Raw genomic sequence first — 65253 nt, 5'->3', positions numbered from 1 at the left:
TCCCTGAGTTGTTTATGTTTTTAAAAGTTTTTTATCCTAATGATCTTATCTATTTTTTTTTTTTTTGTAATTTGATGTGAACTATAACTCTTAAAAGTTGTTTGGGTATTATATGTTTTATTAACAAAACATGTTCTCTTTTTAAATACATTTATATTATTACAGAAGAAATATATTTTTACACTTTAAAGGAAATTGCAACATAATAACCTTTCAATTATTTACAAGTAAAAAATGTATGACTACTAAAAGTCAAGTTCAAACGTTTTTTCAAATAATCATGTAAAAGGTATGAATTTAAAAGAAAAGAGATATATATAATCAATCTAACATTTGATAAATTGAATACATGTGAATATTATTTTAGTTGTGCCAATATAACTACTAACATGTATACTGGTTGGTACATTTAATATTTAGATTTATATAAAAAGTTGGTAGTCTAATTTAGTTAAAAACCCAAAACTTATAATATTAACATCTATCCTTAAGTTTTATAACTTACGGTTATTTTAAAATTGTTAGTTATAAAACTTCAATCTCCACTCACCCACTCTTTCACAAAATTTCTCACAAATAACTTCCCATAATCCCACATTCCTATTTTTTAGATACTAACTTCCATTTAGAATAGTATAAATAATTTAATTAGTATTCTTTTTGTTATTCAGAATGGATAAAAAAATTGATAAATTGAATACATGTGAATATTATTTTAGTTGTGCCAATATAATTACTAACATGTATACTGGTTGGTACATTTAATATTTAGATTTATATAAAAAGTTGGTAGTCTAATTTAGTTAAAAACCCAAAACTTATAATATTAACATCTATCCTTAAGTTTTATAACTTACGGCTATTTTAAAATTGTTAGTTATGAAACTTCAATCTCCACTCACCCACTCTTTCACAAATTTCTCACAAATAACTTCCCATAATCCCACATTCCTATTTTTTAGATACTAACTTCCATTTAGAATAGTATAAATAATTTAATTAGTATTCTTTTTGTTATTCAGAATGGATAAAAAAATTAAAATTGTGCTTCAAAACGGGGCAAAACCCAACAGTGTTTTAAGTTGTCCCCTTTGCAAGAAGGTGTGTCATAGTGTGCAACAGTACTATGCGCATATTGCTTCCAAAGGGCATATTAAAAGGTAAAATCTTTCGGGTTTTGTTGTTTTTGCTAAATAAGTATATTTGGTACGTTTTTTAATATCATTTTACATTTGTCAGAATGCTGGAGTTGTTACCACTCATGGATTCAAATGTGAGATTTGTGATGTTACTTGCACGAGTGCTGAAAATCTGAATACTCATGTTAAAGGTAAGAAACATTTGAGAATTGTGCGTGCTGCGGAGGACATGGCAAAAAAAGATGAGGGGGTGGAGTTGGAGAAAGAGGAGGCAGTGGAAAAAACTGATGGAGTTTTAGGGGAAGAAGAAAATGATGATAGTGAAGAGAACTGTGTGGTTTATAGTGAAGGAGGTCTTGTCAATGGTAAAACATGTTTAGTATGTGCAGCTTATTGTCGGCCTAAGGTTGTTTCATGTTGCAAGTCATGTTACAATAACTTCTTGACTTCATTTAGAGTTTAGGTTTACTTTAAGTAATTTGTGTTTCAAGTATGTTTATCATTTATTTTAAGTTATTTATGCTTTTGAATTATTTTTGTTTCGTTGTTATCTTTGAAGTTAATGTTGTTTTTTAACAATTGGTTATATGCTATAAGTTAAAATTATTTTGACAAATAATACCACCAAAAGAAGCAAAACAAACACTCAACAAGCTATCACGAGACAGAGGGTCAGATCAGTGGTTCATCACTCAAGGTGCCACCGCAAACCATGCCAAGGAAGCCACCTACATCTTACAATGCAAATAACTAGACAATAAGAACAAACCAATCAACAAACACGAATAATGCATTACATAGATTCAAACAAATGTCACAGTTAATGCAACAAGAAATTTAAGGTTGATAAGATTTTTTAAGAGTTTTTAAAAAGATATCTTTATTAGTGTAAAATATAACTTTTATCAATAGTTTAAGCTTTTGTTAGAAAGTTTAAAAAAGATAAGTTTCGGTTATAAGATAATTCAGATAAAAAAAATAGCTGGGATATAAATCTTATAGGTTTAGTAACCGATTATGCAGTTATTATAAAGAGGTTACTAAGTCAGCCCACTTTCCCACTATCCCATGATTTATTAACTGTCTAAATATAGATTAACTTCCCTGAGAAAAATTCGGATATTAGCTCTATATAATGTAGTTCTATGATTTTTTTGCTTATCTTAAAAAGCATCATATTCAGTACCTTTGCAGAACCAGTTGGAGAAATAAAGTATGTTTTCTTAATCTCTTTAGATTAGCTTTTATTACAAATAGGTTTGTTTGTGTTTTTATTTTTATAGTTTAAACAATGCAATCAAAAGCATTTAGGTTTGTGATATGTGTGTTAATGAATGTAGACCATGTTTTCATCAAATGTGTAGAATTTAACAGTCTCAGATGATAACTAACTTCTGTAAAATGTTATTTACAAAACACATACTATAACAGTTGTGAACAACAAGAATTGTGTAAATATATCCTTAAATTCAAACAATTTTGTATTAAAACAAACAAATAGGCATTGTAAGGAGTTTGAATCAGTGGTTAGAGTCACTTACAGTGCCATAATATATGATTAATACCATAAGTTGCAAGATGCAGAATAGGTCTGTAAAATGATTCAGTCTCTTAAGGATAAGTCTAGCTTCTGTCCCTCACTTGAACGCTCCTGTTAGCTCATTAAGACAGACAAAATCTTTAATAATTGATTCAATAATGTAGTGATAAACATAAAAAACAAAACTTACAAAGAGTCTGTCAAGTTTTGGATCCAGCACAACTCCATTTGTCTATGTTCTAGAGCTTATCTAGACCACGTCTTTGTCTCAGTGGTAACATGCTCACTTCAAGGAACAACCCTAGACCTATCAAACTACCAAAACTCAGATCTGTCATATTTGAACAATTGAAAACCTAAAATCCGAAAAGTTTTACCCGATTATGAAGAACCCTAATATCATCGTTCCACAGCCGTTAACCCTAAGAATTGCGGAAATAGAGGTCGAGCATGTGTCAATAGCTGAAACCCTAAAATCCAAAAGGTATTAATCGAATCCGAATAATCCTAAAACCATATATTGATAACCATTAAGCGAAAAAATGGCGAAACACAGATCTGCAGTCGTTATCCTGCACAAGCGTTTATCATTGAAGGTGTTAATCGAATATGAAGAACCCTAATCGAACAAAATAGTAAGATGTAAAAGACGCTAGGGTTTAGAGGGGTAAAAACCTTGAAAGTTTGAAACGATTGAAGTGATGATACGTATGTCGGAGCTGAAGAGATCGTACACAAGCGTAACCATCTTGAATCGTCATGGAATCTGATAATGAAGATGAAATCGAGATGCAGAGAGAGGCGATTTTGGACAAGAAAGAGGCTGGATTATTTGTGGCTAGGGTTGAGTTAAGTTGCATTATGTAGTATCCATTTCTTAAATCGGATTATCCGTCTAGTATTGGTAATTCTATATCGAACCCGGCCCATTTCCAATTTATGTGTATATCAAACCTGGCCTTTTAAGTGAATATGGCCCAAAACCTCAAATCATTATATAATAATCTGGCCCATTTGTATATATAGTTTAGAAATTGCATTTTTTTTTACTTTTAATTTTTATTGATAATTATTACTTTTTTTGTTCTTTGATTTTTTTTTCTTTTAATTTGTTATTAGAGATTTTTTTTAAATCTTTTATGGTATTTGTATTTGTTATTTATAGAAGATGGATGAAGATTACACTATAGCTGATTTTTCTTCACTAACTCACTATGGAGTATGGTATAATCTTAGTGTTGTACGTGTTGAATTTACTTGGTATGATGTCAGCAAAAACAAATTACTACTTATTTTACTTGATAAAGATGTAAGTTCATTTATTTATTTATTTCGTTTTTTAAGTTTACATATATTATATTTAAGTAACATACTTTATATTATAGAGAAGAAGAGTTGCAGCAATTGTCCCCGCTAATTTGGTTCACTTATTTGATGGCATGGAACTCGTGGGTCATGTTTTTTCGGTTTCTCATTTTCAAATTGAGAATTTCAAGTTTAATGATTATCCATCATACAAAAGCTACGTATTAATTTATGGTCGTATCAAAATAGTTATAAATGAAAGCACAAAATTTACTCCGTGTATACATGAGGTTTCAAAGGGTTTTCCATTGTATCCATTGGTGCCGTGCTTTAATGTTTTGAAAGAGTACAAGGGTTTTCACAAACATATTGTTGGTATACATAAATTCTTTCTATTTTTTTTGGATTTGTTATATATATATATATATATATATTATGCGTGTGTCTAACATGTTGTTGCCTTTATTGTAGATGTTATAGGAAAAATCATCAAGGGGAAAAGAATAAAGCATATGTTTACTTTTAAGATTAATTTGCAAGATGCTACGTAAGCCACGTTTTTATTATTAATGACCTTAATGTTTTAAGTAACACATATATGTAGAAATATTTTTTAATATAATGTGTTTGATTATTTTACAGTGGTCACGTTATAAAGTTGCGTCTAGACACATCGAGGCATATAAATATTGTACGAACATATCGTGCAATATCCAGTAAATCTATCATATACGTCTCTCAACTCAAGTTGGTCTATACGTCGTCAAGTATGTTATAGGCTTAATACGTATTTCTTATATATTTTAATTTTTTAAATGACCTATGAATATTATTTGTAACACATGTCTGCTTTTTCAGTTAATATGTTGAAGGATACGGAGTTTACTAAAATGGTTATTGAACCAGATGTGCATGAGGCACACTTGCTTAGATCTATGCAACATTAAAATTATTGTTCATGTTGTTTAATGTTTTGGATTATTTAGTATTTTGTACTTAATATGTTTTGTTTTTTTATTTGTTTACCTTTTTTTTTTGAAAATTTTAAAATGTTTTCCAGTTTAAGATAATAACCTTATGTATTACTCTTGTCATGTAGCTTTAATTTTATGAATGAATGACATTTTATAGGTAATTTTATTCATAATCATGTGCTAACAATAATTATACTAATATTACTTCCAGTGAGAAATGAGTACGAACAACCTACAATCATGCAAAAGAAAAAAGTTTTTACATGGCCATGGTCGACAAAGTTCTTCTATTGATGATCTTGGTCTTGACATTCTTGTGTATGAGATATTAATAAGGCTTCCTGCAAAGGGTGTGGGTCGGTCAAAGTGTGTATGCAAGGAATGGTTATCTGTTCTATCGACACGTCATTTTGCTATGATGCATTGTCGTCACATATCTACATCCTATAACCAGAAATTTATAGCAATTGATTCGCGTTTATGTTCCGTATTCCCCCTTTCGTGTGAAGATTCAGGTCCATTATTAAACTCCAGAATCTTACTTCCATTTGAAGCGCCTTGGAATAAAGTAAATATTCTAACAAGTTTTGAAGGATTGTTATGTGTTTGTTTTCGTAATACTGGCAAATTGGTTATTTGGAATCCATTAACTCGTGCATTTAAAGAGGTGTCCAGCTCAAATAGTCGTGGTTTATATAAACCTAAGTCAGATGCAATTGGGTTGTATGTGGATAAGACGGATGACTACAAGCTTTTACACATAAAGCGTAGGCGTGGTAGAATGTGGGTTCATGTATATTCAAGTATGTTTGACTCGTGGCACAAAATCACTTTTGCAAATAAACTTCGTTGCTGGCGTGGAAAGCCTATTTGGTCTAATGGAACTTTTTGCAAAGGTGTTTTATATTTTTTGGTTAATTGTTTTATTGAGAATAAGGGTGTTATGTTGTTTGGCTTTGATGTGGAATCAGAGAGATTTAGGTTGAAAACCTTTCCAAGATTTCCACATGCTTACTATGATGGAAATTTAGTTATTGTTCATAAAGAGCTTCATGTGTTTATTACTCATGGGCTTCCTAATTGGACGGTTGATTTGTGGAGGATGGAAGGTGAAAGTTGGGTGAAATTATGGGTTTTTCCTTGCATACAGCCTCCTATTATTTTATCATGCTCTATTACACATATTTCAAGTACTGGCAGGTTTCTTGTCGTATCAAATGATGGAGTTGCTAATGAAATTGACACGACAAAGAAAGGGGTTGATTGTTTCTTACCTTTAGTTTGGTTTCACGGGTTACAAGGAGCAATATATACCGAGACTCTTTCTTCACCGGATTTTTATTTCGATTAAGTATGCGTTTTTGCTTTGTTCGTTTTAATGTTTCGTTGTTTGTTTAGTGACATTATAAATATGTTTTAATCTTAGTGTTGTACGTGTTGAATTTACTTGGTATGATGTCAGCAAAAACAAATTACTACTTATTTTACTTGATAAAGATGTAAGTTCATTTATTTATTTATTTCGTTTTTTAAGTTTACATCTATTATCTATTATATATAATCTATTATATATAATAAACATAATTTTGGCGGGAAAATGAGCTGAGTTTTTTATCATCCGCGTATACCAATTTTGATATGATCCGACCCGTTTTATGACCCGGGTATATAAGTCAAATAAAAAAACCTAATTTCCTCTGGCCCCATTCTTTTCCTTCACCGCTTCACAACCAAACCCTAGCCTCCGTCTTCCTTGAAGCTTCTACATCTAATCTTCCTTGAATCGACTGATGACTGATAAAGGATTCCAAAATCAAACCGATTTACTTACAAGTATGTGGATTCTTTACTCGATATTGATTTTATTCGTTTTATTTGTTTCATCGTCTCAGTTTTTTACTAAAATTTTGATTGTTTCGTATGAGGAAGATGGTGGTGGCCTGAAGAGGAACGATGACAACGACATTGGTTGATTTAGGTTTTCCCGAGTGGTTGTGTTATGATGGTTGTGGTTTAACGCAACAACGAAAGGGCGGCTGCTAGGGTTTCACCAACACATAAATCGGTATCTTTCTATTTCATTTTTAATCCTCTTATTCAGATTTGATTTGTTGCATATCCTATTTTCATATAATTTTGTTCATGATTTACTGTGAGTTCGTCAGTTCTAATCGTTTTAGGGTTTTTACTGTTTGTTTTGTTTTTTTTTTTGAAGGTCATTGTAATAAGGTTTTGGATGTTGTGTAATGGATGAAGATGTACTTGATTATAAATGACATATTTGCCAATGTCTCGCCACTTAGCTATATATGTTTTCAGGATTTGGAGAGTATATGTTCGGAATTTTCACCTTTTAAATTTTTTAATGATTGATCGACTGAATTGTATATAAGTTTGTTGATTGAAAGTTTTATTTCCCATGTTTGATATGTAGATGGGTCCTACTAGAATGAAGATTCAAGAGGTGATCTTCATCTAAGCGTCCTAGGCCTAGAGAACCAAGGTAATATACAATATTACAATTCATTGTAAGGTTATTTATATTGATGTTAGTTAAGAGTATCGTTGATTTGTTTTTTTGCTAGAGGAAGTCCTGCATTAGGTGGTTCTGGGTTTGGTCCTCGGATACCGTCTCCGGGGATTAGGTACGTTTTTTATATGTTTACATAAAAAGTTTAAGATTCTACCATTCCTTTCTTCTCATGCTCAAATAACCTAAAACATTCATTCGTTTTCATTCAGAGTATCTAGAGGTCTTAACTTGGTTATTTAGTTTCCTTGCTAATGGTTCAAACAAGTAAAATCTGAAAATTATTCACAAAAATAAAATGGGTTAAAAAGATTCAAGGGTCAAAAGCCGCCTAGCGTGTTCAAACGTATACTTTATCGATGACACCAAGTCTTTTTTGGTTTAATGGAGTTGGCCACTATAATCCCAGTTAATTTAACTATTTTCTCATGAACAATACCATATCAACTTTGCAAATTATACGCCTGTTTCTGGGTTTAGGTAAAGCTATGGCAATTGCTGTGCAGCCTGCTAAAGATCCTTTCTATTTGCTGAAACTAATTGTTGTCTCTTGCGTAGGTATATTGCATCTGATGTAAGACTGTTCACCACTTCGATTTGATCTTAAAGGTATCAACCATCAAATTCAAAACATTAAATATTATTAACCTTGTGTTTCTTGATTTTCACCATATTTGCCCTTTGGATCTAGCGATGGATGTAGAAGACACCTGTGTTATTACTCATGTTCAACATAACCTCTTTCGTGTTCATGTGAGCAAGAAGAGAGGAAGACACAAAGGAGGTTTGAAACATAGTTCAGATGATACAGGTTCAGGTGTCAAATCTGTATCATGTGAACTGTGTTTGACACATCCTTTGTGTCTTTCTCTCTTCTTGCTCACATGAACACGAAAGAGGTTATCTTGAACATGTTTTCGCTCAAGTTTGAAACAGTATTGTTTAGTGTTACTCTTCCTTCAAGGTAAGGCCAAAATAGCAGTTATCTATATATAAAAATTTTGCCTTCAAATTCTTTCTAACAAAACAATAGAAACGTTGTTGATTATTTGATTTTTTTTTTCATTTTTTGTAGCTATGTTAAGGTTTAAAGCTATTTAAAGCTATCAAACTTTTTGATATGTCAAAGCTTCATGTTTCCAACAACTAATGGTTGTTCTATCCTAAAGACTTCTGGTATGTACTTTAAGCATAAACTTTATATTGTCATTCATGGTGTGGCAAACATTGTTAAATCGAAAAGTTTAAAAAGAAGTAAAAATAATACGATCATCCATATAAAGTATTTAAAAAGTAACAATTACATATAAAAAACAAAACTAATCAGACACTTAAACTCTAATAGCAAGAATCAAGAAACTTTAACTTCAACTCCATGGAGCACTGAACTTCACGATGTATGTCATTGATCTTTCTCATGAACTCTAGGTCTCTATCTCCACACTCTATATTACTCGCAATACATAGGTCACGAACTGAAGTAGTTGGCATCGCCCTCAGGTTTCTCGAAACCTGGTCTCTTGTCAGGAGACCAAGTTGTAGTCCGTTAAAACACCTCTTCAACTCTTGAAGAGTAGACCTATCAGCCAAAACTTGCTCTTCGATTTGTTTAATAAAGCGTTTCTTGAAATCGTCAGAATATGACTCCATTTTAATGTATTTATAATAATTAAAGCAAACAATAACAATTGATCTTTGGCTTTCAGTGAATGAATGTGTGTATGATAAAACAACATTTGAATTGTCAATCGTATTATATAGAATCTGAAACAGGCCAAAGGTCATTTTTTAAATGCAATCATTAAATATCTAGAAAACCAAAGAACAAAATTTAATGATTTAGTGGTAAAACGTGTATAAATTTATATTTTAAAAACATGTACATTTAATGATTTAATGGGAAAGCAAGTAAAATTAAATATCTAGAAAACCAAAGAACAAAATTTAAACCTTCAAAAAAGGTTATCATAATTAGGAAATGTCTGTTCATTTACCACATCAAACATTTTACACACTATAAAGGTTCATGATTACTTTATTTGAAAACATCAACACTTCATTTTTAAAAAACCCTTCACCCTAAAACAAACTGTGCAAAAAACACTAACACTCTTTCTAAATGGCAAGCAAAAGCTTCTACCACTGGTCTGAAACTGCCGATCTTAAAATTGAATTTTTAGGATGGTCACGTGAAGAACAGAGAAAAGATATAGAACTCAACAAAAAAGTTGCTATGGTGAGTGATAAATATTATAACCAAACCTGGAGTAGCATTGCACTGCTGGATGAAGTGCTATGTTCTCCTCCATCGGAGTTTAAAGAAAAAGCAGAAGAATTTATCACACATCTGCTGAATCAAGATCAAAAGACCTGTGATATGCTTGCTGATCTGCAAATTAAAACAAAGAATGAAATTGCATGGAAGAAGGCGAGAGAACGAGATATCTTATTAAGTGTTAATTGTAATGTTTAATTTTTAATTTTTACTATTTTTCAAAATCAGAATTTTGTAATACTATTTAATATCGAATGAAGAAAATTCAAAGTTTCAAAATCAGAATTTTGCAATTTCACTTTTACCAGTTTCAATAATAACAAGTTACAGTCAAAAAGTGGAACTTGAATGTGAACTTCATGAAAGGTATAGATCATGCTGATGACTCACTTCACAGGTACATAATTTCATATAATTTCAAATTAAAATAATACTAAAATTGTTTTTTTTTTGTTTTTTTTTTTGCAGTTACAAAGTCTTTATAAATCCATGCAATTTTAGTGATGAGTTATGTACAGCAACAGGTAAAGCATTTAGTTATTTTCATTCTAAAATGAAATTCATCCCAATTGGTCGCGTAGAGTTTGTATAATATAAACTGATAAGTAATAGAGATAATGAATCTCTATCATATGGTACATGCTGAGATTATTGAATTTTTATTAACAAACAAATGAACTAACGTGCATTTGGCTGAGATCACTATGTATTATAATGACCTTAAATGGTTCTATTGAATAGGTGTACAGTGTGATGGCTTCTCATCACAAGGTCCGCAACCATCACATCCGGCTAATCATAAGTACTACCATTCCTGCTAAGGTTTGCAAGAGGAGTTCACTATAGATTTGTGGATTTTATTGTTTTTTATTTGTAAATTTTGTTTGTAATTCAATTTTTGTTATTTAATTCAATATGTAACTTTGTTTATAAGAAATTTATTAACACAATAATGAAACTGGAACTATTTGGGCTGTAAAGAATCGGGTACTAACCAGTAAATTGAGGATATCTTGCATTTTCTAATATAATAGTCATGGTGTTGATGTTTTTTATAGTTAATACGCTTTGGCTTTTGGAATCAAAACACACGGTATGCGTTTTTGCTTTGTTCGTTTTAATGTTTCGTTGTTTGTTTAGTGACATTATAAATATGTTTTATCGTTTTGTTTATTATGTGCTATAGGTATTTATGTTATTATGCCGTTGCGGGTGCCCGGCCTATGGACGGGCTCTCAACTAGTTTATCCTTGTTTCCGTTATCCTTATTTTACTACATTTTGTTTCTATTTAAATTGTAACTTTGCATGGGAAAAAAAACAGAAGAAAATTATTTCATAAGTCTCACTTCTCTCTCTGTTTACTACTTTACTTCATGGAGATTGATCCCCTCAAGGGATCATAACACTTATGATTAACTAAAAACCATAGCTCAGGTACCACTTTAATTAAAAGTAGTATCAAATGGCTAGAAGACTCGTTACTTTATTCATAGAAAACCATTGTTTATATATATAGTAGGGACAACCTACACAATGACTTGATGATCAGCTGAAAAAAAAAAAAACAGAGTTAAATGCTATTTTAGTCTATATGGTTTGTGTAATTAACAGAATTATATACAAAATGACCGAATTGCCCTTCTCGTTAACAGAAATAATAGATGAAGTTAACCTAGTGGACTAAAACGACAACAGTGCAATCTTTTTGGACCACAGGCGAAAAATAAACCTTTGGACTAAACTGACAAAATAACCCAAACCACATAGACTAAAATGATATTTAACTAAAAAAAGGGTTATTGGATTTAATCACCCCAACTATTGGCTATTGGCTGCTGCCACGCTCAATTTAACACTTAGTGTGTTCTGTCACCACGTCGTTAAATCATCACTAACTTTTGATGTTTTTTTTTATACTTTTGGGGGTGTCATAGGAATCTTAGGAATGTTTTAGGGATCTTTGGACACCCCCAAAAGAATAGTAACAAGCTCAAAAGTTAGTGATCAGTTAACGACGTGATGACAGAACAAAGTAAGTGTGTCAAAGTGATAGTTAACAATAGTTAAGGGTGATTAAATCCAATAACTAAAAAAAAACTAAGCAACCCACTCGGTAACCAACCTATAGACTTGCCTACACACTTATTCAATTCAGTCAAATAACATTAAAACACAACGACTATTTTTTTAATTACTCTTAACAATACACATGTTACGTGGAAGTATTGATTATCGTACTAGACTCCAAGGATTGAAATGAAACACGTAACAGGAAAATCAATTACTCGTGTATAAAAAGTCCCACGTATATGTTCACTTACAAACCACCTAGAAGATAAAAAATGGCGATCATCTTCATCATCGGTATCACTCTCTTCTTAACTCTTCGCATCAAGAGTGAACTGCTCACTCTACTAAAACACTCCATCTCCTACTTGTTTCGATACGCCGGAGTTGATTCTGATCTCCATGACAAGCAGTTATGGTTGGTTGATCTTCCAATCATTCGGTTCGAAGATCTGCAAAGCCTACGCCAGAGACATGTGGACCGGATGTGCTTCATCTGTTCAAAAGATTACAATGGTGATGATGTTGTCTGTCTGCTCAGCCGGTGTGGTGACGTCTTCCACGCCGAATGTGTTGGAAAACTGCTTCATGGAAAGGAGAATTCATGCCCGTATTGCCGGACTCCGGTGTTCTCCGGGCTTTCGCAGGTGCCGTTTAGTGTTTTGTGATGGATGTGTAAGTTGTTAAAGAGGTTTAAGGTTTTGGTTTTGGTGGATGTAGTTGGAAGAGTTATTGATCTAAAGCTCTACTTTAAAGGAGTTGTATTTCTATGTTAGATGATGAAGCTAAAAAACTAATATGATCAAAAGTGTTGATCATTGGAAATTAACAAGCGAATATAGTCTATGTAAGGATCCCAGATTTATTGGGTTTTCTGCTGAATTGGTGTATAGGTATTATTGCCTAGTGGAGATGTATATGATTGGGTGGTTCCGCTGGTGGCACGATGATACTCCAGTAGTCCGTCAGTGATCCAAATTTACGAGAATGAAAACCAGAAGTTACAATTACCTTAAACCTTTATTTATACTAACAAAACTTGATGAAACTAATCTATATATCTAATCGTACTATATTACTCAGACCCTTATAAATAAGTGATTAGCCAATTATAATTTACACTACTATTTAAAATATGTTAAAGCTTATTTATCAACTTTTCTAAACTTCTTTACTAAATTCGCAACCTAACCCTTAACCCCTTTCAACTTGTAAAGATTATCCCCCACAAAAGAAACAAACTACTAGAAGTCATATGGAGCTAAAAAGAAGAGTGCAACGAAAATACCTATGATCTAGTGTTAGCAAGGGATGTGGTGAGTAGTTTATTAGAGAGCAACACCAAGTTGACCATTTAAATTTACCTAACTTAGCTATATTGTAAGGTGTAAACTAGGGTTGAGCATTTGGTACTGGGTACTGGTAGTGAATCGGTACTGTGTTAGTATTGGTATCGAATTTCTTGTACAGAATCTTTTTCGGTACCGGTACCCACTTTTTGGCATTTTTGGTATCGGTACTTTCGGTACCGGTAAATACCGAATTTTACCTTCAAATACCGGTACCGTACCGAATATTTCAGTACCAGTACCGGTACCCACTTTTGAAGAATTTCGGTACCGGTACCACGCTCATCCCTAATGTAAACACAACTGCACTCTGTCTCTCTCTAAGAGGAGATCCGAGTTCAAATCTTATTGTAAACAAATTTCTCCTAGAAAACAAATCATTAGGTTTAATGAGCCAGTTAATTTCCTCTTGGAAAGGTTTGACACCATCCTCGAGCGTCAAATTAATAACGGATGGTTGAAATTCCGTATGAGTTACGTATATATACCTGGGCTATTATAACATGCCACTGATCTCGAGCGTTAGTATCCAATACTGTAAACCCAATTCATTGGTGAACTAATTTTCATCTAGTTTTTTTATTAGGTGATTTATTCACTTACCTTTTCAATTAAAAAATATGAGTTTTCAAAAAAAAAAAAAAAGTTCAACAAACGGTTAAATAAAAAAGGTGAAAAAAAAGACTTTTTCAACATTTGTTTTATTTAAAAAGCTTTTATATGTATTTATGTAAAAAAAAATTGAAAAAATATATAAAAATAACTTTTAATTATCTTTTTACATGTAAAACTAGTAATTTTCCACTTCTCCCTTTTTTATAATTTCGAATAAACCTCTTCAATTTTTCCCTATTTACCATTTAATCTGCCTTTTTCTTTTTATTATAATTATAGTCTTAGGATCCTCTAAAAAGGACATTTTTCATGAGAAGTGTGAGAAGACATAAAAATTCATATGTAGACATCATGTTTTGGACTTGGACATAATGTTATGGGTTGTTTTGGAAAGAAAAACACTAAACGTAACAATTTAAGACACAATGCAATGAATTCTAGGCTTAAAACTTAAAACACCATGCCAAGAACGTTAAGTAGTGTGTTTTAAGTGTTAAATAATGTGTTATAAATTTCACGTCCATAATATGTTGCATTGTGTTTTAAATTGTTATGTTTGGTGTTTTTCTTGCCAAAACATCATGCCTAAGGCCACACGGGGCGGATACGTTATTTACCGTGATAGAATCCTATCACTCGTGGAACACCGCCGCCTCCATGTTTATCACGAGTTACAGGAATAACTCGTTGAATGTATAACGCGTTGAACTTGATCAAATGAATGTGTATTACTTGTACATTGGGTATTAATACTTGTACATTGGAATCTCATCACTAGTGATACCACCCCCCTACATTTCTATCACTAGTGATAGAATATTGGGTGATGACATGACATGATTTGATTGGATAGTGGGAGTGATAGAAATCCATCACTAGTGACCACCCCTCCTCCCCTAAGTTCAAAACATGATACCTATATGTCAATTTCTATGTCTTCTCACACTTCTCACGAAAAAAGTCATTTTTACAGAAACCTCACCCTATAATTATATAAAAAACTTTTAAGAAGATCTCTTATAATATAAGACATAAAAAACTAAAAGTGTAATTTACCCTTACATAAACATGCCATAAGAAAAGTTGACCCAATATGACGATGATATACATGTTATGTGGTCCATGTGGAAGTATTGATTATCTTGTAGCAGACGGTGGGCCTCAATCCTATGAGAACAAGTAGCGGTGGATAACTTATATTGTCATCAACCTTGATCCTATGTTTGATCATCATCGTACCATGTTAGAAATGCGACACGTACCCACAACAATATCAAAGTATTGGTCTATAAAAATCTCACTATTATTCCCAATCACAAAACAATCTCAAAACTCAATATGGCGATAATCATCATCTTCAACATTTTTCTTACGCTTTTGCTAACCCTTCGCATAGTGCTCACTTTGCTAAAATATATCGTCTCCAACTTGTTTCGATACGGTGGAGTCGCTTCGGGTCTTCACGAAGAACATGTATGCTTGGTTGATCTTCCGATTATTCGGTTCCAAGATTTGCAATACATCCGGCAGAGATCTGTGGACGGGATGTGCTTCATCTGTTCCAATGATTACAACGGTGATGAGGTGGTTACTCAGCTCAGCCGGTGTGGTCACGCCTTCCACTCTGACTGTATCGGAAAACTCCTTCGCGAGAAGGAGACCTGGTGTCCGTATTGCCAGACACCAGTGTTCTCCGGGCTTTCACATGTGGCTTTGAAGAGTTTTTGATGCTTGCGTGACTGATTTAGAAGAAAAATTCAGGGTTAATTTTTATTTTTTATTTTTTGGTTTCAAGGGTATCCTAATATTATATAGAGTATACGATAAATAAAATGGAGAAGAAAAAGAAGTTTTTGCACTTTGCCGATAAAGTTGAGGGGTAGCCCGGACTACACTAATTACATTAGTTCCGCCCTTTATTGCGTATGTTGTTGGGTGTATACAAGTGTAGGAGTCATTGATGTACGTACAACTCCACTCTTAACAGAGTTGTATTAAGTATTTAAGTCTTAAATATTGAAAATAAACCACTAATGATCAAAAGTGTTGGTGATCAATACGTGGGATTAACATGCAAATACTCTTTTTTTAAGGATTAACAAGCAATTACTCTAATGTAAAGTGTAAACATCATGTAACCTGTAAAGAATAAAATGCATATGGATTTTAATGAATCATAATGTGCTTAGATCCTGGATTAGGCACATGATTACACATTTACATGTAAGTTGAGATGAAACACATGATTTCACTTTAAAAATGTTGGTGCGGCCCTTCGATCAATCACAATAAGATTAAATGGTGTGGGATAAAGCCTTTAGAGGCTTTATCGCGTCACATCAGTGTTAACTGAACATAGGTTCTATTGTTAACTAGGCTTTATCGCGTCACATCAGCGCTAACTGAACATAGGTTCTATTGTTAACTAATTTGTCGTGGGATAAAATCATATAAACCCATGTCATCATTTTTATAATTTTCTTTTTTTTAATTTACATTTTTAAATTAATAAACATTATATAACGAAAAAAATATCAAATCAATATAAAAAATAAAACATTTCATTAAAATAGAATAAAAAGGATTACAACCAATAGATAGCAATTTTAAACAAATGGCTTAATTGTTTTCATGGGCACGTAAAATTCTACAATCCCCAATGACGAAAGTTTCGGCCATGATTTAGTTGGTAGTCGACAAAGGTCCTCTCAATCGCTTGCTCTTCAATTTTACTAGCCACAAGATGACGAAAGTTTCTACCATTATTTAGTTGGTAGTCGGCACAGGTCATCTCAATCGCTTACTCTTCAGTCATACCTTCTTCGCGATTCATGGCGTTGATGCATAGCCTCTCAAAAAGCCCACAACTTGCTCATATCAAAATTAACCTTCCAGTAATGTGATTCAAGTTACGATTGTTTGCACTCACTTGTTGACGAAAGTGTATCAAAATCGCATTCCAAGTAGTAGCATGATTTGGAGGGTACCCTTGCTCCGCAACATGGAACCAATTGGTAGCCAAAGAGATGTCTTCTTCCTCGGTCCATTGGTTCACCATAAAATGGTTGAAAATAGATAAAGATTACTAAAATTGTAGTGTGAATAGTTGTGAGCTGCGGTAAAAACGGGTAAAGATTAGGGATTTATATAGGGGTGTAGGGATAAAAGTAGATTTTTTTTAATTTATTACCGTTTTTAATGGTCAAAAAACAATAATTGTTCTCGTTAGCTGTTGGTGTTGGCCAACCAACTTGCGAATGACTCGATAGCGCTCCCATTTTAAAACAAATGGGTCGGTGTTGGGGACACCACCATGCCGAATTTTAAGTGTCTATTTGTATCTAGAGTAAATTGCCAAAATCATCCTCGAGGTTTGGACATGTTTGCCAGTTTCATCCAAAACAATTTTTTTGTACCATATTGCCATTCACTTTTGAGATTTTTTGTCATTTTCATCCACACGTCTAATTTGTTTTATTATTATTTTTTGTTAGGCATTTGGATGAAAATGATAAAAAATCCTAAATCTCGAGTTTGGTAAAAAAGAGTTATACATTTGGATGAAAATGACAAAAAATCCTAAAGTGAGAGGCAATATGATACAAAAAAGTTGTTTTGGATGAAACTGACAAACATACTCAAATCTCAGTACGATTTTGGCAATTTACTCTTGTATATATGTACATGTCGGTATAAATTCACGTTGGTTTACGTTTCGATGCAAATTTTGTCGGGTCAAATATAATACGTTTTCACTCATATTTTTACGTACGTTTTCAGTTGTTCTACGTTTTGACGTAAATGCTATTTGGAAACGAGTTGGGTCTAATATAATACGCTTTCATTAGACGATATAAATTCGAGTTATTACACTTTTCGACCCCGCCGCAACACGGTACCATCCTTTAACTTAAAAACACTATTTTCTTACGTTTCTACATAATTTTTTAAGAAATGAGCCAGATCATAAGTAAAACGTTTTCGTGCGGATTTTCATGTATGTTCGACATAAAAATTTGTTCGAAAATGAGCCGGGTCAAATATAATATTTTTTCATTAGACGTATAAATTCGCGTTAGTGTATGCGCGGGAGGAATTTACTAGTTTTTATCAATATACATAAACAATGGGGACTGATTTTGCCAATCGATCAAAGTATTGGTTTTTTATTCCAGATTTACATCTACCGACTGCCTAATTGATTCTCCCACAAGCTTCGATACTCCGATTTGAGCTTCCGATTGAAAGGTAAACTCCAAATCTTTATGCCAATTGATGTTTGATTGCATCTAATAATCGATCCTCCGATTTGAGCTTCCACTTTTTCTATTGATTTCCTTCAACAATTTCTTAGATTGATTCGCAATGTATATTAGGGTTTACTGATTCGGTAACTAGAAGCTAATTCAATCTGATAATTTCTAGATTTTTATATTTGATCGCATCATACTTCCGGATTTGTATTGATTAGTTTCAACAATTTGTTAGGTTGATTGATATTGTAGATTAGGGTTTACTAGAAGCTAGTTGCATCTGATAATAATTGCTCTGTTTTTTATTGATTTTTTTTGAACAATTTGTTAGATTGATTTACAATGTAGATTAGGGAGGCTAATTGCTTCTGAAGTTCTGATAATTGCTCTATTTCTTATTGATTCGTATCGTATATCTAGCCGTGGTTGTAAAAATCGCTACCTACTAACGATTTATCGGACTGGAGTTTTTATATGTAATTTTTGAAATTTACACACATTGAGAAAAATTATTCAAATTTTTATATATAGTTTTTTTAACTTATTAATCAGATTGGACTAATAAGTATAATTTTTTCAAATACATCAAGATTTTGACCAATTTTGACCGATTACTGATTTAAGTCCGACTAGTTGAAACTTAATCGGTCTGCCATAGTTGTTAATGGCGAATAGCGACAAATAGCGATAAGGTCCCTATATGCTACATAGCGAATAGCGATAAACAGCGGGCGCTATTTTAAAATTTTGTATATGCATATTATATCCTAAAATCGGTCTACCTGGTATAGACGCGATTTTACATGTATATTTAACAAATTCCTAAAATCCAGCTATTTTATAGCTATATTTAATCGCTATATATATTTAAAAAATAAAAAAAATAATAAAACTGAAATCCCGCTATTTATGACTACATACCCTATAGCGGCGACCTATGACCTATACGCTACGCTATTCGCTATAGTGACCACAGCGACCGCTATTGACAACTATGCGGTCTACTATCGATTACCGATTAATCGACGATTAATCCCAATTTTTACAACATTGCTTCTAGTTTTCTATTGATTTTCTTCAACAATTTGTTATATTAATTGCCAATGTAGATTAGAGTTGACTAGAAGCTAGTTGCATCGGATAATTGCTCCATTTCTTAATGATTCGTATCATAATTCTAGTTTTTCTATTGATTTTTTTAGCAGTTGTTCGATTAATTGACAATGTAGAGGCCAGTTAATGTACAATACGCCTTGATATTCATCACGGACGACAGATAATTACGCACGTTCATCTGAAAATCACGCACGTTATAAACTAAAAAGCCCAAATCACGCATGTTGGAAAACATTAATCACGCATGATGACAAGATTAATCACGCACGTTGTCGTACGTGATGTACGTTAAGCCGTATTGTATTTTACACTTTTCCAACAATGTAAATGTAGATTGTTTGCTTTCTTATTGATACGTATGATACATGCGTTTTAGGTTGGAACTTGGTTAGTAATGGGGGAGAATTGTAAGAGGTATGGTGTTCCATTCTACGGTGCTTCTTTCGTACCACATAATGCACTCAAATCGTCTGACACAGATGCCAAGAAAGAAGACGAAGACTCCGGTAACCGACCAAACTATGTGATTTTTGCGGGTGGCGGTGGTGAAGGTCGAAGCGGCATCCCTAATGCTCTAGTCATCTCACTTTTCGATTCGGCCTCTAATTCCCTTTCAGATCAGCCTGTGAGTTCCACTTTTCCTTATTCTCTGTAGATATTGTATATATCGTACACTTATTGATGTTATTAACCATAGTTGTTAATAGCGGCTATAGCGACCGCTATAGCACGCTATGTAGCCATGCGACATAGTGTCGCTACGTGGGTCCTAGCGATAAATAGCGAAGTTAGCGACTTTTTTTTTTGATGTAAATAGCAATTAGATATAGCTATAAAATAGCTGGATTTATAGGTTTTTGTTAAATATATATGTAAAATAGCATATATACAAGGGTATTTTGATGTAATATACATATAAAAATTTTCAAAATTCTTTTTCTAGTGTAATCGCTATTTATAAAATAGCCGTCGCTATTTGTCGCTATTCGCCACGTTGCCTATAGGTGCCTTGTCGCTATTTGTCGCTATTCGCTATCGACAACTATGTTATTAACTTGTATAACATGTGATGGTTGAGCCTTAATGATTAAATTCTTTTTATAAGGTGGAGAAACTTGAAACTGGTGATGATCTACCCTATAGAATGGCTGTTCATCCTGGTGGAGAAGGCGTAATTTGTTCGTTGCCAAAAAGTTGCAGGTAACCCCGAACGTGAAATCGACAGAAAAAAGTGAATTAACTAAATTGAAGCTTTTTTTTGGTGATAAGTTGTTACCGTTATAAATTGGGGAATTGACCTGTAATAATCTCACCTAGACCTTATTGGCCATTAGTAATCCCACCTCAAAATATTCCCCCCACCAGTCTCACCTTTCACCTATTTTTCCTACAATGGTCCCCCGTTAAAAAAACTTAACGGAGTTAAGCTTTTTTCCAAATTACAAACAGATTTTTTAGGGCTTTTGATCAGAACGATGATACGAGTCCATTGATGTAAAACTTACTTCGAAATGGTGCTCCAAGTGACTTGATTTTGGTTAATTGGAAATTTAAACACCCGAATTGAAGCGCCGTTTTCATCGTTTGGAGCACCGTTTCGAGGCAAGTTTTACATCAATGGACTCGTATCGTCGTTCTAATCAAAAGCCCTAAAAAATCTTTTTGTAATTTGGAAAAAAGCTTAACTCGGTTAAGTTTTTTTTTTAACGGGGGACCATTGTAGGAAAAATAGGTGAAAGGTGGGACTGGTGGGGGGAATATTCTGAGGTGGGATTATTAATGGCCAATAAGGTCTAGGTGGGATTATTACAGGCCAAATTCCCTTATAAATTTGGTTCGCAGATGGTTTGAATGGGATACAATCACGAGTGATGATACCATCGAATTGAGTCTAAAGCCGTCTGAGAAAGTGTTTGACGAATTGGAAGATATTGGTCAACAATTAGCGGTTACCTTTAGTCAGGATGGTTCTCTACTTGCCGTTGGTGGTGAGGTAAAGGCCATCTTTCACATGATTATCAAAAACTAATATATATTTATTTATAGAAACAAATGCTTAATTTGTAATTAACCATCCGGTTATTGTGCAGTACAGGATGGTACATTGAGGGTGTTCAAGTGGCCTAGCATGGCATTAGTCCTTGATGCGCCTAATGCTCATACATCTGTGAAGAATTTAGATTTCAGGTTAACTTTAGTTTCTTCGTCAGGCTTTAGATTTTTTTTTTTTTTTTTAATTTTGTCTGATGTTTATTGGTGTTTATATGTCTCAGTCCTGACGGAAAATATCTTGTGTCGGTTGGAAGTGGCCCTGGTAGGGTTTGGGATATCTCATCGTCAATAGCCAAAGCTTCTTTATCAAAAGAAAATGTAAGCATTTATCTCTATGTTTTTAGACCGTGTTTTGCAATTTGCCTACACTAATTAGAGTCACGTGTCCCGTTCAGGATGAAGTTTTTGGATTTTGCAAATTTTCACTTGATGGAGAGAGTGATCCGTTTCTCTATGTCACTGCAATGCGAGGTAGTCTTCTAGTTCTATTGTTGCTAGCTAAACTTTACTCATATAAGTTATGAACAAGAACTCGTCCATAGTTGTTAATAGCACTCATAGCAAGCGCTATAGCGAATAACGTCGTTATCTCATAGTGAGTAAATAGCTATAAAATATCCATATACAATAGCTGGATTTTAGGTTTATTTGTTAAATATACGTATTAACACACCGTATATGGATATAATGTACATATAAAATATTGAGTTAATTACTGTTTTCGTCCCTGTGGTTTGTCAAAAATCACTATTTCAGTCCATTAGTTTAAAAATTACGATTTCAGTCCCTGTGGTTTCACTTTCGTAACCATTTTAGTCCCTGTGGTTTCACTTTTGTAACCGTTTCAATCCATTTTTCTGTTAAGTACAGGGACTAAAATGGTTACGAGGTGGACTGAAATGGTTACGAAAGTGAAACCACAAGGACTGAAATCGCAATTTTTAAACTAATGGACTGAAATAGTGATTTTTGACAAACCACAGGGACGAAAACAGTAATTAACTCTAAAATATTTCTAAAATTTTCTTCTAGTGTATTGCTAAACGTAAAATAGTGCCCGCTATTTCATCGCTATCGCTACGTAGCGTATAGGTTGCTTGTCGCTATCGTCCGCTATTCACTCTTAACAACTATGAACTCGTCCCTTAATTAATGCAAATTTTTAACGACTTTGGACTATTAGTCAAAGATTTGAAATACCCCTCAGACAATGACATGGAGAACCTTGTGGGACAAAATTATGCTCTCTGTTTATTTTTTTAATTATTGCTAATGAATCTTTTTGACGTGGGTAGATCGAGGTGGAAGTATTGTGAAGTGGAACACCACAACATGGAAGCGGATAAGCTCAAAGCATGTTGTGCGGGACCCGATCTCTGCCTTCAATGTATCATACGACGGGAAGCTCCTTGCCATGTAAGAGTTTGTTTCTTTTATCGACTTTTGGTTTTATAAGCTTTCAAGTTGACATATATTTGTGTTAAAGAATAGATGGTAATATGTCTGTATAGCGTTTTTATGCAGACATGCGATAATTCTTATACCGAATGCTGTTTTTAAGAGTATATTGTAGCGGTGACAAAACGGGCGGGTCATGCATAGAACATAGCCACTGGCAGTCCCAACTATTGACATATTAGCCACCAATGGACCCTGACTAACAGAACCCTAACGCCGTTAGTCTCCGGTCGCCGAAAAACCGTTTTTGTCCATAAAAAGGTTTTAAAGGTCCGATCTAAGGTTACAAAGAGGTTTGGGACGAAAATGTTGAGTTTTCTGGCCAAAAAGTTGAGTTTCCCGGCGAAAAAGAGGTTTTCCGGCGACTTTAATAATTGGGGCTTTTACTAGAAAAAGGTTCCCAAAGGTCCATAATAAGGTTACAAAGAGGTTCGGGACAAAATGTTGAGTTTTCTGGCCAAAAATGTGTTTTCCGGCCAAAAAACGTCTTTCCGACGACTGGAGACTAACGGCGTTAGGGTTCTGTTAGTCAGGGTCTATTGGAGGCCAATATGTTAAAAGTTAGGACTGCCAGTGGTTATTTTTTAAAGTTAGGACTGTTGGCGGCCAACGGCGAATAGTTGGGATTATTAAAATCCAATATTCCTATTTAAAAGGGTTGAATGGTCATTTATAAAAAGTTAGGGACTCCATCCATAACTTAGACCAAACCACAGGGCACAAGGACTCGGAATGTAAGCATATTTTTTTAATAATAAACCGATGTAAGAGGTTTTAAGCAATTTGAAAGAACCTGGGCGACTTTCGACCGCTTTGACCCGTTTTCATTTTACCTTGGTTTTAAGATATTACCCATTTGACCATTTTGGAGGTAAAAAATAACCCAAATTTATACTTACAAAGTAACCGGTTGCACCACGTGTCACAATTCTATGAGCCTAAGATTCTTTTTCCCGCTTGTCTTGTTTCACTCCTTTGTATTCAATATGTGATATATATTTATCTCAAAATAAGTAGTTGCATTTTCTCTGGCTATTTATACTTCACTAGTGCTTTCACCTTCTTTATTTTTAACTAATTTGATTTTTTTTATGAAATTTGTAGTGGTACGATCGAAGGGGATGTATTAATTTTGAATTCAAGTAGCATGAAGGTACAGACCGTCATTAAGAAAGCACATCTCGGAGTTGTAACATCACTTGCATTCTCTAACGATTCAAGGTTTTTTTTTTTTTTTTTTTTTTTTTTTTTTTTTCTCTATATTATAATCACTAGTTATTTTTAATTTATTTTGCGAGTGAATTTCAAGGATTGTCTTTCATCTTTATACCCATTTTCAGGCGCTGTCCTTTATGTTCAAAATTGACGAGTTTTTTCCTTTATGTTTTCATATCATACATGTTTTGTCCTTTAGGCCTAACCCAGTTAGTTTTTTCAGTTAAGTTTGGTCATGTGCTTTGCACATGAGGGCATTTTTGTCAGTTCAAAGGTAAGTTCAACGGCAGATTTACAGCTCAAAGCTTTTGCAACCTTTGAATTGACAAAAATGCCCTCATGTAGTCATGTGCAAAGCACATGACCAAATTTAACTGAAAAAACTAACTGGGTTAGGCCTAAAGGACAAAACGTGTATGATATGAAAACATAATGGACAAAACTCGTCAATTTTGAACATAAAGGACAGCGCCTGAAAATAGGTATAAAGATAAAGGACAATCCTTGAAATTCACTCTTTATTTTGTACGTAACTTTGTTTTTAAAATTCAGGGCTTTGGCTTCGGCATCTTTAGATGCAAGTGCAAGAGTGACAATAATAGAAGAAACTACCAAAAACGGTACCATTATATATATTTATATATATTTGTGCTCGAGTTGTATATATATATATATATACTTACTGTGTATTTGACTTGTTTTACATTTGTCTCAGGAGTGAATGTATGGATCATACTGTTCATCATGTTACTTGCAGCCGTTTTATATTATGCCAAAGCGAAAGGGCATTTTCTATAAAACATCTTGTTAATCACAATATTTTGTGCAATGTTTTACCTTAACTATAGTGATTTATTGTTGTAAACTATATATTTATACCCTCCTTTCCGCACTTTTGATTTATAACTAATTATATTTATTGGCGGATGGTTAATCATGCATCATGTTCCGATTTTACTAATCTCGTGAAAATAACGTTAAAAGCGGTGACGTTGATAGCTGAATGACACGGGGGTACATGCACCAATCAGTCTCTGTCCCGATTGTTTGAGTGTTATGTGTCTTAGGTCCAAGGCTTGATACAAAACTACAATCGAGCCGTGGGTCTTACTGGAAGCAGCCTCTCTATTCCTACGGGGTAGAGGTAAGGTTGTCTACATCTACACTCCTCAGACCCTACCTTAGCTTTGCTATTGGTGGGATTTACTGAGTATGATGATGATGATATTTATCAGGTTCATGCAATATGAGCTATTTGTATCTGTTGATTTTTTTACATCACATGTATTGCTACAAAAGCGTGACCATAAGGTAGTTAAAGGCGCAATCGAAAAGAATTTAAGCGGTGGTTCGATTCTGGAGTGGGGGTCCAAAGCCCTAGCTTGAGTTAAATCCTTCTTCGGTTGCTTTGTTGTCGAATAGTTGTCTCTGTTTCTTCAAGTTCAAGACTCCCACTTTGTTTCTATCTTTACACTTTGCGCCTAGACTAAGACTGACCGCTTCACTTGTGCTTTTTTCAAGATCGCTGCCTTGCATGTCTCTAAAGCGCCCCACCTAAGCCCCTCTTGTGACATAAAAATAGAGCTATAGTCTTTCTTGAATTTGGCGATTTGAAAAGTTATTGTCCAATTAATATCTAGGAGTATGAATCGTGTCGGTTGAATTTGTGAATCCGAACACGATATGGATACAAGTAATACCTAGCGACTTTGTTACAATTTAATCTAACAGTTAATTCATGCTTAAATGAAAAGTTACCATTAGGCCATCCGTAGTCATAAGGCTCTTTTGGGGGCGTTATGTGACATGTGGCATGCCACGTCACCACGGGGCTTTATGGGGCGTTATGCAAGTTGAGGCCGTAGTCATAACGCCCCTTTGTCATCATTACTCATTTTTTAATTTTTATTTTTTTAATTCATTTGTAAGTTTTTTAAAAATAAAATTCATTTCATTAAATAAAAAAAGTACAATAAAATAAAAAAAACATTAAACTAGAAAAAAAACATTAAACTAGAATAAAAAAAAATTACACAATCAAAGGTTATATTTTTTTTCAATCCGCTCCTTTTGTGCCAACGCCATTTTCAAAGCTTTTCCCGTTAAGTGGTCATGCGGTTTCGAGTAGAACTCAAAGTCATGAGCCCATTGTCTATCCCGCATAATCTCCGTAACTTCGCGGTTCTCCTCGATACGTTTAGTACCGAGTTCGTGTATGTCTTGAAGTCGCTTGTTTATCTCCGAAAATGCGTTACTCATATCCGTTCCCATAGACATCGACGACGACTCGGGTTTTTTCGCCCGGCTTCTTCTTCCGGGCGGTCTTGGTAGCTCCTCCACCGGCTCGTCATCCGGAATATCCTCGTTCAAGTCGGTGTTTCGAGCGTCGGAGGTTGGCGTTTCGGCACCCGACTCGTTTGTTTTGGACCTCTTTGATGGCCGTGTATTTCCCGAACGACCACTCGGAGTAGATACGGTGGCCCATTTGGGGCTATGGCGAAGGATTTGCCAACACCTCATGTACGGGAAATGGCCATTAGCCTCCGTATACTCGACCAATGCCGCTTGCGTAATGTCTTCATCGTTACTTCCACTTTTCCATCCGGAAAACAAGCGTTGGTACATGGTTTGAAAGTTTGTGCATTTCTTGTTTATATCGGTCCACTTCCCCGATATAGAGTCCGGTAGGCGGTATTCGTCTCCTTTACCCATGAGATCGAAAAAAAGTTCTCGTATTCGGTTCCAAAAAACGGTTTTACTTTGATTATTTGCTACAAAAAAATAAAATATAATGTTAGTCTAAAATTTTAAAAAATAAAACAGAAAATAAGTAAAAAACAGAAAATAAATTAAAAAACAGAAAATAAATAAAAACAGAAAATAAATTAAAAAACTGAAAATAAATAAAAAAATGAAAAAAAACAGAGAAAAAAAAATATACATATAACCGGGTCCTCCGAAACATCGATGAAAGCGCGGGTTAACGCATACTCCTCTTCGGGCTCCCACGTTATCACATTTTTTTTCGCTCGGGTGGTGGTTTCCACTTTCTTTTTATGTGGCCGCTTTCCTTTTCCTTTTCCTTTTTGCGTCTCCGCTACCTCGGGTTGTGTTTCCGGAACAACATCGGGTTCGTGTAGTGGGGAGCCGAAAGCTTGAGCCGACCCAAACGCTTGAGACGACCCCATTCCATCGGTGTTTTGATTCGGGTTCCACCCGTAGAGATTAGGGTCCCATGATAGCGGTTGGTTCAAAAGATTCATGAACCCGGGACTTTGTTGATTGTAATCGAGAAAACCGGAGCCGAAAGGGTTGGGTCTAGTGGGAACCGGCGACACGGGGCGAGTAGGATTACCACTTTGGTTTGGGTCCGCACTTGATCGGGGAGGAATGAAGCCACGGTTGAATGGATGCATTGTATAAAATATAAGGATTTCTAAAAAAAATGGAAGAGATAAAGAGTGTTTGAGTGTGTGTGGTAAAAAAATAGGAGAGGAGGTATTGATTTAAAGGAAAGTTTGAAAAAAAAATTGATTTTTTTTTTTAGGAAAATGACCGTTTACAATGGTCAAAAAATCAAATCACAATTCCAAAACGCCGCTATAGATATCGCGCCATCCCAATTTTTCAGGGGCATACCGCCCCCCGTTTCGGTGTGCAAGGCGCCATGGCGGCGCTATGAGTGGCATACCGCCCCACTACGTATGCTCTTATATAAGTTGAAATCACAAAGATATGTGTTCCATTATTGAATCCCATAATATCTAAATAGACGTTTCTTTATTAATAACTAAAAGTGAAACAGCAAAAGGATATCAAAAGTGGAGATGCGGGGTATCGATCCCCGTACCTCTCGCATGCTAAGCGAGCGCTCTACCATCTGAGCTACATCCCCTTTTGATTTTCATTTAATGAGCCTAGAACTTTATTCATAAATGCACATATAGTATAAAGTCAATTAAGATAACAAGAAAAAATCTGGTTACCTATATAGTTGTTTATCGAAAAAAGAAATGCTAAGATAGATGGTGGCCATAGAAGGTTAGACCAGATAAGAAATGAGGTTTTCAGGGTAAGGTTAGAATTAGCTAGTATAGTGGATAAGATAAAGGAAGGGAGATTGAGATGGTTTGGTCATGTGAAGAGGAGGCAATCGTCGGAACTAGTTAGAGTAGTAGATAGCCTCACTGTGGAGGGGAGGGGGAGTAGAGGCAGGCCGAGGTTGACTTGAAATGAGCGGATTAGACATGATTTGCTAGAGTTGCACCTCTCAGAGGACATGCTCCAGGATAGGAGTTCGTAGAGACATAGGATTAAGGTTAAGGACTTTTAGATAGTACTGATGTACCTTAAACTTTTTGGAGAATTTAGACAGGATGGTCCTCTAGAATTTTATGCACATATGTTCTTTTTTGTTGATATATCTAACTATTTTATCATGTTGCAACTACACCGCTTCTCCTATAATTGATAACTCTTTATGTATACATCCTTAAGTTCTGTTTATTTACATGCTATTTGTTTTGGAGTCGGGGGTCTCTCTGGAACTCTGGAAGTAGTCTCTCTATCCCTAAGGATAGGGATAAGACGTGCCTACATCTCACCCTCCGCAGACACTGCCAATAGTTTTGCTATATGTGGAATTTACTGGGTATGATTGATTGATAGGTCATAATATAAAGATTACTCATAATATATTAATTAAACTTAAATAGAGTTCACAATAAAAAAAATAAATAAACATAATATGTTTTGACTCGTTTTTTGACTCAGCTTCCAAACATATAACATACCACAACAAACCATATTATGCAATCACAATCTAGTCCTCTTCTTCCATGAGTGATTGTAAAAGTGTGGTGCAACCAGACAAGATATCATCCTTCATGAACCCTAGAGCGTTGGCAAAACGTTTGTCCGATGCAATGCCATTGTAGCTCGTGAGCACCACGCGGGCCCTGTCGCGACCCGGGTCAGCTGTCTTGCAGTCGCCCAACGGGCTGCTGACTAGGACAACGTCACATGTTTCTTCTCCGTGATCCTCGTTGACTAGAATGTGGTATGTTCCGGTCGAGTCGGTTGTTCCCTCCATGGTATAGAGGACTTTTTGTTCTTTGTCCTTGCATTCCACCCTAACCTTAGCACCTATAAAGCATCAATAGATGTGAGTCACTTGTCGCGTTTTGTAATACGTGTTTCGGAATAAACAAATGTAAAACAGATATACTAAGAATTTACTACTTCATATCTACAAGTCCTATTTGTGTGATTGATTAACAAAGCAGCAAGCATCACAAGTGGAATATGGCAAAAATAATTAAATATTCACATAACTTCAGTTAAGGCGGTTGAATTCATACACCACCGACATATATGATTCATACGGGCCGTATGAAGGCGCTAAGATGGCTGGCTATACAACCTGTATGAGAGGGTGCTTTGGCCACATCATACGACCCGTATAAGAGTGCGACCTGACAAAAAATTGTCTGATGTGAGTATGTGACGAACTGACGATATAGTTCATATGACCTGCATCACCTTTTCTATCCCTTCTATACGGCCCGTATGATGTGACAGATGCCAGGTGTATGAACATTCACGATTAATTCTGGGAAGGTGCATCACTAAGAACACCCTCAATTAATTCTGGCTAGTTTGTTAGTGATCAAGAGTCTCTGTATAGCACACACTAAGCTCTTAACACCACTAAATCAAGAGAACATTCACGATTTCAATGGTCAAGACATGTTCTAATCAAGCCTTCTGTTAGATGATTTTGCCATAATTCAAGACGCTTGGGTAAATCAATAAACCCTAACTCAGCATCAAGCGAATTTCAAAATCTATAGTGAACATTCTTATAGCATGCAGTAATTTAGTAAGCCCTAATTCAGCATTCTTCTAAATAATAATCCTGACACAGAACTTAAATTTTCATTTGGCACCTCAGCATCACTACCAGAATATAGATCTTAAAAACCACAATATTATCCAGCGGTTTCGTAATACCGCTACTCGAAGTTCAGATCTACGAACAACTAAACATTACACATCTTAATTTACACAGATCTACTATTTTTCGTAACAAACTAACCAAAACAACACATAAAATAGTATAAGTAGGTGTTAATCATCATACTTTTGTAATCGTTTAACAGAATAGCAAAATAAAAACACGAGTGAAGCAGATAAATGATAAATCAACACACGTAGAATGTAAGTGGTAGCAGAGGTCCCGAAGTTCAGATCTACAAAGAACTAAACACTATACATCTTCATTTACACTGACGCACCAATTTTGGTAACAAATTAACCAAAAAAAAACATAAAAAGTACGAGTAGGTCCTAATCATCATATTCCAGTAACTGTTTAACAGAATAGCAAAACACAAAGACGATTGAAGCAGATAAATCAACATACGTGAAAAGTAAGTAGTGACTGAGGTCCAGAAGTTCAGATCTACGAAGAACTAAACACTATATACCTTTATTTACACCGATGTACCAATTTTTGTAACAAATTAACCACAAAAACACATAAACTAGCATATGTAGGTGCTAATCATCATATTCCAGTAACTGTTTAACATAATAACAAAACAAAAACACGATTGAAGCAGATAAATCAACAGACGTGAAATGTAAGTGGTGACGAAGGTCCAGAAGTTCAGATCTACGGAGAACTAAACGCTATAGATCTATACTTACACCGATGTACCAATTTTGGTAACAAAAACACATAAACTAGCATAAGTAGGTGCTAATTATCATATTTCTGTAAATGTTTAACAGAATATCAAAAGAAAAACGCGATTGAAGCAGATGAAAGGACGTACGTGGAATGTAAGTGGTGGCGGAGGTCTCGAAACCGGCACGGCAAGTATCGCAGTAAACTTTGCCTTGCAAACGGAACGGCCGTGACATCGGACGAGCAGCGGAGATCAGTGCCGGAAGTAGCACACATAGAGCTAGTATCAGCAACACTCTCGCCATTGCTATGTGTAACTGTGTGAGAGAGAAACTAAAAGGTTAGAGAGAGAGAGAGAAATGAGAATATGGAGGTGATGAAGAAAACGGTAGATGATAAAAGTTTAGAATATTTTATAGATTTTGAAGGATTGGTCCTTACATTTTAACAAAGTTACGATTTAGTAATCATACTTTAAAGAGGTGACCCACGCGACATACGGTTTTTGAATGAAATTTAAATGGAAATGTAGATGAAACGCTAAAAATAACAAGTGTAATGAAGCTGACGATTTTGGTATGGTGATCGGGTTGAGTGTTTATGAAGAACTCTTTCTTTCTACTTTCCATTCTGTTTAGTGATTATCCATTCACAGTGAATTAATTATGTCGCATATAAACCTTACCGTTTTATTTGTTTTTTTTTCTCTACACCTTCACATTTGGAGCTAGAATGTATAAATTTTTTTTTTTTTTTGAATGGCTAAACTTGCACACCATGGGGATTGAACTCATGACCTCCTACTATCCTACACCTTATCTAACTCACCAACACCATTGGGCTATGCATCTTATAAATTATGGAATGTATTATTATTATTATTGTTATATAATATTTATTATAATTATTAATTGTTGAGAAAATGCATTTAGTGCATTTAATTAGAAGTTTATTAAATAATTTATTAATGTGTCTTAAGCTTTGAGGTAAATTACAATGATGTCCTCATCATTGAAGTTAAATTACCTTGTTGCGTATCTAATATGTATTATATAGTAGTATAGATATAGATACATATAAATAGATATAAATATATACTCTTTTATGTTATAAAAGATATAGTGTATTTTAGATAATGTAAGAGACATTAAATGACTGAAAATATGACCTTTTAATGGAATAACAAAGAACATTTTAAAAAATAAACATTTCAATAATACGTGGCTTGAAGCTTTCATAAAAGAAGCTAGCTCGAAATCCGCCTGTTTACATTAGCTCTGCTTTAATATCAGTAATGTGAATTCGATCACACAAGCTAAGTTTGAGGTGACTCTTATTCGGTTTGTGAAAAAACTATATTCGGGAGGATGAAGGGGTCTTTTTTTTGTCACTCTAGTTTCGCTGGTTGGTATCTTAACCCTATATTAGATATTTAAAACATTTTAGCGGGTTATGTGCACACAACTAATACTACTAATAATAGCAACAAGGGTAACGTAAATTATAGCAATCAAAAATATTTATATTTCTTCCATCTCTAAAAGATTAAATTGCTACTGCTTTACTTAAGTATTAGTGTATATATTAACAATAAGCTTTTCAACACAAAACATTATAACTTTTACTTCCTTTATGATAGTCAACTAAAATGGGTATAAAATTATAAATGTATAATCCTGGTCCTAGAAGACAAATTATGTTGAAGTGAATGAGACCACAAGTGGCTAAATTGCGATATTTTAGTTAGAAAGGGTTGATTTAGTATATATTGGAAAATAAGGGGATCGATATCCAAATTTATTGTACTGTCATGACTCATGACTATTGTCGTCAAGAGGAAAAGAAAATGCAGCTGTCAGTGTCGGTGCGGGTGAACCGGGTCGGGCCGGAAAAAATAAAAATAAGAATATAATTAATTTTGTTGGTTATATCAAACAAAAAACTATATCCGTAGAGTTTGCTATGTAAGGCCACCTTAGTGGGGCGCAACCTCTCGGCAAATCCAAGCATGGCGCTCCATAGCGTCGCGTCACATCACTACGGCCGGCGTTATGGGGGATCGAATTTGGGTCCCCGCGAAGGAGATAGCGGCGTGAGGGGGAATTGTTTTCAAAAATCCGACCGTTACCACTCACACACACATATATATAAAGCCCCATACATATATAATCCTACTACACCCTCTTGTGATATAAAGCCCATCTCTTACGCGTTTCGCCACTTGTCGCATAACGCCCCCTGAAAGGCTTTATAAAAGTTGGACCCACAAGCTTAAAGTTTGACCCACAAGCTTAAAGTTTGAAAACTAACCACGAGCCAAGCTCGACTACTCAAGCTTTATAAATAAAACTATAAATAAACCGAGTCCTAGTTGAACTCGAGTTTGAAAAGCTACTTGCGAGCTGAGCTCGACTTCTCGAGCTTTAGAAATAAAACACTAAGTAAGCCGAGCTCTTTGAAGTTAAACGAGCCAAACTTGAGCCTAAATAAGCTCATACTTGACTTGGCTCATTTAGACCACAATAATTTACTATATATATTTGTTGATTTGAAAAAAAAATTTAACATATGACTTTATAGGATTTATGAACCTATAAACAACAAAACAACTATACAAAAAATAAGGAATTAACTAATAAGATATAAGCAACAAGAAAGGTTTTAATATTATGCCAAAAAGGTGTTAGTTTTGATTTTATGAACCAAGGTGATAGTTATTACCAAGATCAGAAGGATTCAGATGTATAATAAAAAAGGTTGAGAACTGTGATATGCATGATTTTGTTAAAATGTATAATAAAAAAAGGTGTAGAACTATGATTTTGTTAAAAAGATAACTTAAGGTGTACGGCAAGTTAGTGTTTCAACACTTTTGAGCCCATTATTCACCATGTATTATGTTCAATCATAGCAACAATATAACCCATAATTTGGCTTCAAAGGCCGACCATATTCATCTTTCATCGCATATCACATATGCATACCAAAAATTAACAATTAAGCAAATTCACAAACAAATATAAACATAATATGAGAAAATAGAAATAATAATCAACTAGCAAGAAATGAGAAATCAATTAGCAGAATAGCAGAAAATCTTGAAGATAATATGAGATAATCGAATTAAGAGAAATCAACGTTTGTCCGTGAAAGAAACCGATCCATGTCTGACCTCCATCATTGCTATATACACACACATGTATATATACACTTTTTTATGGGAGCGCTGAAAATTTGAAATGCCACAATTAAGGATTATTTATTTTCACGTGTGAACCTTGATACATTGTCATAACGATTTAATGATGTTGTACCATTGGCGGTCTATATGTGTTTTGATTTTTTTTCTTTTGTTTTGTTTTCCTTTCCATTGTCATTTTTGACAATAAAAAATTATATACCTATAAGAATTTTTTGTTTTTAACAAACTTTTTTCGTTTTTACATCATATTTCCTTTATCATTTAATTTTTGATTTTAGTAATTCCTTTTATTTTTTTTAAATTATTTCCTTTATAATTTAATTTAATATTTTTTAATAATTTATGTTCGTTAACTTTTTCTAAAAACTTAAATACGTAATTGTGTTTAATTTTTTCATTAACATGCCGTTAATTTTTTTTAAACGAAGTTGTATTCAAAATATAGTATTTATTTAGTTTCGTAAAATGGTATGATGATGAACTGAATTAAACCGATTCTGATGGTTTTTTTTTTTTTTTCAAATAACGTTTGTTTTATATTACCATTTGCTTTGTTTCACAACACATGCGACGTCATGTATTATAATTGCTAAAATACGAACATAAACTATTTATATAGATTTCAGTACATCTTAAGTGTTGACCTCAAGTCCAACTTAACGATAATTAGTAACATCATTCAATTTAATAATGACCATATCTTTTTCATTGAAAAAAAATTATCAAACACAACTAGAGTGTATTTATTTTAACTTGAGTTCAGCTTACTGGCCGGTTTGAACCGGTTTTTAAAGCATTGAGCTTAACTCATTTCAACATTTATACTAAGGCTCTATTGAAATATCGCGTATGAAAGAGTCGAGGTCTATTTGAGCAGAACCTCCTTCTCCTGTTGCTTGTCGACAAATCTTTTCGACTTCTTTTGCTCGTTTTCTCATCTCTTTCCCCGTTTCGCTTTCCAGATCCATAACACTACTTATGAGCTTCGAAATTTCTTCTCGAGTGACCAAAACACCCTCATCGATCGTCACCCTCCTTCCAATTTTCCAATCGTCAACTACCATCTTACTATTCGGAACTTGATCCACAAATATCGGAAATGTGATCATAGGCTTTCCGCAAAAAGCACTTTCTTTCGTTGAATTCCAACCACAATGTGTCCAAAATGCCCCTATCGAACCATGGCGCAACACTCTCAATTGATCACACCAGGGGCGGACCTGTAGTGTAAACGGGCGTAGCCCGGGCTACGGCTCAAGTTTTTACGAGTAGTGTAAAAAAAAATTTCCGATTTTTATACACAGGACACCCCTAAACAAGTACGAGGACACCCCTAAAAAATTTTGGGATACCCCTGAGTTGTAGGTCTAGTTCCGCCACTGGATCACACCAAGGTATGACGAGCCCTTTTTCGTCATTTTCTTGCTTAAAGCGCGATGTTTCCTCACGTGCAATCCACATGTATCGCACTCCACTATCGTGCACACCCGCCACAATTTCATCCAGTTGCGCATTTGTCACCGAGAGAAAACTTCCTTGTGAAATGTACAACACTGAACCCTCGGGTTGAAGGTCTAACCATCTGACGTAGTCAGGGGTATTTTCGTCATTTTCTACGTCATTCAAATTGTAGCAAGGAATTGTGGGGCCGATAGCATAAACGGGCATGGAAAGATCCGACCTGAAGGCATCGATGACTTGCGCTTCGAGCTCGTAAACCGATGCAAAAATAAGAAACTGAGCTTTTGCACACATCAAAATGGCTTTCATAACTAGTTGTGTTAATTCCTTTCCCTTCAATCCATTGAAGGAAGTTACAAGATCCGCCACGCGAATATGAGGAACTCCGGGTATGTAATCTACGATCTCGCCGGAGAATTTATCACCAACGTGCCCGTTTTCGACGAGAAGATGGTAATGATAAAACATGGAGAACACCGTAGCCGAAATCGTGCTCAAACTCGCCACACGAATATTCAACCTTTCGCCGACATTTAATACCCAATATAGGAAACAATCATATAATAGTACACTTATTGGTACTTTCATCCCGCGGAGCAACTGCTCCGCGGGATCTTCCATTTTCGTTTGTGCGGCTTTTATAAATCCTGGTAAGTCAGCCGCTCGGTTCTTCTCCGACGGGATAACATTGGGGATGGTGGCGAACCTAATGTTAGGCGGTTTAGGTTCGCTTTCGATGAACCCGAGCCATTCTTCGGTGACAACAACCGTGATTAACACGTCTGAAGGTCTGCGTAGAGCAATGAGCTTGCATAGGTTCATCATAGAGTTAATGTGGCCTCTGCCAGGGTACGGTATCGCCACCACATGGTGGCTGAAACACTCCGCCATTGGATAAGTGATTGGGGAGATGAATGGTGGTAATGATATTTGTTGCAGACTTGCATTATGTTCTATATATATACAGCGAAAATGTAAAATACAATATCCCTTAACGTACTACGAGATGAAATTATAACATGTATAATTAATTTTATAACATGCGTTGTTCATGCGTGATTAGGGTTTTGAGTTGTACGTAATTTCACTCGTACGTCACATCATACGTTAAGAAATATTGTACGTTAACCCACCTATTTATATATATACACGTGTTCAAAACATCAACCACATAAAAAGTGTCGGTAAGTAACTGTATGTTAATTTTTCCTAAAAACCCAAGTGTTCAACACACTATTTTTTTTGTCGTTCTAATTTTAACTTTTTCTTTTTCAATTAGAGTTTAATTCTCAATTTTTTTTCCTTTTTATAATTTTTATAAATGTTTTTTTTTTCCTTTAATCAATCGAGTTTTTGGCCGCCGCGATATGTGCCCCTTTTGTGACTTGCAAGTTACAAGTCACGAAAAAAAAACCAGGCTAATATTAACTGAGTTCTCACCGCGTACTCTCTGTTGCACCGTGCTGGTTGAATAACTTTTCTTTTTGAAAGGCTAAACGGAACTTTATAAAAACAACAAACAACCCCTTAGTCAGTAGCTAAGCTAAGAAAGGGAGAACGACAACAAAGAAAAACAACAACAGCGGCAGAAAAAAGAAATTGACAACTAGCACACACTAAGAACAACTATTAGTTTTTGGACTAAACGGTACGTTTCGAGGATGTTAGAGAGGAAAGTGATACAATTCTAAAATTTGGCCTGAAATTACAAAAGTGGACAAACCGTAGGGATGTAAATGATACTAAACTCTATTATGTGTGAAACGGTATATCTATCGTAGTACACGATAAAAGTTTTGATTAGTTATTGAAGGATTGGTCCCCATACTTTCACAATTACGATTTAACAATCATTCTATTGCATTCTAAACAAACAATAATACATAAAATTATGAATTTACATCGAGATAGTTGATAAACGGGTAACAAGTTGCGCCGTTACCACTTTTTGAATAGCAAAACTAAGTCTTTAAAGAGATGTATCCTCTTTTATCTTATAACAAATACAAAAACTATGAGTGTTTTCATATGAGTAATGCGAATTTGAGCCCACCAAGCTAAGTTTGAGCTAACTCCGGCTTGATTTGGTTCGGCTTGTGAACAACCCCGGTCTAGAGTATCAAGGGATGCTTTTGGTCACTTCAGTTCCACTGGTGGATATATTAACCGTATATTAGATATTTAAAATATTTTAACAGGTGATATGAATGCATTATATTAATATAATCCTACATTATTGCAAATATTGTAAAGCAATAGCAATTTAATCTTTTAGATGATTGTTATAATCTTATTCTTATATTATCCTTGTTGCAAATTTGCAACAAGGATAATATAAGAATAAGATTATAGCAATCATCTAAAAGATTAAATTGCTATTGCTTTACAATAATTGCAATAATGTAGGATTATAGCAATCATCTAAAAGACTAAATTGTTATTGATTTACTTAAATATTAGTGTATATATTAATAATTTTTTGACCTAAAACATTATTATAAGTTTTTAGTTGTTATAATTGTCAATTAAAAGAAGTGAATGAGACTAAGGTTGCTTAACTGAGACATGCTAGTTGAAAAGCGTTAACTTAGGGTGTACGGGGTGGGTGCGGGGAAGACAACGGTGATTGAGTTTACTGCGGGGGAACACCGCCGCCGACCCCCACTTTCCCCGACGATAGAACCAATTTGGGGATTAGTCACCTCTTAGAATTTGAACGTTAGAGCATTTGTAACGGTTATAATCCCGTCGAATATAAAAAAAATAATTTACAATTTTTTATTTAAACCAACCATATATTTCTCACAATTTCTCCCACAATTGAAATCTAAATCTCACCAAACCATTTCTCTCATAATCCAAAACTAATCTCTACCCCTATTCATTTAAAATGGTGGATGAAATACTGTTATTTCTTCCACCCAACATTAGTGACGATGATTTATCTTCAATCGATAGTAGCTTAATTTTTTGTTTTCAAAAATCTCATCGAGCTAGCCGAAATAGAAGACACTATGGCAGATTTTTTTTTGTCGAGGAGCCAAAATACAATGATGATTTTTTTCGTCATAGATTTCGTATGTCATAAGGTTGTTTTTAAAAATTGTGAATGACGTGGAAGCGAATAACCCGTGGTTTCAAGAGGGCTTGGATGAGAGAATGAAGAAGAGTTTTAAACCATTGCAAAAAGTTACATCAGAGATGTTAAACATTGTTATGCTCAATAGGTACAAAAACAAACCTTTGAAGATATTGCTGGTGATGTTTTTTTCTTTCCTAGTTGACGAATAAAGTGACATATCTAAGAATGAACAAATGGCCGTAGTTATTCGCAGGGGCGGATCTAGTGTATAACAAGGGGTAATGCCCGCTACCCCTTGGCGCTCCGGCGATAGTGTAAAATTAGTGTAAATTTTGGAAAAATTTGACGTTTTTTCTATTTCGTTGCCGCTTATTTATAAAACGTTACCGCTTGGTGCGAATCCTAAATCCGCCACTTATTCGATATGTTAATAAATATAGGGTAAGGAACAATTTATTGGGCTTGCTCATGTCATGGAGACGTCCGCATTAACTCTCAAATCCGTTATTGATGATTTATTTTGCTGACATGAATTGAGTTTGGCTAAAATTAGAGGCGAATGTTACGATAATGCAAGTAATATGTTGGGTGAGCGCCCATGGCTTTATAGCCTAGTGGCATCTGGGGCTGGGATAAGCCTTTGTGACCAATAAGTCTTGAGTTCGATTCCCACAAGGGGGTTTTCCCATATTTATTGGGTTTCCTCCTGAATTGGTGTATAGGCATTATGCCTAGTGGAGATGGATATGATCGGGTGGTTCCATTGGTGGCACGATGATACTCCAGTGGTCCGTCAGTGATCCAAATTTGCCGTTAAAAAAAATAAGTTGGGTGAGCTTAATGGATTAAGAACTTTAATTTTAAAAGAAAATGTTGTGGCATTCTATGTTCATTATTTTGCTCACCAACATCAACTTATTGTGGTGGTTGCAAATAAACATACTAGTATTTAAGGACTTTTTAAAATGGAAAGGTCTTTAACAAATGTCATTTATGAATCTTGCAAACGACAAGATATGCTTCACAAAATTAAAAAGATAACTTGGAGGAAAACCTTGTTACCAGGAGTGGCTTGAATCCAGGACTATCTCTTTTACGGTCCGGAAATATACGTTGGAATTCCTACTATAAAACACTTTCTCGTTTGGTTACTTTACTCAATAGGTTATGTAAGTGCTTGAATATATTGAAGAATGGGGTTACATTATTACTAGCACTAGACAAGTGGATGGACTTCAAATGGAAATGAAAAAATTGTATTCTACTTACACTTGATGTTGCATATTCTAGACATCACAAACACATTGTCCCAAAGTATTCAAAGAAAATAGTTGTTAGTGCATTTTTCGTATGTCAATAGCTTAGAAATCTTGAGTCTGTATAAGTTAGGACATAGTTCATGTGTAGTATAGAGAATGATGAGTTGTATGTGCATGTAGCGCATGAACACATGCTTAGCGCATGAGTCATGCGCAGAGCATATGTCATGCACTGGGTATAGCCTATATAAACAAATGTCATGCACTACATTAGGGAGTCATCGCATTTGTAGCTTTTATCTTGGAGTCATTTTGAACCGCAACTTTGTTTGATTGGAGAATAAAAGAGCAAAACATTTATTTAGTTGATTCTTCGCACGATTACAACACGATTTTGGATTCCGCACTTTAAACATGTGTAACGTATAATTTGGTGTTCGTAGAGGTTTAATCACCGGGAACAAGATCCTTTCACGGACTTTCAAGTGGTATCAAAGCTTTGGCTCTTTCTACAAGTAATCGTGATTAACAATTGGACAGTTTTTTGTGAAAATTTAGACAAATTGGATCGTTCTTAGTGAGTTTTGGACATTTGGACGATAGTAATTAGATAAAAACTAAACGTTACAACTATAAATTCAAGATACTTCAAAACTGTTGAAAATAACACGTCAAAATCATCAAAATTGTAGTAACGATATGTTGAAGTTTGTGTTGGTTCAGTTCTGTTTGTTCATGAAGGAAAACATATATAAATCATACCTGTCACCGCAGACAGTGCAGAGGAGAATCCTGTGAGGGAGTTCGACATGCCTGTCATCTTGATCTGGTTCCTCCTTAGGGTGCTAACTGATGATGGGGCTAAGAAACCGAAAAGGGTATCGGTTAGGAGAGGAGGTTTCGTGATGATGTTATGGCTAATGGGGTGTGTGAATTGTGTAACTGAGTAACCCTTAAACCTCCACATAACTCTCCTTATATAAGCACCCAGGAGGAAACCTAATTAGTTACTAAGGGTAATATGGTCCATCAACAATTACCAACTAATTAAATAATAGGTTCTAATATATTTTGATCTCTATAATGTAAATGATTATGATGGCTATAGATTAAATATTAATACGTAATATATTTAATCTTACATTCTCCCACTTAGCCGAGTAATCATTTACTATGAGTATTAGATAAGCCTGATCAGGAGTTAACACTCATTTTAGCTTTAAACAAGTACTATAGCAGAAAAATACAGCCGTTGAATCATTATGCGACTCAGGACCCCCATTAATCATACTATAGCCTTAATTTAAAACCTAATCATCATGATCAAAATACGCGTAAGCCCTTTGTTTGATTTGTAACTTTTATTTGTCTATATGCCATTATACCGGTTGAACATATTCTAACAGACATACAAAATCAAACTTGAGGAAAATTAACTAATACTTAGTCATTCATAGTACGATATGCAATTGCGCACGACTATTAATTAATACCCGTCTATGAGCTCTCTTAATAAGACTTATGGGTAATAGCCCTTCAGTTATAGGATCCTTAAGCATATCATGAATGTATTCGATACAAAACTTAGTTTCCTCAACTCGTTCATAAACGAATAATTAATTGCGTATCGAAACTTAATGCAGCACCTCTTGAACTGTTACTGTTCAAGGAGTTATGGTAGCTGACTTTATCACACTAATTCTTCAAAACATTAATTATATGGAGTTAATAAACTTATGAGTCCACTGATTAAATTTCCAACAACATTTAGTGACCATGTTATGTCGTTATAACTTAGGTTGTTAATATCAGTGCATTATGACTCCTCCATGAAATAGGTTTTGTCTGCTGACATAAAGATATACCCGAAACTGCATTTTATAATCTTTGAATATCTCAAAGTTAGAGTAATAAACCGGTTTTTAATTCTCACTTCTTCTTTAAATTGTAGTCTCTCGTTTCTTTTAAAGATATTGTAATACTCCATTAGATGCTACACATTAATCTAGACATATCTAGTGTGTTGCAATATGAGTAATATCTAAACGAGTATAGACTTAAACTTACATAAGGCTTCTAATTAATGAAGCATAAATAAATAATCTCATTTATCCTATTGTCCTCTAAAGGAGAGCAATATTGATTGTTACATATGTAAGGACCCATTTAATGTTAAACTTATGGAACGAAACTAATATCCCATTGGGTCTATCTCAGTATGTTATGATATCAATCACGTAAGAGATATCTCTGAGTTTTATTATATCAAAGTTTGTGTTAACAATGCTTTGACTTATGTAACATATGCTTGTCAAAGAATGTCATCTATATAGACAAGTTTATTTTAGTTGCTCCCACTCATCTTGAGGTAGGTACATTAATCCACTTGATTCTTGATGAAAATAATTATGTTAGCTTTTCATCACATTATGATGTTTGCATTAACCCATACATGGATATTATTGGCTTACAAACAAAGTGTTCTTTAACCTTCAGTTTGAAACTTTAGGTTGTTATCTAATGAACATGTAAATGTGTCAGCCATTTATTAGGGAAAATCGTTTTAATGTTCATCTAATGTAGCTTAAAACTATTATAAGCTACTAGAACAGTGATGATCCTCAAAGAAATCTTTTGTTAGATATGCAATAAAGATTCTTTAATAATTTATCTCTTCCTGAGAACAACCTTTGACAACCAATCATGCTTTTGAGTGTTTTAACGCTTATATTAGGATTTGGTTTAGTCATGAACACTCTTAGGTAACTTAATCAAATCCCAAATGTTACACAAACACATAAAATCAGTTTTACTAGAAAACTGTTATATTCCATTCATAAGATTGATTTACACTAATGGCTTAATTTGAAGAGATAGGATCAGTAAACATTTCCAAAATCCATTTCAACTTCAATTAGGGAGGTTATGTAATCATCAAAGTTAGTAGGCTTTTAAACCTAGATGACCTCCTGAGTTGATTATTGGGTTCATTAGAAGTTTCAATTTTATGGATTAGCTCTTGGTTAGGTTGCTATCATTTTCATTCTAAGTTTGTAAGAGTTGGTGCAGTATAGTGTACAAGAGGTGTAATCGGAGTTAAATTCGGAGTGAATTTAATGACACTCTTCCCCCCGCCTCTTGTATTCCTTGCAAGTTATAATAAGGACTGTGATTGCTCCCACTAACCTTAGAAATCTTTAGGAACTCAGCATGCTTAGGGTCAATACTTAACGACCAACAAATTCTAATAGAGAAAACAAATTAATGACATTAGTCGTTGTAGTTTCTCTTGTTGAGGATTATGTTAGTTTAGGTAGGAAATCTAAGTGCGCCCACAATTAAGCAACAATGAAACTTTTGTAAGAGTAGCATTAGATTTAAGGAGACAAGTATTGATGATAGAACAGTGTCATGATGGAGCGGTGTCTTGTACAAGAGGTGCAAACTTATAAGGTAATGTAAAATTTTCACTCCCCACCTCTTGCAACTATTGCAAGTTATTATTAAGACACTTAATGCTCCCACTGATCTTTAATATCTCTAAAATGCTACAAGAAAAGTTTCAATGAGCTACGTGACGCGGGAACCTATCACATATACGTTAGACTTTATTTGATTTCTTTAATGTCCAGATATCATAAGAAACTTTAGGAACATATTTAATAGAAATCTTATAAAGTATATGTATGAATAAATTTCTTCTAAGACCGTGGGCCATATGTGACAAAATTTAGATACAAGTTGATAGTCTGTTAAATGATAAATGAATTATGTCTGAATATTCCATTTGGAATAAGTTCCACGAATGTCAATGAATGACTTATGATGGACCCATACTTATTCCTTAAGCCAAGTAATATTTAGGGCTGTAACGTCATGATTTAGAATCACTGAAAATGAGATTAGATGAAAAAATCATCCTCATTAACCATGTTATGATTTCTCATGAATTTTGGTTCTAATGGATGAAATTTATAAGTCTCATTTTCCTTTTGTCAAATTTTCGTTAGCATGATGACAAAGGTTGTGAAAAAGTAAGGTATCATCTAGTTTCATCACAGTAATGTTTCTATCCAGATATTTAGAACAAATAAGATGAGAATTTAAGATAAGTGTGACTTTATGTTGACTATGCAAACCTCACAACCTTCATAACATTGCTTAATTATGATACTGTATTCTGATTAATCTCCAGAATATATAAGGTATCGTAAAGCGTTGTTGGAAGACTGTTCATTATGGTTCTTATAGTCTTAACATTTAATTTTGTCACTAACTCTCATGTTAGTTATTTGTCGAGTTCTGGTAAGGAAACGTATGGAACTAGAGTCAACTAATCATGTGTTAATTGGAATATTAAAATTATCAGACTTAAATATCATTAGTAAGTTTCTATCTAATTAATTTATCCAACTGTTCTTTAGAATAATGGATAGTCTCGTTGCTTATGCCTAGTCTAATGACATAATTATGCAGTGAGATTTTCCCTTGAAGAACCTTAACGTTGGGATTGGCACTTGTAATTTGTCTATGGACCTTAGAACAATCCTCTTGTAAAGTTCTTAGTGGTTGTAAGGTGAATAATATCTTATTTTCCAGTTTCAAACATTTATTTCTATGTACATATGTTGCTTATCAACACACTCGTTATACTTTGGTACTTTTGAGTGTTATAGCTGATTTATAATGCATCAAATCGTACAAATGAAAACTTAGTATGTAATGTACTGGAAAATGTACTTATTTCCATGCGTAAGCCCTTAACTTTATGGGTCATGGTATTGTACATTATAATATATTCACATATACCACTTAACCTTATAATTTATAATTTTAAATGAAGACATGCGCCTTAGGAGTTCTTGTGATTATTCCACAATTATAGATTAGTCTTAGGAAAAACTGAATCTGGAATAACTTTAGTGATAGCAATTATGTTAGAGAGTTCTTGATTATCATAAGAGACATCATGTTCGATTTACCCTAATCATCATGCTCTACTTTTCTTCTGTAGTGCCTTATCAGAAGAGAGCAATAGGGTTACCGTGTCTTAAGAGATAATCAAGGATTTAATTTAAGAGCTAATTCTTATAGAAACTTTAAATAAAGCAAAACATTTTAGGCTTAGGAATTAGAGTGGATGAGATATAGATTTATAGAAGAAAATTATAGTGAGTAAAAAAATTATGGGTACTAAGAATAAGGCAGACAAAATGATCACAAAATTAATTGAGGATCATTAATATAAGGATCATTATGTGAAGAGGTTGTGATATGTCTATTACTAACATCAAAATAATAGACTACTTAAAGTTCTACTTAAACGAAGACAAAACAGCTTTGGCCAGAAGTGTAATCATTTAAGCATATGTGCAAAGTGGTTGTAACAAATCAGCTTTGGCCAGAAATTGAGACAAACACTTTAGTTATGCACTTGTTGAGTATGCCATCTATGAATGAATTAAATCAGCTTTGGCCAGAAATTAAGACATTCATGCTTATGATGCACACACAACATAGCTTTCGTAATACTTGGATGATAAGTAGATGCATCAAGTCAGCTTTGGGCAGAAATGATGCATCAGAAGCTCATTCAAGTAAAGCCATTTTGGTTTTGTAAAACATTATTTGATCCTCATTAATTAACTAAATAATTACAAAACCAAACATTTAATAGCAAACCACCCGTTAGCGCGGATCGAACTCCGCGGTGAGTTCGCTGGGGGTTGCGGGGGACAGCGTGCCCCCGCCCGGGGTTCGGGGCGGAGCCCCGAAATTTTTTTTTTTCTTTAGTTCACATTTAAACAGCTTAAAATAATGAGATTTCGAGTCGCAACTACGGTCTCGACTAATGACGTTATGGTTGCGAGTCGCAACTACGGTCTCGACTAATGACCTTTTGCTCTCAAGTAGCAACCTCATGGTTGCGAGTAGCAACCTCATGGTTGCGAGTAGCAACCTCATGGTTGCGAGTAGCAACCTCATGGTTGCGAGTAGCAACCTCATGGTCTCGAGTAGCAACCTCATGGTTGCGAGTAGCAACCTCATGGTCTCGAGTAGCAACCTCATGGTTGCGAGTAGTGACGTTATGGTTGCGAGTAGCAACCTCGTGATCTCGAGTAATGACGTTATGGTTGCGAGTAGCAACCTCATGGTTGCGAGTAGCAACCTCATGGTTGCGAGTAGCAACCTCGTGATCTCGAGTAATGACGTTATGGTTGCGAGTAGCAACCTCATGGTTGCGAGTAGCAACCTCATGGTTGCGAGTAGCAACCTCGTGATCTCGAGTAATGACGTTATGGTTGCGAGTAGCAACCTCATGGTTGCGAGTAGCAACCTCATGGTTGCGAGTAGCAACCTCGTTAACAGCTGTTAATTGTGATATCATAACTGAAAATTCGAAATCTAAGGGATTAAGAGATATTCTTTCCTGTTTTAAGCTGATCTAATTTTGTCAACATATTTCGAAAATAATAACTGTTTATCTAATAACAGTTTCGAATAAAATTAAAAGATAAAATTAGATCAAACATGGAAAAAACACCCATTAATCCTAAATCATTCCAAAACATAACAGAATACTTCGAATTTTCTCATGAACATGATGAACCCTAATCATAAAAAATAAAATTCTGGAACCCGAAACCTGAATTTTTTAAGACTTCTAAACAGATTTCGGTTGTAAAACATGAACCCAGTTAAAATCGAATGAACATATGATTATTTTTCACGAAAACTAAGATCTCAAGTCGATGTTCACCCTTAGGTTTTTTTTAGGTTTTTTTAAGGTTTTTTTTAGCTATTTTAGGTTGTGTTCACATTGGTTCTCAAGGTTCTCACAATAAGGGTGGTTCTCGCATGAGCCCCTCCCTATATATATATCTTGATCAAACATATCCTTATCAATATGAAATAAGATACCATTCTTTTGAAGCTATGTCATATCTAGTGAGTACAAGCAAAGATGTATATGGAAATATAGCATATCCTAGTATCTTATTTGATTACAATTTACATAAACGCATTCTAAGTTCTCATGAAACTTAATCATCTAGATGATATAAACCCAATCCTTGGTGTCAATTCTTGAACAGTTCATTATTGAGCTTGAAAATTACATGCAATGGTTCCTTCTTGTACATTGCTATATCCATCTCCTCATCCATGTTGATTTCCATGGGGTTTGTCTTATCCGGAATGAACCAATCAAAGTTGATGACCAAAGAAGCAACTGTAAGGAGAATCAACTTAGAAGCCATTGTTTCTCCAGGACACATTCTTCTTCCTGATCCAAATGGTAGGTATCCAAACTCATTCCCTTTGTAACTCACATTCGATCCGATAAATCTTTCAGGTTTGAACCTCAAAGGATCGTCCCAGATCTTTGGATCACGATTGATCGCCCAAACATTAACTAATACTTGGCTATCTTTTGGAATGGTGTATCCCATTATCTCACATGTTTCGACAGCTTTACGTGGTATAAGAAGCGGTCCTGCAGGGTGAAGTCTTAGTGTTTCCTTAAAGCAAGCTTCTAAGTAAGGAAGACGAACAAGATCCGACTCTTTTACTACGTTCCCATTTATTTGTTTTGTAACTTCGTCCCGAACCTTCTTCATGGCTTCTTCGTTTTTGAGAAGCTCTGCGACGAACCATTCTGTTGTTAAGCCCGTAGTTTCGGTGCCTGCTGCAAATAGCTCCTGAAATTAAACAAATTTAGTTCATAGACTATTACTTGTACATGTTAGACAGAAACATGGTTAGAAAAAGCCTAAACATAAAAGTGACATAGCTTGGCCTATGCATTCAGTGGACAAAAGGGTCTCGACGAGCCGGATCATGTTGTGGACGACCGTAGGCCGTTTGGACCATCTGTCGGACTCAAATTTTATAACTTAAAGAGTAAATTACGATTTTGGCCCATGTGGTTATCTCACTTTTACCCCTTTAGCCCAGAAAGGAATTTTTTAACATCTGAGCCCCCAACGTTTTTTTTTCTAACCCTTTTGGCCCTTAACGTCTTTTTTTCTAACCCTTTTGGCCCCTAAAAGTAAATGGATGGGGTTAGTGTTAGAGGCCAAAAGGGTTAGAAAAAAGACGTTGACGGCTCAGATGTTAAAAGATTTCTTTTTGGGCTAAAAGGGTAAAAGTGATACAACCACAGGGGCCAAAATCGTAATTTACTCTTACTTAAAATTTTTCGCCAACTTTAGTAATTCTAAATCTTTCATCATCAATGTAAAACATGTAATGACTGTCTTAATTCACATTTCTTTATTCTTTAATCTAAGGAGTGAATTTCATGAATTGTCCTTTATATTTATACCCATTTTCAGGCGCTGCCCTTTATGTTCAAAATTGACTAGTTTTGTCCTTTATATTTTCATATCATACACGTTTTGTCCTTTAGGCCTAACCCAGTTAGTTTTTTCAGTTAAATTTGGCCGTATACTTTGCACATGAGGGCGTTTTTGTCAATTCAAAGGTAAGTTCAACGGACAAAACGTTAAAGGACAAAACGTGTATGATATGAAAAAGATGCCCTCATTTGCACATGACCAAATTTAACTGAAAAAACTAACTGGGTTAGGTCTAAAGGACAAAACGTATATGATATGAAAACATAAAGGACAAAACTCGTCAATTTTGAACATTAAGGACATCGTCTAAAAATGGGTATAAAGATAAAGGACAATCCTTGAAATTCACTCTAATCTAAGTATTTAACATGCTTTAGTGAAGAATACCCTATACTCTAATCTAAGTAATCTTTTATACATTCAATAATATATCATTTTCCTAAAAAATTATCTCTTTCATTATTTTTTGCTTGTGTTCTACTTCATATTTACAAACTAAAAGTTAGAGAAGAAAGAGTGAAACCTCCATTAAAGCATTGATCCGTTGATTCGAAAACCCTTTTTCGATCAGAACGTCGACGAAATCTTTTGGACTTGAACCGGAATCATCTCGGTTTCGTTTCTTTTGGAGACTATCTTCCCAAACAGATCCTAGGTCATGTTCTATAATGTGCATAACCTGTTTATACCAACCTTGTAGATCCCATGGACCAAATATTGGAAACATGTCTGCTAACTGTGGCTGTGCAATTAGCATAATAAGTCTTCTTATAGCATCCATGACTCCTCTACCTATACCATTTCCTTCATAATCCACTAAATCTATTGATAATAATGCATTACCTAAGTTGTTCATAGCAGTTACAAAGACAACATCTTTTATAACTATATCTTGGCCTTCTTTTGAAGCTAAATATTTCACCATCTCCATCACCTTTTTCTCTCTCATTTTTGCCCCAGATTCTAATGCTTTGCCTGAAAGTATAGGTGAGCAAACACCAATTAATCGAACCGAAACCAAAAAAACCAAATCGAAATAGCCAATCCAAACTAATAACCGACGGTTGACTTTGTTTTATTTAAAAATAAAAAGAGTTAATTACTGTTTTCGTTCCTATGGTTTGTCAAAAATCACTATTTCAGTCCATCAGTTTAAAAATTGCGATTCAGTCCCTGTGGTTTCACTTTCGTAACCATTTCAGTCCCTGTGGTTTCACTTTCGTAACCATTTCAGTCCCTGTGGTTTCACTTTCGTAACCATTTCAATCCATTTATTCTATTAGTACAAGGACTGAAATGGTTACGAGGTGGACTGAAATGGTTACGAAAGTGAAACCACGAGGACTGAAATCGCAATTTTTAAACTAATAGACTGAAATAGTGATTTTTGACAAACCACAGGGACGAAAACAGTAATTAAGTTAATTACTGTTTTCGTCCCTGTGGTTTGTCAAAAATCACTCTTTCAATCCATTAGTTTAAAAATTGCGATTTCAGTCCCTGTGGTTTCACTTTCGTAACCATTTCAGTCCCTGTGGTTTCACTTTCGTAACCATTTCAATCCATTATTCTGTTAAGTACAGGGACTGAAATGGTTACGAGGTGGACTGAAATGGTTACGAAAGTGAAACCACAGGGACTGAAATCGCAATTTTTAAACTAATGGACTGAAATAGTGATTTTTGACAAACCACAGGGACGAAAACAGTAATTAACTCTATTTAAAAATAAAAATTACCATTTAGTTTCGGTTATGTCTCGCTCCAAAACTGATCAACCGAACAAAACATCAAAACCAATCCGAATCGAACTATAGCGACAATCTTGTTTAAATGCTTGTTATTTGATTTATGACCAATTTTTTTGGGCCGAAAGTTTCATACCCGAATTCATTGAATATTGGATCAGATGGTTAACTAAATATTTGAGTTAACTGCCATGTTCGTCTTTGTGGTTTGTCTACTTTTGTCATTTTAGGCCAATTTTAAAAAAATGCACCGGTTTCCCCTCCCTGACATACTGGAAACGTGTCATTTCAGTCCAAAAATTAAAACCCAGTTAAATTAGACAGGTTAAATGAAGGGTATTATTGTCAATTCATAAAATAAGGTGAAAATAAAAGATATATGAATTGACAATAATACCCTTCATTTAACTTGTCTGACTTAACTGGGTTTTAATATTTTGGATTGAAGTGGCATGTTTCCAGTACGTCAGTGAGTGAGGAAACTGATGCATTTTGAAAATTCGTCTGAAATGACAAAAGTGAACAAATCACAGGGACGAAAATGACAGTTAACTCTAAAATTTAGATAAAAACGTTTTGGGCTCAAATTCATTATTTTAGGCCATTTTTATTTTCTTTTAAACAAAACATTTTTAGCCCAAATGTAATACCAAAAACCAGCCGAATAACCAAAACTGAAAGGTTATATAAAATAAAAAAACCAAAACTTCAGATTTGGTCCGGTTTAAGCCCCAAACTGACCCAAACCGATCCATGCACATCCATACCTGAAAGAAGCTCCGTTTTATATATATTCCGTAAAAACCTCCAGTTATCATCACATTCTGATGTAAAAGCAAGATTCATATTATGAACAGTTTGTTTCTTGTTTTGTAGCAATCTTGACACATCACGACCCGAAAGAACATGATCATGAGTTCTGAGAATCTCTGAAGCTGCATCTGATGATGATCCCACAATGAGGACTCGTTGACCAACACGAAGCGAAATGAGTGGTCCGTAAAGTTGGGCCATCTCGGCCAGCCGAACATGAGGATTCTTTTTTCCAATCTGGAAAATGTTGCCAATGATTGGCCATGGATATGGACCTGGTGGAAGTGAAGTGTCTTTCGAAGAAGCGCGGTTAATAATCAATCGGTATAAGATGAAAATTAGTGGCCATGGAACCAACAGGATGATCAGATTCATTGTGATTTATGTGAAACTTAGATCCAAAATGGTACTGGAAATGTGTATATTATGCTTATTATTATTATTATTATTATTATTATTATTATTATTATTATTATTATTATTATTATTATTATTATTATTATTATTATTATTATTATTATTATTATATGTTTGTTGTAGATCTGACTATTATAAAAATGAAGCTATCACCTTCAAATGGGGAGGAGTATCATGCAACCTTTTTTTTTAATATTGATTTCGAACTTCAACATTGATTTTATGTATAAGATAATAAAAATATCTGATCATCAGATTAGTGATAATTAGAGAATCTAAATATAATTATATTAAACTTTTCTCTAGTATGAACATATAAATTAAGCTTAAAATCAATTACAAGGTGATTTGAAGCTGGTAACTAATACAAGGTTAGTCTATTTGCTAGAGACACATGCTTCTTAAGTAAAGGAGTAGTTTAGAATAGTAAGTGTAAAAACTTTGTCATTAAAAAAGGATTTGAAGCTGATTAACTGTGGCTATGCAAAGGAAATTAATTTGGGCCTTCAGATGAATGCACTTTGGGCCCTTTGTCTTCCTTCAATGATCTACTAGAGTTTGTTAATAAATGGGATGTTTCCAGTTCTCCAAAAAAAGGATTTGGCAATCCTAATGGTAACAACTTGGCATATTTGGGAAACACCAAACTAGGGGTGTTTAGAAAAAATTGTAACCAAATAAAAACCGTAAATCGAACTGTAACTGTAACCAAATAAATTGATCCGAATAACGAATTCGGTTTTGGGTTTGGTTTCTAACCGAAACCGAATTGTGAATATGATTTTTGGTTCGATTTATGGATCCACATTTTATTTGGTTTATTCGGTTTATTTGCAATTCAAAAGGGGGTTGCGGCGCAGCTTGTTGTCCGTTTACCTGCCACTTGTTTGTAATTTGTTACTTTGGCATTTTAATGAAAAATCTTTTTGGATAACCGAATAAACCATTTAAGTTAATTAATTATTAAATAAAAATAATAATATTTTATAAATCATATACAATTTATTAGCCCAAAATAGTTATTTTTTATGAAGCTCAAAATACCAAATGTAAATCTAAAAGTCCAACTCAAACCCACTCATTTCTAAAATAATAGAACTTCTTCAGACCAGACCTTCAGTATAGAAACTAGGGTTACTACATGTTTGAAGATTATTTAAATTTTATGTCATTAGACTTGTTAATTATTTATAGTTTCTATCGTCTATGTTTTGAAGCTTTAACTTTGTGGTTGTATCTACGACTACTTTATGGATGTGTTTGTTTTATTTCGTAATGAAATTTTCTTGTATTCATATGTTGTTAAGTGTAAATTAGTTGCGATGTTTTGGGAGTTGGAACACAAACATAAATATAAATTAGGAAAAAAAGTACTTAGGTACAATTTGGTTAGATTTGGTATATTTGGTTTCTAATCGAAACCAGACCGAATTGAATTTGGTTTGGTTTGGATCGGTTTGCATATTCCTTATTTGGTTTGGTTTTTGATTTGGGGTAAAAAATTTGAAAACCAAATAAACCGAACCGAATAAACCAAATAAACCATAAACTAAACCAATGAACACTCCAACACCAAACAACAAAGGTTTTGAATGGGCTGGTAACACCCATTCATTGGGAGAAGAATTTGGTTTTAATAATTTTTCACCATCGCCATTAAAAAAAGAAATATTAATTAACAACAAGAAGGTAATGATAACATCACATGGATTTATATATCTATACTTGCTGCAAATTATTAGTTTGAAGCTCACAATAAATCAAGGGAAGATCAGTACGTTATTCCACCATACTGTTGGATATTGTATGTATGATCATCGATATTCCAACGTTGTTATCAAGTTACAATCTAAAGATTTATACTTAGGAGTTAGGACAACAAACAAGTATAATATTTAAGTGTACGTGTCATTTCATGAAACACGGTATTTAAGTTTGTGGTGATTAAATATTTGTTTAAATACTTAATAGATTAAGTATTTGTGAAATAATTAATGGGATAGAAGGTATGGTATTTTAGTTATTTGTGAAATAATTAAATAAGTAGTTTTATATTTTATTTGATAAATAAGAAAACTAGGGATTGTTCGGTAACTAAGTGTTAATTACTAGAATATGTTGAAAGTTAGGAAGGCTGTTAACTTTAATTAGGTTTATTACATATACACCTCTGAGCTAACTATAACTGAAAATCCTTTAACACCCAAACCGCCACCATCCTCTCTCTCTCTCTCTCTCTTGCGATTGTCGGCCATCGCCACACCCACCGTCGCACCAATGCCTCCACGCGCCGCCATCATGGCCTTGCTTACCGTCTCGTCGTTGCCACCTCACGCCACCGGAGCCACCATCTCGGTTCGAGAGTCGAATCAGGTTTCGGGTTTTTATGATCAAGTCAACTAGCGTGACATATGTTACTCCATCGTGCGAGTCTTTGGTTTTTCGTCAAAGGTATAAAACCCTAAACCCCTTATGGTTGTTTTATTATTTACTCGAATGTAATTGAACTCCTACTCGGATAGTTTTCATATGTAACTGTGGGTAGCTCTTGTGTTTTTGAGCCCGAAGGGCATCTTTCTGTAGCAGAAGATAACTTATGTCAGTGTGGAAAGTTGTTTTCTCCTCATCTTCGTTTTTTTTTTCATTTTTATCTGATGGCAACCCTTTCTAGGCATCAAGGAAGCATTTGTACATTTGTACTGGAATCTAGTGAGATAATGTCGATCTCGGGTAAGGGATAACAATCTTTCGGACAAGCTTTATTAAGATCTTTGAAGCCAACACACATTCGCCCGGAGACATCTTGCTTCTTTACCATCACGGGGTTGGACTACTTCCCTTAGTATCCCTACTTTGACTAGCTTCTCCGCCTCTTGACAGGCAACTGAGCTTCTCTTAGGGCTTAGGCTTCACTTTTTTTGAGCTACTAGTTTGTGTGTTGGGCATGCTTAGCGATGTCCTTTGGTACCCCGACCATATCGTCGGAGCACCATGCAAACACATCCTTGTTTTTCGCAGGAGATCTTTGAGTTTGGTTTTTGTTTGGATGGGAAGTGGCCATTGATTTTTATCGTTTGGTCCGTATAAGCCTTGTTAATGCTTATTTCTTCCACCGGGCCCCCTTTTTCTTCAGCTTCTTCCTCATTTTCAACCTCCATAGAAGCTATTAACAAAGCTTCCTTGGTGGGTATCACCGTTGCGATTCCTCTTTAGCTAGGGAACTTCATCATCCCATGACCCGTTGAAACTATTGCATCAAATATGGTTATACTTGGTCTTTCGATTAGGAGGTTATAGTTTTAAGGGGATTTTATAAGCATAAAGGTCAACTCTTTCGTTCTAAAGAGGTCGCCATCCCTAAAGCAGACATTGAGGGTTATCTTGTCCAAAGGTTGCTTGTTCCCATGTGAAACTTCTCAAGGAGGTATCAGTAGCCCTTAGCTTGATTTATAGCTCATTGCTGAGCTGTTGAAAGCACCTTTCGTACATGGTATCTGATACAGCCCCACAGTCCATGTATACTCTGTCAAGTGGGAAGCCTTCCAGCTCAGCTTCAATGATGACAGGTGCTTTGATCTTGTTATTAGGATCTGTGGGGGAAGCATATGTACTGTTGGCTCCATGTTGTGTTCGATGTCTCTTCACTTCCTGCCGACCTTCCATCCATACCATGTTAACACCTAGGTCCTTCTTTCCTTCATTTTTTTTATCTTTTATATCCTTGACAAAGTGGGCTAGCTCACCTGTTTTGACTGCTTCCACGATTCTCTTTTTAAGTTGGAAACAATCACTACTGTGGTGCCTGGTGTCGTTGTGGAAAGAGCAAAATTTACTCGAATCCCTTTTTCTTGATGGTTTTGTGAGGGGTCTTGATGGTTAGATATTGTATTTGACCTCCTCGATTGATACATTTCCTGAGGGGTCTTGGTAAGAAATATGAAGACATGCTTATCCTTTTCATGGTGCCGGTTGGGACGAGGTGACCTTTTTCTGTCGTCTGACCTTCTACATTCGTAAGGCCGGTAAGGTCTTCTGTCCATGGAGGATTGATACCTGAGCTTTTTTTCACGGGGAGGAGTTTCCATGTTCACGTTTCTTGGAACTTTTCTTGTCTAAAGCTACTTCGCCCCTTAGGAAGGCTTCTATGATCTATCGAAGGCTTCTTCCGTCGTCTAAGGAGCGTCTTTGCGAAACCTTTCGAGGAGCTTTATAACTTTGATGGCATTCATGAAGATGAAACACGCATCTTTTCTGTTGCCCCGCTGTAGGTTAATCTTTCTTCTTTTTAATCGTTCTATGAAGGTTTGTAGATCTTCATGTTCTTTTTGCTGGATCTAGTACATGACGGCTGCCTCTCTTTTGCACCTTCTCTGTGGGGTAAAGTTGGACAAAAAGCTCTTATGCAGATCATCAAAAGAAGCTACGCTTCTTTGTGGCAAGACGAGCTGGTCCAATGAGGGTTTGCATGAACATGCAACAACGTTCGACATTGTTCCATCTTTCAACGATTATTGCCTCGGTGAATACTTGAAGATGATCTTCCGAGTCCTCCATGCCATCATATGTTTTAACATTTTTCGGAATATTTATGTTAGTCTGGAAGACGTAGTTGACTATCTCATCTAGAGGTGTGCAAAATTCGTTTCGAATTTGAAAAATTCGAAAGTCGTTTAAATTCGATTCGATTATCAAGAATTCGTTTCGATTATAAGAATTCGAATTCGATTCAATTCGAGTCAGGTAAATCGAATACGAATCGAATACGAATTTATAATTTATAATTTCAAATTCGATTCGATTCGAAATTCGAATAAAAATTATACATTTTTATTTATTATTTTATATATAATACATATATAACTTTTATTAGGCTATACTATAAATTATTTTCAAATTTTTTCCAAGTATTAAAATTACCCATTACCAAACCCACTACATGGCCCATAACTATAACCTAAGTAACAAATCTATCAATAGATTTCTAAGCGCAAAAATATTAACTTGTAATGTGGAGTTGTTATTCCTGGCTTCTCGTTTTGAATTCTAGACTTGTGGTACTTTATTTGGGACTTTTTATTATGATATCGTGCTTTATGGCTGCCTTAAAAAATTAATGTATCATTCTGAAAGTTTTTTACATGTTTTTAAAGAATCTGAATTAAATCGAATTTATTCGAATTCGATTCGAATTCGAATTTTTAGTAGAATACGAATTGGGTTTTTTATTCGAATACGAATTCGAATCGAATTCGGTAGGTTTTAATCGAATACGAATTCAAGGAAAAATAAAAATTATTCGAACAATCGATTCGAATAATTCGAAAATTCGATATTTGATTCGATGAACACCCCTGATTTCATCAGAGAAGTTAGACATATAGCTTGGCTTGTAAGGCATAGAGGGAGCATCAATGCTAGTATGTGATCCTGTTAGGGTTGGATCAGGCTAGTTGCTTGGAGCTGGCTGGTGGTAGGGGTTTGGCTGACTAGAAGGCATTTTCTTGGCGCTAATAATTGTTGTCTTAATTGGACCAGTAAGGTAGCTAGCTAAGGGTGGATGGTATTTTGGGAAGGGAAGCTCTAGTATGTGCTAAACGGTGGAACGAAGCTTGCTGCAACGACACTGCTGGCCAGAGGCAACGACCCGGGAGCTTACTTAAAAGAGGTTTATGTTAGGGGAGGTGTGGACGCCTGAGACAACTGGAGCAATTGCTCCATAGTGTATTCTTTAGTGTTCTTTAGTCATCGGTGGCATGAAACAGGAGCTATGTTGTGCACCTCCTTGCTATAGTGAGCCATGAGCGGTTAGGTAAGGATTGTAATTCAGACCAGCACCACCTTGGGTAACACTTGGAGGTGCGGTGCTGCTCAGCGGTGATGGTATGGGAGAGAGAGAGTAACCTTTGGTTCGTCATAAGATAAACGAACTCTTATCCCTTATGTCCGTTCCTCTTGAACGTACCATTTAACAAATCCCTCATTTGTATAAAGTTGCTTTTCACCCCCCTCAGGAGTTATCTCCATCATTTCAATCAAAAAGAGTATTTCACTCAGGAAACTGGGAATAACTCATGAAGGATGGGGAGTTTGGAAATGTTGTGTGTTTTGTGACGATGGTTCGACTATTTTTCCGTCCGTTCTTGTGGAACTACTGCTTGCTCTAGCCACAACGGGGGAGCTGGAAGCAGGCTGATAACTCCTAGGAGGAGGATTATCTTTGGGAGGGGGCTTCTTTCTAGCCATAAGAAAAGTGGTAACTTAGTAACAAAGACTGAAACTACAAGAGCAAAAATGTTCTAAGTAATGACAGCCTCATGGTAGGTGCCACATATTAATGCAACAAGAGTATGACTGGTTACAAGGTCCTGGATCCTCCTCGCCTAGAAGCTTCCTTGGAGTAACTACAAGCAAAGAAGCCCCGTTAGCCTTAACGCATGAGGTGGCCTCTTGCATTTGGACTCCAACGTAAAATCAGTAAAGGGTTCTCAGGAAATTGAGATGTATACAATAGTTGTGTACAGTTAAGCTTCCGGCTTCTATCACAGTGCTCCAGGTTCCTTCCTGCTTATAGCTTCCAGCTCTACTAAATGGGAACTTCCGAGCACTCACATCATCATGTATAGAGGCCACACATATTGCTTTCTGTTAGCGATACAGGCTACCGAATACTATTAAATGAATGTACTTATGTCCGATTTCCGATCACATAATGTAGTTGGATTGAAGGTTATGTATTTTTTAAAATTGGTTTTTATCTTTTTTCAATAATAGTCTATTTCTATTAAATTCCTTTTTGTTAAATATTTTTGTGTATCCGTTATTTAAGGATTGTGTTTCCTTTGCTAAAGATGATGCAACCCGGATTTCTATTAAATTCTGGCCCAACACGTGTCACGCCGCTTAGAGAAGGGCGGAGGGGCTTTTTTGTCCTTTGATATTTCTTTTTTTAACGCGTGTCACTTCATCTTTTTATTTTTTTGGCGTTTAATAAATACGCGGCGTTTTTATTGTTTTTAGATCAGAATCATAGTAAACATTTTGGCGTTTTAAGTATTGTTTTGGCGTTTTTATTGTTTTTTAGATCATGATGCAGGCGTTTAATGTAAAAAAACATCAGTAATTTTCTTGATTTTATTATATCAAGTGTTTTGCAATTTAGGATACATGCCTATAATGTGACAGGCAATTATGGTGTTTTGAAAAGATAAATAAATTTCAATTTTCCATGTAGTGGTATTAATATATCTATAATGTTTGGAAATAATGATACCGTCTCTTTATTTTACTGTTTCTTTCAATTTTCATCTGTCAATTAGTGTTGATTTTTCCAGTAATACTTTGTTTGCATTTTTGGCGTTTATATAGCAACCTCGTGCTTTGGTAGCATTCGTTCACATAGTTTTTTAAACTATTAGGCGTTTTGGTGTTTGTAGTTTTTGGCGTTTTATACTCAATTTTTTTTTTTAAAATAGTAGAGAATTAAATGATAAACAACAGAGAATTACATAACAAACAATAGAAAATGAAAAAAAAAATAAAAATTATAATCTAATTTCTCATCCAAATCTTCACTGTCATCAGCCTCTTCTACTTTAACCTTTTTGGCGTTTTGAACCTATTTTTGAATACCTTATGTAGATCCTTATTTTCCTACATAACGGCCATCTTTAGAATATGCTTATTTTTTGTGGCATCCTTTATGGTGGGTGGATATATACTTGTTTGATGACATGTTGAAGACCAACGCCTGCTCTAATATATTGATCCCTTCATGCCATCAATATATCCATCAAGAACAAAGTGACATGATGTCATATCAGTGTCATCAGTCTCTTTATCTTGAATATGTGTCCATCTCATTCAGCAAAAGATTATAGAGATACCCAACTCAGAGAAGAATCCATTCAGTGAAACTTCATTCAGATCAATACTCAATATAGCAGAATCGAGGTTCTGCATCTGTGGCTTTTTTAACTATTATTTTTGGCGTTTTTAAAGTGAATGGTTTCTAGGAAATATGACGTTTGTTTCTGGTTTTGTGACCAGTTGATTGTGCAGAGACGACTCTCTTATAGGATGTTTTTGGCGCGTAGTTTAGGCGAGATTTTATTTATAATAAATGATATTAATAAAGTTGCCGTCTTTTCAGTTATTGTGTATTTTTACTGTTTTTGTTCAGCTTTTTATGAGTTTTTAGGGTCATAGAATTTCCATCTCCCAAGTTTGGCGTTTTTGAATGGGTTTAAGTAGTTTTTGGCGTTTTTTCCATTTTTAGCTTTTTATTAATTAATACTTCTGTAAACTACTTTCATTATAGTTTGGGAGTTTTTGGCATTTTTACTCCATTTATGGTGTTTCATATGCATTATGACTGTTTGGCGTTTTATTAACATAATGTATTTTTTTATTCTAAGTTGAAAAATACATAACAAAAAACAAAAAAAAAATAAAAATAAAAACAATTCATCTTCCAAATCTTCACTGTCATCAGTCTCTTTCTTCTTTTGAATCATGTTCGCTGGTGGTTTGGCTTAGCCATGCTGGTGTTTTTGTGGCCGTTTGGAAAGACAAAATGACATAAGCTTTTTGTTTGAATATTTATCTTCAAACAACTATCAGTGTCATTCATCTTTTCATGCCATTAAAATATTTATCAAGAACAAAACATAGAAAATGACATAAGTCTGACTCCAGCATGTTTTTATTTATGATTTGTCCATCTCATGCAGCAAAATTTTATTTGAGTCACAGCACCTCAGGGAAGAGTGCATTATCCGAAACTTTGGCGTAGAACAATATTTGAATATACAAGAAACGATATTTGGCATTTTTGGCGTTTTACTGAGGAAATAGTGTATCTGAAAGAACCGTAGATTTTTTTGGAATCTTTGATGTTTGAGTGTTTTGGCGTTTTCTAAGATGAATGGTATATAGTAGAAAATATGGCGTTTTTTTGAGTAGTCGTGTTTGATGTTTTGGGGATTTCGGTGTTTGTAAGATGAATGGCATATAGTAGAAAATATGGCGTTTCAGGTTCTGGGGGGGGGGGGTGTTTTTATGTCTGGGATGTTTTTGTTTATATAGCGATGTGTTTTGGTCCGTAGTGGCGTTTTATTTATCAGTATGACGTTTTAGTATAGAGGTGTAAAGACCTTTTTACCCTTAATGAGGCGCGTCCACGTAATAAAATTGATGTTATTTACGAAAACGCCACCGCGCCAATCTAGTCCATAGATTGTTTTAATCGGACGATCCATAAGCGTTCTCACCGTTCTCACACTTTCTACCGTTTTCTCTAAATCCCGACCCAATATATATATATATATATATATATATATATATATATATATATATATATATATATATATATATATATATATATATATATATATATATAGAGAGAGAGAGAGAGAGAGAGAGAGAGAGAGAGAGAGAGTGAGAGAGAAAGTGTATTGTACAATCTGGGTTAATGTATGCTGCGTACGCTGGGAAAATATAACGTGCGTGATTAGTTGTAGAACATGCGTGATTAGGGTTCTTTTCAATTAGCCTGGGATTGATCAATTGTTTGATCAATTTCGTCCATTTCGTTTCAATTTTCTTTTCGTTTCGGTTCAATTTGACCATTGTTCGGTCAAAATGACGACTCGAAATCAGACCGTAGAACGAACAGAGGATGCATGAACATGACAGAGGATGCAGGAACATGACCAACATGCGTGATTATAGGTTCAACATGCGTGATTATAGTTTTCAACATGCATGACTTCTCAGCGTACACATCGTACATCAAGGAACATTGTACGTTAACCAACCCCTATATGTGTGTGTGTATATATATATATATATATAAAGTATATCGTACAATATGCCTTAACGTACTACGCGATGGTGAAATCGCACGTTATGTTTACAAAAAATGAAAATCGCATGCACATAAAGAATAAGGTAAATCGCATGTTCAATAAAAATTCAAATCGTATGTACAAAAGAAAGCTGAAATCGCATGTGGAAAAAAATGAAAGTCGCATGTTATAAACCAAAAATCGCATGTTGATACCGAATCTCGTACGAAGCGTATGTTAAGACATTTTGCACAATAACCGCCCCCCCCTCTCTCTCTCTCTCTCTCTCTCTATATATATATATATATATATATATATATATGAAATATAAGTTATTAATAACTTAATACTTTAAGAGAAGAAAATGAAGACTTAATAAAGTTCAATACGTCTGGAAGAGAATTCCGATATTTGTCAACTCATTGCATAACTGAACCTTGGTGGTCCAAAGTTTGATCTAGAAGTTGACCCCTTCTCATAAGGTTGGCTGTAATATTTAATCGGATGTGGGAACACTTGGAAACCAATATCTTCTATCGCAAGTGGCCACTTTTAATTTTGAACAATACCTTCAAATGTGGACCATCAACCATATTCCTCCTATATATACACACACGCACCTTTGATCTAGAGACATTCAACTTCAAACTCAAAAACTATTGAAAATGAAAACACCAAATTCAAAAGGTCAGCTACTGGGGCTTGTTTTTGTGTTTGCTTTGTTCATAATCTCCAATGGAAGAACGTTGAGCGCAAACAACCACATGATCAAAGCCGTTAATCTTGGAGGCTGGCTAGTCACAGAAGGCTGGATGAAACCTTCTCTTTTTGATTCGATACCAAACAAAGATTTCTTGGTTTGTTTTAGATTTAACTTATGTGTTTTACCGAAAACAAAAACAAGTTAAACGTTTTTTTTTTTTTTACATTTTGTATCCGTTTAACTTGTTTTCACATTATAAAAATAAGTTAAGAAGTTCCTTTTCTTATTCTGCGTCTGTTTAACTTGTTTTCCCACTGAAAACAGGTTGAACAGACGCAAAAACTTGATTTTTGTGCCGATTCTTGTCACTTGATAATGAAATTGGTTAGATAATTTACTTATGGATTGATCATTACTAGGATGGAGCTGCACTTCAGTTTAAATCTAAAACGATCGGGAAATTCCTTGCTGCAGAGCTTGGCGGAGGTACAATCATCGTTGCAAACCGTTCATCGGCTTCTGGCTGGGAAACTTTTAGGGTAATTTCATTAAATGCTTTAGCGAGTAAAATGTGGTTGCCAAATTTTATGAATCTACTTGTAAGTTGTGAATGTGTTCTTTTTTATTTTTATTTTTTTTATTTAATTTGGTACAGTTGTGGAGGATCAATGCGACCAGTTTTCACATGCGGGTGTTTAACAAGCAATTTCTAGGACTTGACTCAACCGGAATCAAGTTGGTTGCTATTGCAACAGATTATAAAACATCGGGTGTTTTCGAGATTATTAGAAAATCCGATGATCCGAGCCTTGTTCGGATTAAAGCACCAAATGGGTCCTTCTTGCAGGTTCTTTTGCTACCAATGTGTACTTGTTTAGTTACTTATAGATCTTAACAATTGATTGTTATTAAGTAAGTTTCACCGACTCTCATTTTCCTGTGGTTTTGTGTGATTAAAGGCGAAAACTCAAGATCTCGTGACTGCTGATTCGAAAGGAGACGGGCAATGGCGAGACGATGATCCTTCGGTTTTCGAGATGACGATAGCACAAACATTGCAAGGAGAGTACCAAGTGACTAATGGTTACGGTCCTTCAAAAGCGCCACAAATCATGAATGTATGTTTTTTTCTTTGTTTCTTATTTCTTTTCTTTTTTTATTAACAAAAAATGGACCAGATTATGACAATAAAGTCATTATTGGTACCTTCACTGCCTTCCAAGTCAAATATACAAATTTAAACTATTTAATCTTTTAGTACATTCTGAAAGACAAAGGTTTTGACCTTTGACTTTTATCAGTTTTCTTTGACAATAAAATTTCCTAAATTTCAAAACATGAGTTTAGGGCATGTTTGCGTAAGCTTTTTGAAACAACTTAATTATTGACTTATTGGCTTTTTGAAAAGTCATAAGCTCTAAAATGATGTTTGGCAAAGAGGGTGTATGTGAGGGGGAAAAACCAATAAGTCAATAAGTCACAAAATCCTGACTTTTCCAAGAAGCCAATAAGTCAATAGGTTGTTTCAATAAGCTTACCCAAACATGCCCTTAATATGCGGTTTCTTGAGGATACTGGGACATATGAATTCAGTTTACTTCAATAAAATTCCTATAGTCAAAGGTTTGAGTTTTGACCATAATACCTTTTACTCATGGTTGTAAAACAAGGTTTCCAAGGCCGAATACTCCTCGAGTAGTCGCTATAAGGTAGGCTGCCGAGACGACTTTCTCTAACTCCGCCTAATTACTCAGAATCGATCAAACGCGGTCAAACTCGGCCAAAATCGGATTTAGTAGGTCAATTCGGGCCGAGTTTGACTTAAAAAAGGAAAATTGGTATTTAATAAACCAACCTTTAACCAGTTGGTAAATAATAATCCAACCTACAGAATTGGTATATAATAATCCTACCTATCAACATGTTGGTACTCAATGAACTTCCGTTAATTTTTTTTAACTGAAGTTAGTTTTTAAGTTTTATTTATTACACAAACAGTCCCTGTAGTTGTAATTTCTAGTTTTAACTATTTTATAAACCTCAAATCGAGGAAAAGGAGGATTTTTGAGTGGTTTTTTTTGTTTCATAAAATAGTTAAAACTAGTAAATTACAACTACAGGGACTGTTTGTGTAATAAATAAAATAAAACTAACTTCAGTTAAAAAAAAATTAACGAAAGTTCATTGAGTACCAACATGTTGATAGGTGAGATTATTATTTACCAATTTTGAAGGTTGGATTATTATTTACCAACTGGTTAAAGGTTGGTTTATTAAATACCAATTTTCCCTTAAAAAATAATAAAACATAATTTATATCATTATCATATTAAATAATGAATATCATTTTCACGTATTTTGTTATAAATATTAGTAAATTTATGTTATTAGACATATATTTAATTTCCGAAAACTAATTTCTTTATAATTTAAGATGTCTGAGTACTCTCCGCCTATGCCGAGTACTCTCAACTCCCCGGTCAACCGACCAGGGAACGCCTAGCGACTTTTGCAACCATGCTTTTACTAAAACAAAATTTCCTAAATGTCAAAACATGAGTTTAATTTTCGGTTTCATTCAGGATCATTGGAACACATTCATAGTAGAAAACGATTTCAACTTCATCGCTACAAGCGGATTAAACGCTGTGAGAATTCCAGTCGGATGGTGGACCGCTAGTGATCCAACACCGCCGAAACCTTATGTAGGAGGATCTTTGCAATACCTTGACAAGGCATTCTTATGGGCAAAGTATGCATATATTCTTTTGTTTCATGCATAGACTGTTATTAATATTATGGTAGCGATAAAGTAAGTAATGTAACTTTATATTTGGTAATTTCTATGATAGGAAATATAACTTGAAGGTGATACTAGATCTACATGCTGCTCCGGGCTCCCAAAATGGTTTCGACCATAGCTCTTCTCGCGATGGTTTTATTGAGTGGGGCCAAACGGAAGAAACTATACAAGAAACGGTTCGTGTCATTGAGTTCTTTACAGCTAGGTACGCGAACAATCCAAGCTTATACGCAGTTGAGCTAATAAACGAACCCAATGCAAATGGGGTATCACTAAGCGTATTGACCAAGTATTACGAAGCTGGCTATAAGGCTGTACGAAAGCATGCTCCCAACGCCTTTGTGGTTCTATCAAACCGACTTAGTGGTGATTCAAAAGAACTTTTTCCGGTTGCAAGTGGAATGACGAATGTTGTTATTGATGTTCATTACTACAATCTATTTTCTGACATTTTTAACGATATGACTGTCGAACAAAACATTGAGTATGTTAGAACGAACCGTTCTGATGAACTACAAGCCATCACAACATCAACTGGACCACTTACTTTTGTGGGTACGTTTTTTTTAACTTAGTTATGATGCATCTTAATTTGATGATACGATGCTCTAAATTTTTACTTTGTAGGCGAATGGGTGTCCGAGTGGCAAGTAAGAGGGGCTAGTAAGGAAGAATACGAGAGGTTTTCGGAGGCTCAACTAGAAGTGTATGGACGTGCAAGCTTCGGGTGGGCTTATTGGTCACTAAAAAATGTGAATAACCATTGGAGTATGGAGTGGATGATAAAAAATGGTTACATTAACCTTTAGAAGGTCTCAAAATTATCACCTGATTGTTTAGTTTTGTCTTAAATGTTGGATCAGTTCTGTTTAAATGTAATGGAAAACATGAATAATACCTGTTACAGCAGACAGGCCAGCAGAGAATCCAGTCAGAGATGCAGCCATTGAGTTCGACATGATTGTCAGGATGATCTGGTT

The 65253-nt window shown here is 34.8% G+C and overlaps 8 protein-coding genes and 1 non-coding gene across 10 annotated transcripts in view; 4 read left to right on the top strand and 5 right to left on the bottom strand.

Moving 5' to 3' along the window:
• Positions 1-12107: 12107 nt before the first annotated feature.
• Positions 12108-12500, top strand: LOC110891570 (E3 ubiquitin-protein ligase RHA1B-like). Its single transcript, XM_022139274.1, has one exon. The coding sequence runs from the start codon at positions 12108-12110 to the stop codon at positions 12498-12500; it is 393 nt and encodes a 130-aa protein (XP_021994966.1).
• Positions 12501-15134: 2634 nt separating this feature from the next.
• Positions 15135-15524, top strand: LOC110891569 (E3 ubiquitin-protein ligase ATL4-like). The gene has a single exon (XM_022139273.1). It carries the CDS (start codon positions 15135-15137, stop codon positions 15522-15524), a length of 390 nt encoding a protein of 129 aa, XP_021994965.1.
• A 2423-nt stretch (positions 15525-17947) lies between these two features.
• Positions 17948-24824, top strand: LOC110889118 (SEC12-like protein 2). 2 transcript variants are annotated; one of them, XM_022136624.2, is made up of 11 exons: positions 17948-18044; positions 19542-19790; positions 20271-20365; positions 21008-21158; positions 21261-21352; positions 21439-21535; positions 21613-21688; positions 22513-22633; positions 23780-23896; positions 24443-24510; positions 24606-24824. In XM_022136624.2, the coding sequence occupies exons 2-11, from the start codon at positions 19560-19562 to the stop codon at positions 24686-24688; spliced, it is 1131 nt and encodes a 376-aa protein (XP_021992316.1). In that variant the 5' UTR covers positions 17948-18044; positions 19542-19559; the 3' UTR covers positions 24689-24824. The 2 variants fall into 2 exon arrangements, with proteins under 2 accessions (XP_021992316.1, XP_021992317.2); XM_022136625.2 differs by lacking the exon at positions 17948-18044 and adding an exon at positions 19392-19448.
• A 1103-nt stretch (positions 24825-25927) lies between these two features.
• Positions 25928-27306, bottom strand: LOC110891568. Its single transcript, XM_022139271.1, has 2 exons — positions 26832-27306; positions 25928-26661 (listed from the first exon to the last, which is right to left on the bottom strand). The coding sequence occupies exons 1-2, from the start codon at positions 27304-27306 to the stop codon at positions 25928-25930; spliced, it is 1209 nt and encodes a 402-aa protein (XP_021994963.1).
• A 406-nt stretch (positions 27307-27712) lies between these two features.
• On the bottom strand, positions 27713-27785 carry TRNAA-AGC. The gene has a single exon. It is a non-coding gene; the product is annotated as a tRNA-Ala (tRNA).
• A 777-nt stretch (positions 27786-28562) lies between these two features.
• On the bottom strand, positions 28563-30953 carry LOC110889117 (protein DOWNSTREAM OF FLC). Its single transcript, XM_022136623.2, has 2 exons — positions 30730-30953; positions 28563-29035 (listed from the first exon to the last, which is right to left on the bottom strand). The coding sequence occupies exons 1-2, from the start codon at positions 30884-30886 to the stop codon at positions 28713-28715; spliced, it is 480 nt and encodes a 159-aa protein (XP_021992315.1). The 5' UTR covers positions 30887-30953; the 3' UTR covers positions 28563-28712.
• A 3553-nt stretch (positions 30954-34506) lies between these two features.
• LOC110891592 (UDP-glycosyltransferase 87A2) lies at positions 34507-36160 on the bottom strand. The gene is made up of 2 exons (XM_022139286.2): positions 35185-36160; positions 34507-35003 (listed from the first exon to the last, which is right to left on the bottom strand). The coding sequence occupies exons 1-2, from the start codon at positions 36133-36135 to the stop codon at positions 34608-34610; spliced, it is 1347 nt and encodes a 448-aa protein (XP_021994978.1). The 5' UTR covers positions 36136-36160; the 3' UTR covers positions 34507-34607.
• Positions 36161-46558: 10398 nt separating this feature from the next.
• Positions 46559-50880, bottom strand: LOC110889116 (probable (S)-N-methylcoclaurine 3'-hydroxylase isozyme 2). Its single transcript, XM_022136622.2, has 3 exons — positions 50460-50880; positions 48469-48920; positions 46559-47285 (listed from the first exon to the last, which is right to left on the bottom strand). Exons 1-3 carry the CDS (start codon positions 50878-50880, stop codon positions 46665-46667), a joined length of 1494 nt encoding a protein of 497 aa, XP_021992314.1. The 3' UTR covers positions 46559-46664.
• A 10268-nt stretch (positions 50881-61148) lies between these two features.
• Positions 61149-65253, top strand: part of LOC110889115 (probable glucan 1,3-beta-glucosidase A) — a 4256-nt gene continuing 151 nt past the window's right edge. Inside the window, exons 1-7 of the mRNA XM_022136621.2 lie at positions 61149-61624; positions 61890-62009; positions 62126-62317; positions 62430-62588; positions 64053-64222; positions 64323-64828; positions 64901-65253. The exon at positions 64901-65253 is cut by the window's right edge and continues 151 nt beyond it. Coding sequence (XP_021992313.1) covers positions 61433-61624; positions 61890-62009; positions 62126-62317; positions 62430-62588; positions 64053-64222; positions 64323-64828; positions 64901-65082 — 1521 coding nt within the window. The 5' untranslated portion in view covers positions 61149-61432 and the 3' untranslated portion in view covers positions 65083-65253. The remainder of the gene's footprint in view (positions 61625-61889; positions 62010-62125; positions 62318-62429; positions 62589-64052; positions 64223-64322; positions 64829-64900) is intronic.

Source organism: Helianthus annuus, chromosome 11 (genome assembly GCF_002127325.2).
Source record: "Helianthus annuus cultivar XRQ/B chromosome 11, HanXRQr2.0-SUNRISE, whole genome shotgun sequence".
Taxonomy (NCBI): domain Eukaryota; kingdom Viridiplantae; phylum Streptophyta; class Magnoliopsida; order Asterales; family Asteraceae; genus Helianthus; species Helianthus annuus.
This window is presented reverse-complemented; position numbering and strand designations above follow the sequence as displayed.

Excerpts from the sequence above, each read along its gene's own strand:
- LOC110891570 (XM_022139274.1), top strand. The coding sequence starts at position 12,108 with ATGGCGATCATCTTCATCATCGGTATCACTCTCTTCTTAACTCTTCGC.
- LOC110891569 (XM_022139273.1), top strand. The coding sequence starts at position 15,135 with ATGGCGATAATCATCATCTTCAACATTTTTCTTACGCTTTTGCTAACC.
- LOC110889118 (XM_022136625.2), top strand. The coding sequence starts at position 19,410 with ATGATGACAAGATTAATCACGCACGTTGTCGTACGTGAT. Across the intron at positions 19,791-20,270 it reads ATTCCCTTTCAGATCAGCCT|GTGGAGAAACTTGAAACTGG; the intron begins GTGAGTTCCACT and ends TCTTTTTATAAG. Across the intron at positions 21,353-21,438 it reads GTGAAGAATTTAGATTTCAG|TCCTGACGGAAAATATCTTG; the intron begins GTTAACTTTAGT and ends TATATGTCTCAG.
- LOC110891568 (XM_022139271.1), bottom strand. The coding sequence starts at position 27,306 with ATGCATCCATTCAACCGTGGCTTCATTCCTCCCCGATCAAGTGCGGAC. Across the intron at positions 26,662-26,831 it reads TTCGGAGGACCCGGTTATAT|CAAATAATCAAAGTAAAACC; the intron begins GTATATTTTTTT and ends ATTTTTTTGTAG.
- LOC110889117 (XM_022136623.2), bottom strand. The coding sequence starts at position 30,886 with ATGGCGAGAGTGTTGCTGATACTAGCTCTATGTGTGCTACTTCCGGCA. Across the intron at positions 29,036-30,729 it reads CGCCACCACTTACATTCCAC|GTGCTAAGGTTAGGGTGGAA; the intron begins GTACGTCCTTTC and ends GATGCTTTATAG.
- LOC110891592 (XM_022139286.2), bottom strand. The coding sequence starts at position 36,135 with ATGGCGGAGTGTTTCAGCCACCATGTGGTGGCGATACCGTACCCTGGC. Across the intron at positions 35,004-35,184 it reads AAAATGACGAAAAAGGGCTC|GTCCGCCCCTGGTGTGATCA; the intron begins GTCATACCTTGG and ends TTTACACTACAG.
- LOC110889116 (XM_022136622.2), bottom strand. The coding sequence starts at position 50,880 with ATGAATCTGATCATCCTGTTGGTTCCATGGCCACTAATTTTCATCTTA. Across the intron at positions 48,921-50,459 it reads TAAAACGGAGCTTCTTTCAG|GCAAAGCATTAGAATCTGGG; the intron begins GTATGGATGTGC and ends CTATACTTTCAG. Across the intron at positions 47,286-48,468 it reads GGATCAATGCTTTAATGGAG|GAGCTATTTGCAGCAGGCAC; the intron begins GTTTCACTCTTT and ends GTTTAATTTCAG.